We start from the raw sequence: 72,089 nt of genomic DNA, 5'->3' as shown, positions 1-72,089 counted from the left end.
TATGTAAATATACATATGTATTCACACATGTTTGTTTAGTTTTACAAAGCGTGCCTAGGCGCGCTTGAGTGCTACGCGATGCAAAGAGCCAGCAAAAACGCCTCTCAGCAATAAAGCGCCGAGGGGTCCAAGAAGCGTGTGCTTTTGCTTCGCATTTTTTCAAAGCACTAAGCGCTAAAAGCGACGCTTTATATCCCAGCATGTTTGTTTATATGCATGTATGTCTATACCATCTCATACATGTAAACATATACATGATTATGTGTCCGTGGAGGACCCAGCCTCCTAATTGGTCTGAGATAGCATTCTGCGGCTCTGTGCTCCTTTACCTTATTGTATATCAAATCGTGTACATGGTGGCATTGATTTAAGGTTCTTATGTCAGAGAGAGTGTGGTATGAGGACAGGGACAAGGAGAAAGAGAGTGGAAACGAGATGACTCTTAAATTGAATGATTTAATGATCACATTGCTTTTTATTTTGTTTCCAAACTTTTGTCCAACTTTTAATATCTACCATGTGTTATGACAGGCTTCTTGTCGCAAAATGTTTTCATCAGATGTCGTACTATTAGATGCCTTTGGTGAGCTTGTGGACAAGGATTTGGAGGTGCGTGGCTCTCTGCATTTTTGATATAATGTATTTAGTTAACAGTTTAACACCTTACATAGAAACAGAAGAAAATTTTGTGCGTGGCTCTCTGCATTTTTTATATAATGTATTTAGTTAACACCTTACATAGAAACAAAAGAAAATCTTTGCTAGTCTATTTACATCAAAAAATGTGTATATGTAAATAGGACGCCCACTTAATATATGACTCCGATTTTTTCTTTCTTCTATGAAGCACTTGGTAATTGGGAATACCATGATGGGGGCATTGTCTTTGAAGTTCCTTGTACCTCTCCCAAGATTCACACAAAGACTCTCCACCTCTTTGACGGAACCCTTGAATTTTAGAACGATTATATAAGCCCCTTTTCTATGTACAATTAGAAAAGCTCCATTTTGCATATCTTGACTTGGCATTTACATATTATAATATTTTCAGGTTGTTGCATCACTTATCTATGCTGATAATCGGGTCCCTATTGAGAAATCAAAAGGTGGTGAAGCTCCCCTTTTGACAACTTGCAATGGGCTTGAATTCCCATCTGATGATAAACCCAGCAAACTATTGCGGGGACGTGCATCTTTTCAACTGAACGTAACTCGAGTATGATATTCTGAAATATACTATCTTGCCATTTGAATATGTTGTGCATTTAAGAGTGAACTTTTGACGTTTCCAAAGTGATTTTTGTAGATTCATAACAAGGGAGTTGCTTTCTTTTTAGGCTTAATGTCTATATTCTTGTTAGGTTCTAATAAGTGCTTTAGAAGGTAGTATCACACAAAATTGAGTTTTGTGCATAATCTTTCAGACTGTTGCACTTAATCTATGTTATTCTAAAAATCTGAGAAAGATTAGACAATGAAGTTTTGATATTTGAGGTTATCATTTTCCTTGGGATAGACTTGCTACACTCTTCTGCCAAAGCCATTCCTCAGTGAATTAGTGCTCCATATAAGCAAGATATTGAATGTATCCAGTGGTAATTGCACAATGTGTGTGTGTGTGTAATATATATATATATATATATATATATATATATATTATTTTCAATCTATACATTCCACAAGGAACATCTTTTGTTGGTTTCATGTTGAGTATTTTTAATTTTTTTTTTTTTATATAATCAATTCTAGGACTGAATTCCGATCTTGATTTTTCTGTAGTTCAATTGACTGTCCTAATCTTCTCTGCAGCTGTCATCCGAATGTGATAATAAACTGTTCTGTGTTAAGTTTCATCTCCTGAAATTGGGAAAATTTCCTTTTTTCGAGGCATATACTCCACCAATCCGCAGCATCCTAAAGTCGTGCGACACCAAGGTATCTACTATCAAATGGAAAAAGTTATCATCAGGCTTTCATCTATTTAATAGATCCAGCTTACCTCAAAATGGTATTGAGCATTCAGAGCTACATCAGAAGCCTGTATGTGAAGCAATACCCAATCCTCCATTAAAGAGAAAGAAATCAGGACAAGATACTCCATTGCCACACACTAAGGTTGAGTCTACTGTGCAAAGATCTGATGAAGAAGGCAGTTCATTCAACATGTCTGCAACTAAGGTCCTTGGATTTTCCTTGCAATATATATTGTTCTTCTGAGTTTAGAATATCTTGAAGCATATTTATCAGCAAAATAATGTCTCCTGGACAATCATGATAGTTTGATCATCCCTTTCATTAACATTACTGTTGAATTTATAAGATACAAATCATACAATTCCTCTTGAGATGCTTATTTATGGTATCTATAATCTCATTTATAATGCCTCATTTTAAGGCCCATTATGTGTTATTCATACTGGTGTTTGTTATACAACACGTAACCACAAAGCTAGAGTTCTTTATACTACTAATGGTTACTCCTTTCATCCTTAATTTTTTTTTTTTTTTTGAAGAAACTCCTTTCATCCTTAATAAAAACCCTGATTCTCGCAAAATTTTTGTTTCTATATAAAAGCCCTATTTCTCATATGTGTGGGGTCTGCCATCCACTAACTTCTTTCTTTACTCTCTTATAATCAACAAAACCCATCTAATTGCGCTATAATTTTTCTCACTTCCCCTAAAAAAAATAAAATATTCTCACCACCTTTTTTTTTTAATATAATTTTAATTTACATTCCCCACTACAATTCCTCTCTTGAACCCCATGCCCAGGAGAAATTGGGGCTTTTATCTAGGGACGAAGGGAGTAATAAATCTGAATCCTACTATCATTGAAGGCTAAACTCTGCATTATGCAACTTTTCTATTGTAACATCTATATCTTACTCCTTAATTTCCAATACAATGTGCAGAATGTAGTAGGGACCAGTTTGGAGAGTATCCAAGAAAACTATGGAGAAATAGATAGCTCTGCATCAGATTCAGATAGTGCTGGCGCAAGAAATACAGAGTCAAAGAGCTTTACTTGCAACATAGAACTCACTTCAGATTTGACAATTTTCAGATATTGCCTTGGAGGATTATCTGAAAGGTCAGTCATGCTTAAGGAGTCCTCGTTATATGCTTCTGAGCATGAAATGGCAGAAATGGCTGAAAAGGTCTCATTCTTTTCTGGATGTGATCACCATAGGTAATAATTAGATTAGAGGTTTGATGAATGAAAAAGCTATCTTTGTAATCAGCCATTGGTACTTACAGTTGTCTCCATTTCCCCTTAGGCACCAAATTATGATTGCAAAAAAAACTGCTGGAGGAAGGAGAAAGAGCTTGGAATTTGATTTCACAAAATGGTCATCGAGTTCAATGGACAATGTTGTTTTTGAGATAGAAGAACAGTTCATGAGGATTGCTAGCTGCAGCACTAGATCTCTCACTCAACAGGTAACTCCTATTTTTGACATTTTTAAGCTCTTTGCTACATGTTTTTCCACCTAGCTATAGCCTCCAAATATGTACAAGGCCATATGATAAACTTATAAATATACAATATTTTTGCATACGAGATTTCACCAAGAGAATATCTGCTCATGCATCTTTACTATTATTAGAAAGATATCTGAAGATTCTGAACACCCTGTGGATGATGTCTTCTTCGGCATGAACTTTTTTTTTTAAATGCTGTGTGCTCAACATGAACTTCTTTTCTTGCTGAGGAGACATAGATCTTAAGCAGAAATTCCTACAGTATGTTCCTTAAATTTCTTGCTCCAACTAGATACACTTAAATAGCTGCTCACATCTTATCAAAAAGGAAGCCAGAAGCCATTAGTCACCAAAATGCTGCTCCAGATTAAATACAATGTGTAAATTACTAAAACTTTTAGCTGCTAATTGTCTGCTCCTTCCTAAATAAAAGCAGAATGACCGTCTCTCCAGAAACATCTGTATGTTTGTAAATTATTAATTATTAAAAGATAAGTTATAGTTTGATTTGAGTGTTTTGTTGTATAATTTTTTCTTTTTTCTTTTTTTTTTTGGCTTCTAGCCATCTAAGCAACAATTGGTTCACATAACAATAGATCACTAATTAGCATAAATTGGCATGGCAGGACTTGAATTTTCTGAGGAGAATTTCGGGAGGCAATGAGTATCTCACCAAAGATGATTTTGATAAATTGTGGCGTTGGTTGTATCCAGTGGCATTTACAATATCAAGACACGGGATCAATTCACTGTGGGCTTCTATCTCACCAAAGTGGATTGAGGGATTTGTTACAAAGGAAGAAGTGGAGTATGCCCTTCAGAGTCCGCAGGGACTTCAAGAGCCTGGAACATTCATCTTGAGATTTCCAACAACCAGAAGTTGGCCTCATCCAGATGCAGGTAGTTTAGTTGCATCCTATGTTGGCAGAGATTTCTCTTTGCACCATAGGCAGCTATCTTTGGACTACAGGTATTTCTGGTAATTTACTATCATCTATCTTCGCCATCCTCTTTTCTCTATAGATCAAAAAAAAAAAAAAAAAAACAAAAAGATCATGATTATCTCCACTTGTTGAACAGATGGCCATTTTGAATCTGTTCGATTAGTATGCTATATTCCCCTAGTCCACAGATAATTGTCAAGAGTAATATATATGAAGATGACCTTTGTCCTAAAACCGTCAGGGATATTGCTACTTAAAAGACTTCTTGGATTGATATCATCTTCTTTCTCTCTCTCTCTCTCTTTTCTTTAATATATTTGAAGATGACCTGGACTTCCAATTTTTACAGTTTTTTAATTTTTTAATGCAACAGTTCTGAAATTTTTGACACAAATCAAAAGCCACTTCAGGAGCTGCTTTTGTCTGAACCGGAGCTTTCTCGAGTAGGAAGGTATATGATCTATCACCTGACATTTATGTCTATCATATTCTCTGAGGCTAAAGTTTATCTATTATGATGATGACCTGTATGGGCATGTGTGATCCAGGATAACGAGGAGTGATTTGACCGTTTAAATTGTCACTATACTTGTGTAAATATTTTCCAGCTTTACAGACGCATTTCGTTTGGAGTAAGCCTCTTGTTCCTACTTTTACTTTCTGCATTAAACTTCTCATGTGCACTTGTGAGTTTTTGTAAAGACGAATGTTGAAATTTTGCATCGGAAAACTTTATACATGCAGTATTGTTTCTCAAGTGTAATTATTGATGATTTCTAGTAGAAAAAAAAAATTAACATACACCCCTATGGCTGAATGCTGATTGTGATTCAGCAAATTGAAATTTGAGGTTTTATTTGTGTGGCACTCCCTGCATAAGTGCATCCCATAATAAACTTCACACTTGGCATTTCAAGATGTTCCAAATTAACTTCACACTAACTTTTAAGTTAAAAGTCGATGATTTGAATACTAGGTTTTCCCTTTTCTCTCCCTTATCCATCGTATTATTCGTATCTTGCTCCCTCTGCATCCCAACAATACCTTATACTCTTTATTCCCTTTCTATCCACTACCAATGTATTGTTTCTCATGTAACAACTATATAAATGGGATGAAGGTTTTTGAAGTTAAACATCAGCTTTAGAGAATTAAATAAATAATTGGGAGTTCTATACATTAGAATGATTAGACCACATTACTTGATGTTCTTTAAAATGTCCCACCTCAGGCGTAATTATTCTAAATCTACTGTACTTAAAAAATGATCATATAATCCATGATACAATGTCTGTAATGCTTCAAGCTAAGTGTCTCGACTTTCTTTTGAGGTCAATAAAGCAATTGCAATTTTATTTGAAAGATTCCTCTCTTCTCCCCTCCCCTCTGCTCCCCTCATAAAACAAAACATAGTAATCAAAAACAAAAAATACAAGAAAACCTTTCATCAACAATGACATGATTGGCCTAACGCTTGCGGAAGCATGGAAATGGTCACATTCTTCTATGGAATTTTGGTCTGGCAGTTGGGGGGCCTGTACATAGGCTGGATCTCAGGTCAATAGGCTCTGCAGCTTGAATTTTTTTGTCTAAAGAATTATTTCAGAAATATTTGATGAATATTGGCTCTTTGTTGGTGGGGTTTGGCTTGCTGCCATTCGCCACAGTTCAACCTCTGTAGTCAGTGCATGCAGCAACAACGACTAAATCCAGGTTTTACATGCCTAAGAAAGAAACCGTGCTGATGATCAATGGACTTGGCTCTTTTAAATCGGAACATGAGAATAGACAGATTTAGGAGCAGAATCCTATACTTTTCCCTTCACCTAGCTTTGTATGTTGACTATGCTCATTTATCTCACATCTGCCATTATACATCTTTATTCAGTATATGAAATCTTCAAACTTTCTATGTTTCTAAAATGTCAAATATATCAAGTACAGCACTGTTGCTTACATAAAACCTGCCTTTCACTGGGAAATTATTCCTTTTTTATTTGTATTCTTTGCGATAAGGCCTTAGACAAGGATTTCATAATATTTGTTGTTTTTTCCCCTTCTACACGGTCATGAGTAGTCTTGTTTTCTTGAGCGGATTAGAGGATTTTGATAAACTGTGATGCGCTTCAAATTTCTAATTAGTTTGTTTTGAATCTGTCCAAGTTCATTGCTTTAGTTTTCTAACATCAGTTAATTATGTCGCAGATATGAGTTCTTAGTACAGGAATATAGGACGACTTCCATTACCCATCCAGATTTCGTGTGCTTAAACTATGAAAGCTCTATGAGTAGATGTTTCAGTGCACTTCTTTAAAGAGGCTTTCTCACATTGGTACAAAGCAAAGGGCAGATGATAAAATTAATTTACATCTGCGAAGCTAGAGCCCCAGATGAACCTGTGATTTCACTGTATAGCTCTTTTTTCTTTTCCAAGCTCAAAGTGATCTAGTTATTGCCTTGGTGAATTTGTTAGTAGAATATTTTTCGGATATTATCTGGCATTCAGATTGTTGTACGAAACCAAAAAAAAGAGCATGACATCTTTTCATGCATTATTTTTTTCAGTAATTTGATTTGTCTTGTGACTTACGATCCTCAAGTTGGGCATTCGATGAGTCCATTCAAGATTCAACCATAGTACTAGCAAATCCAACCAAAATTCCTATATTCCATATTTTCACAATTAGCCAACACACTAATTCAGAGCTTTACAGCAATTTCATAAATTTATGGGTAAATAAACATTGTTTTTCTATAAATCATGCTACTCAATTCTCTTATATCTACAAAGATGTACTTGATTTGAATCCAACAGCCTGAAGTTATACACCGCAGACTTAAACAAGCACAAGTGTACAAGCCACTTTCTCAGTTCTGAATCAGCTCAATGCATCATTTGGAGGTGTTCTTCGGTTTAAGCTTCAGTGCAGCACTGCATAATGAAATCATTGAGCACAGAATTAATTAAAGTTCATCAATACTGACTGAGTCACTGAAAGACCAAGCAAAACTAGGCATCCAATAAAGCTTTACAGTCAGAAATCGAAGATAACTTGACCTATCCTAAATAAAAATAAACCTAACCCAAAATTTAACACAACGCAGGAAAATAATTGGTTTATTAAAAGATTCCATGACCTGAAACTCATAATGAATTGAGCAACCTGACCATCTTGTTAGCCAGGTTCAGCCAGAAAGAAACAGGCTTAAACATAGATAAACCATACCTGTTGATGCAGTAACGTTTTCCTGTTGGAGGGGGACCATCATCAAACACATGTCCAAGGTGAGCATCACAAGCTGCACATAGTACTTCCTCTCGGGGCATGAAAATGATTGACAAATCCATCTTTTTCTTAACATTGTTTCCTACAGGTGCGTAATAGGATGGCCAACCAGTCCCGCTGTCAAATTTGGTAGATGATCTACACACAACAATTATACATTATAAATTTAAGAGTGATGTTATCAATCTGCAGCCAATTATATCTACAGAAACCTCATAAAGAGCAAGCACTTACTCGAACAAAGGGGTGTCACAGCATACACAATGATAAGTTCCGGGTGTTTTTGTGCTCCAGTATTCCCTGATTTAAATGAGAAAGTTAAGTTTGGTAGTTTTAAGTGTCAGCTGAAAACAGTAGTCTTATCTTCAACATGAACCTTACCCTGAAAAAGCGCGTTCAGTGCCCTTTTGACGACATATATAGAACTGCTCTGGGGTTAGGCGCTTTTTCCAGTCTTCTTCAGTTAAAGAAGAATAGTCTTTTTGACCTGTCTCTGGAAAAGAAACCCAACAAATGAAATTACTAATCAGAAATCCATGATGTAATATTTAAGCTGTGTTTAGACGAGAAAATTGAAAGCGGAGGGCTGGGGAGGGAGGCTAGGGGATCCATCTTCCCTTATTTGTATATTATAAATGGGAACAGGAATGCGAGGAGAATGGCAGGATTCCATATACCTTCGCCTTCTAATAAACCAAATCCTTGAAATGTTAGAAAGATTTGAAAGGAAAGGTCAGGCCACTCCTTCCCTCCCTCCCCTATACCTTTTCTACTTCCCTCTCTCACTCCCTTCCCTTTACTATGTAAATGCTAACCCAAAAACATGATACACAATTAATACATCAAACCCAATCATAGACAGCAGTAGAGAATAGAAAGGCATGTTAAACATAAAATGCTTATTCCATATGCCACCATACCAAGGTAGCTATAAAAGCAGTAAGACTGTAAGCAGCAGAAATAGTTAAATGAATTTTGAATAACCAAGTCCGGATTCTTATAGATATCTCTTGAAATCATGCTGCCAAGCAACATTTTGAGAAAACTCCAAAACGACTCCTAAATTAGATAATCATATAAGATTCTTATTAAAGTAAACGGCGTTATAGATAGCTACTCCAAGTTCCTTTCAGTCTCCATACCTAGTAAAATTACAGTGATGCTTAAAAGAGTTAAACTGTGTCTAGGTGTACTGGAAATAATGATTTATGCACTTTGACAGCAGTCTAAATCCATTTCTATATAAGAGTCCCTTCAAAAACATATACTTGTATGAAGCATCTTTTTTGAGTTTAAAAGTATCATTCTACATTGTCTATATTCAAAGTATTCACTTGTTCAGCTTAACTATAGCTACCAATTTTTATGTTCCAATAATACAGAAACAATAGAATCAATACTTTAAATTTTCAATACATGTGCACGATCCTGAAAAATCATCTATCAAGACATTGAAGAAGTACTCATATCTAAAAGCGCGACTAAAAGGGTATATAGCATGTAAACTCCCATAGAGTCATAGAGGTCATGTGTTCTGTATCTAAAGTGTACGATTACAAAATTACCAACTAATTGACGGATTGTACAGCAGTCTTAAGAACATAGCAATAAACCATGATCACAAAATCAATCATTCACAATTTTTTTTTGAAAAATTGAAAGAATAATCCCACATTTGCTCGATCTGCTCAAAACGAGCCGACCTTTGCAAAATCTGGGAACAGGCTTACCTTTACCCCTTATTTTCTTTAGATGGTCCTTTTTACAGGTTACCTGTTGAGAAGATTAACTTTTTTTTTTTCTTTAATCATCATTCATCTCCTCCCACTTCAGTACTTCACCACCATGACCACCAGCACCATTCACCATAACCACCACATCACCACCTAACCCCACCGCCACCTCTGAACTAAGCTGACCCCACACCCACAGCTACTGAACACAGTCCACAACCCACCACCCCTTCTCACCTGACCGCACCCCAACAAACCGAAATCCCATCCCCACCTTGAAACCCACCTCGTCGACCGGAACCCCACCTCACCCAACCCCAAAACGGCAAAACCAGTCTGTGAAGGGTAATTGAAGCTGAAGCCTAATTAAAATATATATACATCAAAAAATAACAAAAATCAAATCTTCAACTCAATCTACAACAATAACTATGCTAATCCTATTTCAAAATTTTCAGTAGTTAAAAACAATAACACAAAAGAATATTATGTTAAAAATTAAAGAACAAAATAAAAGTGGAAAGAATCAAACCTTGAAAACTGTCTGGTTTTGGAGAAGAAGCAGAAGAACCCATTGCTCGAATTGCTAATGTTTTTCCAGAAAATTTGTTTATCAAATTGGAAGTTAATAAATTGGTTGATTTTGGATGAAATCCTAATTGGGGTTTTGAAGATACTAGCGTATTAAGGTTAAAACTACTTAAACTATGAGAAGCCATTGCCAGTTTGCCACCCTCTTAAGAACAAACTAGTCCATTAATAAAGTTAATTTTCTTGGGTATTTTTTTAGAAAAGGAAAATGTAAGGGTGAAATATACGAATGGAATTGATTTAATACTGGTTATAACATTGCCACGTCTCGCTAAGTTGCTCATTATTTAGGATTTTTTTCCAAAGTGAGCCTAATTACAAAACCATTTTGTAAAGTGAACTCGTGGCCAAACTATTTACCAAATTAAGTTTTTAGGGTAAAATCATGTCTCGGACAGCGTTTTATACCCTGGTTTTTTTTTAAAAAAAAATTCAAAGTATGAAATGTTGTCCTATACAGTGTTTTACATGTTGACTTGTTTTTTTTTTTTTAAATTTCGTAATTTCTGATTTTTTTTTATTATGTACTGAATTAAACGCTGTCCTAGACAGCGTTTTTTCTGCTGGACTGCAGTAGCCAGCAGCCTCCCCACTCCAAATTCTACCCCAACATACCACCCCCAGCCTTCAATCAGGCACCACCCTCTAACACCACCCCCACCACCAACCCCAACCGTCCCACCACCGTCGACCACCACCAACCACCACCTCCCACCACTTTTGACCACCCTTAGGCACTTCACAACACTCCAACCACCCTCAACAGCACTACAACCACCCCCACCACCAACCCCAACCTTACCACCACCAACTACCACCTCCTGGGACTTTCGCCCACCCTTAAACACTTCAGAACACTCCAAACACCCCCAACAGCACTACAACCACCATGAACCACCACATTAACCACCACCGGTCATCGCTTCTACTCCATTTCTCATTATGGAGCCCAAATGTCTTGTGTTTGATACATATCGGCCTAGAATGATCTATTTTGACTGACATAAGTCCGATTTGGACAAATAAGGAAATTAAACTTCAAACCACACACAGATTCATTCAAAAAACATTTATTATATTAATAATGTAAGTGTTATATACATCATTCTAGAATATCCGGCTACAGTTAATAATACTATCCCGACTCATTTATTCGGGGTAACGGTTCTCTATCCTGTCTGTTGTCCCTCCGTCTGACACGACGCTGCCTCTAATGAGTAATGGTGGTGAATGGGTCTCGGGGCGGTGGCAGAGTCTGCTGGCTGGACGATGGGTCCTCCTTGGTAGGGGTGGGCGTAGAACTGTGGATGATGTAATCTTTTGCGACTCTAGGTGACGTAGAATCACCTCCACCGTTACTCTGGCCGAACTTGAACTGTGAATGGACGGAGTGGCCATCATGACCGTCCTGCGGGTGGACGAGATAGCCGTGACCATATCTTTGCAAGGTTGCCACGCCCATATCTCGCACTCGCTCGACCTAGGCTCTGGTGGGTCCGTCTGCAAGGGCGTCTGATAGTGCATTAACCATCGCCACCATATCCGCCGCCTGCAGTAATCATCATATCGATCAGTCAGTTGTATGATATAGAAATTTAAAAAGTGATGAAAATAAGTAGATTAAATAAACTCACATATCCGCTAATGACGTCACAAGCTGAATGGTGGGGTGTAGCTGGGGTTGACGAAACGCTGTGTAATACGCCTATACCAGACCATGTATGGATCGTGAGGGTCCATAACGCCCTGGATCGGATCACCTGCAACGACGAACTCCAAATGTCGCTGCCACAGGTCAATGTAAACCCTATGCTCCACTGGCCAGTCTGTCTCCCCCTTTCCCTGACGGTCAATGCCGTGCAGGCGGATACTAGTGTCACACTGCTGGGGGACAGGCTGGCGTAGTCCAAACTGTCTCATGACTCGGTCGGGTAGGTGATTCTTCACAACCTCGAAACATATCATGGGGGTCCTGGCACGCCACTCTGCCTTTGTATGTGACTAGGGTGAAGCCACAACCGTGCTCACTTGTTTTAGTACCTCGTAGCGACCAACCACATTTCTTCTTGCACTGCAGATGAAGGACATTCTCATTCGAGGTCACTGTGGTGTAGAATTGATTCCTCTGTATAGAATACATCTTCACCATTTATTCTTGAAGCATTTTCTTACTTTCAAAATACATGCCCTTCTCAAATTCTCTCTCCCAGGAACAAACGATGTATGGTTACCCGATTCGGCCCAATACTGATCATCTTCATAGTTCTCGTTTATCTGACTAAACCAAGGTACGGGAGTTCTAACCATGGGCTCACCAACTTCCATGTGTGCAGGTTCAACATCCATGTTCTGAAGTCCATTTTCCTCCTCTCCGCTCTCGGCCTCATCATTTGTTTCCGCATACACATCATACACAAACAATTCGTTATTCACAATAATTTCAAGATCATTTGGCACAGGTTGAGACGGTGATGCTTGAACATCATCTTGCATAGGCGAATAACTATGCAATTGCATCGGTGAAGGTGTGACGGTGTTTGATGTCGAAGGATCAGGTTGGCCGAACATTGTCACATATCCCCCCCCCATGTACAGGTGAAACTATATGAGAACTAAACGGCATGTGAAATTGATCGTCATGCAGCATTCTACTGAAAGATCCCATCCCACATTCATTCGATGGAATGTCGTGTGAGAGCACTTGGAAGGACTCTGTGTTGTAACCGGAAATATATGTAGCTTTTTGTTCTGGCCAAGTACTTTGTTGGGTATGTACATATAGGCACCATTTCTACATATATCTCAGTGGGAACACCCTTCATTGCAACAACGCTTCTCAAAGCTTTCAAATGTTTATTCGTAGAAACAGGTTACACTTGAACCCCATTGCCAATCTTAAACATCATTTTAATGTTTAGTTCAACATTCATTGGGTTTGAACCAATACTACTATGAATCTCGTTCATCAAATCATTGAAAGTCATGTTCGATTCAAGTGTTAGTGGTTCCATATTTCCTCCACTATACTCGACATTGTTGTTTAATTATGGCGATTTAAGGATGATTTAGTGCCTTTGAGTAAAATGTGTTTTAGTTGTTATGTAGGATGTGGCTGCACAAAATGTAGTGTTGTTATGCCGGTGGGGAGGTGAAATTCTGTTTGATGGATCAAATGTCGAGTATATACCTTGAGTATGAAGATATGGGGGGATTTATGGAGTTTTATATTTAACCATGACTTCTACTGGGAGTACATTCGAAATGAGTAAGCCACGGTAGGCTTTTTCGAAAGCACTGATCAGCTTTGCCAATCAGGTAAGACCGAATGGGGACAGTAAACTGCAAACTTTTCTAGTATTCGTTGCTCGGTTGGCTGGAATCTCGCACAACATGCGCAGGACATCCAATCACTTCATGTGGCATTTGCCTACCTGGTTAGCTCCCGGTGTAGTTTACCTCAATGTAATTGGGGCAGGGATTTGGTGGGAAACCCGTTCGATGCGTAATCAAATAAAATAAGCAATTTATTTATCCATTTTACGTTGGTTGTGTTGTGTGCTTGAAAACAGGTGCAACAAGGTAAGTTGTGTGTTGATAGGATTAAAGCATGTTAGTGTGTACTGTTTACACTTATGTACTCAGCATTGCTGATGGTGTGTTGTATGTTTGTTTGGCCTTGTCTTTATCTTGGCCCTACGACGACCCATTTCTAATGGCGAGTAGTGGGGACAAAGTAAAGAGTAGCTTTTCAGGTGATGAAGCATGTTCATGATGGACATGAGTGAAAAGCGAATCATATTTAGCTTTCATAAGAATATGATGTGGTTTTGTTGCTTTGATTATTATATATTTTGCTTGTGAGACTAACGCAAAGGTTTTCAAATGTTTTATATTGGTTTTATTAAGGGCCTACAATGGTTCCAAGTTGTAGGTTGACTTTTTTTTATTTTGGTTGACTTTACTTTCATTTGGTTTGACTTTTTAAGTTGACTTGTTTTGAATGGTTTTAAAGAGAGTCTTCCGCTATGTGTCTTTGAAACCGCCGAAAACCCCCCAAAAATCGCCGAAAACAGTCGAAAACATCTTCAATTCCTCTGATCGTCCCCTCATTTGCTGGAGCTCATGCTATTCCCACTGCCCGTGTTTGATCTGGGTTCGAATCAATTAATTTGGGTAATTTCGTCGGGGTTTTTGGTGGTTTTGGGGGAGATTTTGGTGGTAGGGCTGGTCGTGTCGGGATAGATCTTGCCGTCGGGGGAGGTTTTGGCGACAGGCAGGGGAGTGTGGCCTGGTCGTCGGCGAGGCAAGGGGAGGGGGGCTATCGACAAAAGGCTAAGACAAAGTAAAGAAAGAGTTTACCCAATGTACATGTTACCGGTTATAAGGGACTGATAAAAGAAGATCCCCTATAAAGGTGGGAATATTAAATACTTATCCAAATGCGAACCAGCTAAAGGTGGGATTATTAGAATCAATTTTTATTTTTTTTAATTAAAATTCTTAGATAAAAAACTTATTATATGTTAAACGGATGGGTGATGGTTAGCAGGTGAAATATGGTATAATCCACATCCGATCCTATCCATCACCCGCTTTATACACCATTCGCTTCTTATCCATTTAATTTGGGTTTTAGTCCATTTATTTAAAGTGGGTAGATCAAGTTAGCAGATATCCATTTAATATTGACATCCCTAGTCCTAAATTAGGATCAAGCCTTAGACCCATTGCCATCCCTAGTTTTGACACCTCTACTTGTACATACGACTATCCAACAATGCATCTCTATCGTACACCTAGGGCGTCCGTAAGTTGGGCATGGGTGAGGTCGATCAACACAAAGGTCATAAGTAAATGACATAAAATGGCCAAATTGCAGCTTGCTTTGACTCTTTGAGACTAAGTGTCTAACCCACTTTACTTGATCATGTGAGAACCTAAGGCTAAAATGAGAACTGGTTTATGGTCGAAATCGACCACTTAGGCCCTAAATTGATTGTTTTCGACCCTTAGCAGCCATTGGTGGTCGGTTTTAGGTGTTTAAAAAATGGTCACCTGTATCAAGCGGTCGTTGGGGAGGGGATGTCGGTTTTGGGAAGGGCGGAATTTGCGGTGGCTAGGGCTGGGAATAGAGGCGTTTGGGTGGGGCAGAGGACGGAAGCCAACGACGGGGATGGGGTGGCTGAGATAGTTTAGAGTTTTTTTTAAATTTTTTTTTTTTATTATTTTCGTTCAATAATATGTGGTGACACGTAAGCATTATGGACCCCACTGACGGATTCCATCCATAAATCAGTTAAGTGGTGGTAAAAGCCAATTTTTTAAAATTTTGGTGGTGTTAAACTAAACTTTTTTTTTTGTAGTATTTAAATTCAATTGTTTGCTTTTTTGTGGTGTTAAAAATCAAAATTTATTAAAGAAAAATTTGGTAAAAAGTAATATGTATATATACATAGCTTGAAAGGAACGAAAGCAAACAAAAAAGAAAAAAAAAGAATAAATAACAACTAATTGAGTTAGTAATATAAGGAGGGGGTGTAGGGAGAGATTTGTGGACTTCAGGACTTGGGTATACTGTTACGACGTCGTGTAAAGGGGGGTGTAGGGAGATGTGGATAGTCTTGGGTGTAGGCAAAAATTTGTGGTCGGTTTCACAAGATGAGGTCTCAAAATATATACAAGTTGGTACATCAAGTGTTTCAGTGCTCTCTGAAAGGTTTTTTAAGTGCTCCAAAGGCATCTAGGGTGAAATATTTCAACAAGGATGATTCTAGAGTGCGTAAGGGTCTTCTTGTACATAGCGAAATGTATTTAGAAACTTCTATAGTTCGTAGGATGTTCAAGGAGGTCAACGTCTAGAATCCTCTATTTGAGGAGGATGGGAAGGTTCTAGATTTAAGGCTAGCTAGGATGAATTCCTATGAATAGGCACCAAGGTTTTTTTTTTATACCATCAACTCAACACAATACAATCAAACACTTTGTATTCTCTTTCAAAGCAATCTAAGCTTTTTTTAAAACCTTATTTGCATACTTGCCTTCTTACTCGATCGTATTTGGGAGCCTTGACTAATAAACGTCTAGCATGTGTTGACCAATGCTAAAGGAATATGGAGATAATGACAACTTAGAGCCCAAACTTTTCACTTTTCAAATGCTATATATGGTGGCAAAAATCTACTAGTATAACACGAGCGGAGGTGATGGAACCAAAAAATAAAAATAAAAAATTGATTCACCCTTAGTTGTTATTTAACGTTAAGTACTCAATTATCCTTATAACAAGATTAAAATGAAATCAAATTATTTGTTTTTCTACTACTTGTAATAAATAAAATTGAATGTCATGTGAGTTTATTTAAGAAAAATGGGAATTAAAAAAAGTACTATGTAACCCTAAAAAGTTTAATGAACAATAGAAGTATTTCAATAATCCAATTTCTTCGAGTCGCAGATCCTCTTTTTATTTTTTGTGAGACACGGCTCCAAAAAACACACATTAACTAAATAAAGAAAATAAGTGAAAAACCTCTTAACGTTTAGTAATTTTCCTATTGTGAAAGTAAGTTATCACAACAAAAAATTAAAAAAAAATAAAAAATTTTTTACAAGAAAATATATTTTTAAGGACAGTAATCCATAAGCATGACTACATTTATTATTGTAATTATCATTACAAGCTAAGAGACACACGCACATTGCGTGTGCAATATAAAAAATCTACAAATTGATGAAGCATGGAGGCTAACAGTAGGATATGACTTCCCAAAAAAAATAATAGTAAAAAGGATGGTTTTTTTTTTTAAAGATGGTAGTTACATTAAAAAAAAAATGAGAATGGTATTTTGGGAAAGTAAAATTTATCACCCAAAACCCCCTTTCACTTTATATATTACTATAGAATATAGATATGTAGTAGTAAGTGGGCAAGCGAGTTTGGAATCAGAGGAAACTCTAAACCCCTCACTCCTAACACATTTATTGAGAGTAAACAATTAATATATACCTAAAGAGCTTAGAAATTAGAACTTTACCATTAAAAAAATTTATAATCCTTCGATTCCTAAATATTGTTTGACTTTTTTTCACTATTCATTTATTAACTTTGACCATCGTTTTTTTTTATGTTTGGTTTAGATTCCTAATATTAACTCAAGAATGATGGGAGTACAAATTTTGCTTATTAGACATCATGTGGAGTAAAGCATAAATACGGTCCATGTACTTTTGTATTTGTGCACTTTTAATCACCAAAAACAAATTTGTGCACTTTTGTCCATCAACTACCACTCTTGGTGTTTCTGACCAAAAAATTAAGGGAATTAGCCTAGTCAGCATTAGTTTAGGGACCATGACTCATTGATTTTTTTTATTTTAAAAGGTATCTTGTTATAATTGGAAAACTATTGGCGCATAGCGCCTACTGGTTTAGTAATCAATAGGATGACAATTCTGAAATTAAAATGAAGTTTGGTGAAGGAAAGTGGGCCATGCTTGTAACGGTACAGTAAAAGCAAAACGGGGGAAGGAAAAAAGGTAAAAAGAAGCGGGATTCCGGAATTGGAAATGGAGGAAAAAAAAGGGAATGGAAGCTCATGAACAATGGCGACATCACTGTTCTTATATTCTTGAATTCTAAAGACCAAATTGCAAAATAGTGGTGAAGTAGATTATTAGGATGATAAATCAGTTAGGCCACATTTTGGGTGTCGATCTAGCCAAAGCATTGGTGGAAGATGGCGAAGTCCGGCATGGATCTGCAAGGGAATTGCGATTCGACGCTGAGAATGTAAGTATTTAACTTTGTTAGTGTTGTTTTTTGAAATTTAGGGTTATAAAATTGAGTATTTGAAGTGGGTAATTATGAAATGTAGAGTCTTTTAATTAGAATAATAGGGCTAGGGTCGTTTGTTGTAAATTTCATTTGAACTTCAATCCATGTAATTGAGTCAGTATATGGCTAATTGATATTGTTTAATTGAGGAAATCTTTTATATGAATGTTGATTGTTCATTGTTATTTGGTAAAATGGGTATTGTACTTGAGTTAATGAAATTTGTTGTTTGTATTATAATTTTTGGGAATGTGTTTTTAGAATGGGAATGGATTCAAGGATGAGTATCTCCTAATTCTATTAGTGTAATTAATTTATTTTAGAACCTATTGGTGTGGGAAAAAAAAAACTTGTGTCTTTTCGAACCAGTTGTTATCAAAGAAGGGAAAAAAAGTATTGAGCTTGTGGTTTTTCCTTGACAGTGATGGGATTGTGGGTATGCATGGGAAGTTGATGTGGTTAGATTGATTTTTTATGAATTATGTGATGATATAGTATGTTGGGTTTGGTGTTTTTGTGTGTGATTTGGTTATTGGTTGTTTGTTGTAATGCTTTATCTAGAATAAGTCATGGTTGTGTATGTGAATTAGGTGGATGTTGGTGATGGATATGAAGATGGTGGCGAGGATGATGTATCTGTTTATGAGGAGAGATTAGAGAGTGATGATGGATTTAGAGAAGTAGATGAGCAGGAGGTTGAAGAGGGGGGAGGTCTGGAGGTTGAGGATAAGGGGGAAGATTATGAGGAAGATGAAGTTGAGCCTGGTGATGAAGGGGAGTTTGATGGGGGTGGTGCAGAAGGTTCCTCATTCATAACCCCAAAGAAGAACACGGTAATGGTGAACACTGTGTTTGGTGTGGAAGAGGAAGTACCACCGACCCCCAACTTTGGGCATGGTATTTGGGGGTTGGGATGAGGTTGGATACCTATTTCTGGAGTTATGCTAGACAAAAGGGTTTTGGTATAGTGAGGGCTGCTTCTGGGTGGGTGGATGTGAAGAAGGAATTGGAAAAGGGAAAGTGTTGTAAGGAGAGAAGGAATGCTAAGTGGACTTGTGACTGTTATGGTTATGCTTCAAGGAAGCGTAAACAGGATGCACTGAAGGAAGGGTTTTTGCAAGATGAGGAGATAGTTTAGAAACGGAAGACTAAAAAGTGCGGTTGTCCTGTGGAGTTGTATGCCAGTGTTAATGAGGAAGGGAACTGGGTTGTTTGAAGGCTGAATTTGGAGCACAAAGGTCACATTGTTACGCCGGGAAAGTCAAAGGATGTAGCGATGTACTGGAAGCACGAGTTAATGGTGAAAAACAATCACTTGGTTAAGCAGGTGCATATGGCGAAGAAGTCTAAGGTGAAGGTATCCCAAATGTACAGTTGTTATGCTCGGGAGCGTAATGGAGTGGAGGAGATGACATTTACGCAAAGAGACTTGGAGAATGCAGCGGCTTAGAAAACCAGACTTGAGCTTACTAAGGGTGATGCAAATGGCATGATAGAATACTTCAACAAAATGAGTGCCGACAATCAGAATATTTTCCATCTATCTCGGTTTGGGAAGGACGACGCATTACAAGATTTTATGTAGGTAGACGCGAGGAATAGAGCAGCGTATGTGGAGTTTGGAGATGTTGTGTGTTTTGACAGTACGTATTTGACAAACAAATTTCACCTTCCCTTTGCTGTGTTTATCGGTGTGAACCATCATGGGCAGAGTATTTTGTTTGGGTGTGCATTGATTTTCTCGGGAGACGGCGGAGACGTATGAGTGGGTGTTGAGGACTTGGCTACATTGCATAGGGGGTAAAGCTCCTACCTCAATCCTAACGATCAAAATTCGGCGATTAGGAAAGCTGTAAACTTGACTATGCCTGAGAGTTGCCATAGGTGGTGCATATGGCACATACTTCAGAAGTTTTCGAGGTATGTTGGTAAGCATGAGTATTATGAAGCTGTGAAGGATGAGTTTGAAAATATCATTTATGGTAGTTTAGATGCTGATGAATTTGTAGATCGTTAGGCGGACGCAATTGATTATTACAAACTAGGAGATAATAGTTGGCTTGAAGGTACTACACGTCCTTTTTTTTTGTGATTGTTAGTGATTTCTGTTAGAGTATGCAGAGGTGGTGTAGCTGGCTGTGTGCAGGGGACTGGAAGCTGTTTCAGTTCTGACTTAGAGTAGGAGCAGGTTTAGTGGTAGACTTTTGTACCACTGAATGTTATTTTTTTTTCCAAATTTCTTATTTGTGTCACATTTATGAGGTTTGTTTGGTTTTAGATAAGTCAATAATTGCAATTTAATATCATGTAGGGCTGTATGAGGAAAGGAACATGTGGATCCCAGCGTATTTGAAGCATTTATTCTGGGCCAGGATGAAAACGACCCAACGATCGGAAAGTTTCAATCACTTTTTTAAAGGTTATGTTGACAAGCATACAACGCTGTCTGAATTTGTGCTTCGATACTACGATGCAATGCAGATAAGGGCTGAGTCAGAAAGAATTGCGGACTCCAACACGATACGATACGTCAGGCATTTAGCTACCGATTTCCCAGCGGAGGAAGTGTTCCGGAAGTGTTACACGAACTCCAAATTCAAAGAAGTTCAGCGGGAATGCAAGAGGATGTTGTACGTGCGTCGCCTAGATGACTATGAAGTTGGTGAGAATCAAGTTGAGTTTGTTATTGAGGACCGAGTGTGGATCAAGCCAAAATATGCAAAGAAAGAATCTGTGACTAAGATTCGGAGATGCTACAGGGTGTGCTATGACAGTAATACATATGAAGCAAGGTGTGACTGTAAACACTTTGAATGCCATGGAATAATTTGTCGACATATGATCTTTGTGTATGACCGTTGTGGTGTTTCCATTTTCCTGAGAAGTATATTCTACGTCGTTGGAGGAAGGATATTCAAAGAAAACACACACGAGTGAAAGTAGCTTACCATGATCCACTTAAAACCGATGAAGCCAGGCAATATCACAAATTGATGGGGATGTATGAACCTATTTGCTCAAAGGCTTCAGCTTGTAAGGAGGGTGTTGAGGCTGTGGCAGACTTGTTGCAATTGATGGATCTCAGAGTCGATGAAGTGTTGGCAATGGTTGCCAAAAGACAAGAATAGGCAGCTAAGGATAATGAAAACGAAGGTGAGGATGATGGCGTACAAGGTGTTGTTCAGTCGCCTTCTTCTGTGGCTTTGAACAAAGGGCCTGGTTGTACAAATACACCAGCCACACATGCATCTGGGTTGGGGAATACAATCCATACACCAGTTAGTACCTTTGTGGGGAGTTGTGATGGATCCGTCCCGGCAGTGATTAAGGATCCACCGCTGCCCAAGAAGAAGGCCCATCATACAACCAACGTGAGGTATCCATCTTGTACAGAGAAAAAGGGAAAAGAAAAGGTTGCTAGGGCAAAAAATGCAGGAAAGAAGCAAGCTGCGGCGGCACATAACAATATGTCATTGTCAAAAAATGACTATGTACGATCGGTTGGAAGGATTCAAATGAGGGATTTGGATGGTTCCTTAGGGTACTTTACTTCTGTTAGGGGAACAATTTCTGGTGGTTTTTTTTTTTTTGCAAGTGTACTAGGTACTCCTGGTACATCAGGTTCCAATCACTTGTAATGTAATCGATTCAATTAGTTGATTAATGCATTGGAATGTATTTGTTGTTTGAACATGTCGCAGTGGTACACTTATCGTGCATGAACTGTACCATTGGGCAGTTATATTCATGTGTTGAAAATAGAGGCGGTTAAAGGAATAGTTTCCTGTGAATGTGTACCTTATGATTCGCAGATTGATCTTGTAATCAACGTGGTACATTCTCAGCATATTTAGGATTTGAAGGTCAGAGTAGACGTTGTCAGAGTTCAAATCCATATTGATCTATTCTTTTATTGGTGTTATTGTAAAATTTTATTGTTGTTGTTCTGTTTATATGTCCTGAATTTTTGCTTTTGATACAACGTAAACTAATATAGGTTTGTTTGATTATGGAGTAGCTGAGAACATTACAGCTAATATTGTAAACTACTGTGTTTGTGTGTGTTGTTTTGAACTGTAAAACATTTTATTATATACAACAGAAACACAAATTTAACAAATCATAATTTGCAAGTTAAAAAAAGAAATGTCATTATACAGATAATATTTATCATAAGTGACGGATGAGTAGACCATGTACTATTGTATAAAACACGCTTATTTCCCTAACACATTTATAAGTTAAACAAGATATTGTATTTTCAGCATCCGCGTCATAAAGACCAGCCCATGCAGATAAGTTCTTTTCGTGCTGTAGTTTTTGTTTGCAAAATAATTGCGGTTGTGGCATATAATCTACCAAGAACTTATTTCTCATCCAATTTGACCTCGCCATGTCACGTAACTTCCTTCTGCACTAGACGATCCCTGCAGATTCGATGTTGTTGATAGTGTTCTCCAAAAGCTTAACACCTTTTCCTTCTTCCCCGGTGTATATATATATGAGGCTTACTATATATGCTGCCTCTGTATTTTGCAATGCAGTTGCTCTTTCCAACCTCTTCAACCCTTCGTCAACCACCATATAGTTGAAGTATTGTCGCTACAATAACGTAAAATAGAAATTTTTTAACAATTATCAATAGGTTTTTTTTTAATATTATAATGAATAAAATTGTCAAGTAATAAGAAAGAAGCCTTACAAATCCAAACTCAAGCAGAGCTTCAGGATGTTCATTCTCCACGCACTTCATGAAGAATGCGTCTGCCTCTTCTCGGTGTGACCACCTTCGTGTTTGAATCCAAGGGAGGTGAATTTGTTGAAGGACCATTTTTTCTTCGGCTATCCTTCGCAAGGTCTTGCAACTTTTTCATGTCATACGCCAAAAATTACATTATTAAAATCTTTGTGTATAGGGGAATGAGAAACAGAGAACAAATTATAAGTAAAATGAATCCTCCCTTATTTTGCACTGAAATAAATCTGCATGAGACGACTTAGCACAACACAGAATGGTCGCTAACACTTCCGCAAGGTTGTCAACCATGGAAGTTGAAATTTTTCGCCTTTGTGCTACTACATCCATGTTTTTTTTTTGTTTTTTGTTTTTTTTTTTTTTTTTTTTTTTTATTTTTTTTTTGCGTTTTTATAGAGTCTGACCTCTGTTTTTTTGGAATAGAAGGAAGTCAGTTATTTTTTAATCTTTGTTTATCTTTGAAAATGTTTGAGATGAGTAACTTAGTCAGTGAAATGCCTTATATGTAGACTGTAAAATGACGGTTGACATTCTGCAAGGGAGTGGATGTAGTGGGTTGGATATGTAATGATGGTGGTTAATCAATGTTAAGCGCAAATGATGATTTAATGGGGGAGATAAATAAATCTGGCACGCATAATCTGGGGAACTGCCATTTCCCAGACCCTTCACTTCAATTCGTCATTTCAACGCATGCATATAATAATTAATGGTACATGTCTTAAGCAATAAGTGTACCACTGAAATATGTTTGTGCTTATTAAAATCCAACTTTGTGTGATTTTATGTTTGTACTTGTAAGTGAAGTATACGTTATACTGATTACAATTTTAGGTAAGGGATAATAAAAATTGAAAAATGTTGGAATTTTACGAAGAAGAATAAAAACGGAAAAAATTATAGCACCACATTAGCATTTGTCGTTACATGTTGTTACATTAGCACCACATTAGCATTTGTCATTACATGTTGTTACAATTTTACGAAGAAGAATAAACACGGAAAAAAATTTGTAGCACCACATTAGAATTTGTCGTTACATGTTGGAATTTCCCGTGCCATGACTAAAATGATGTGGTGCAACAGAAAGATAGGATTTACAGGATATACAGAAGCAAAATACGCAAAAAAGAACAGAGAAATTGTCGCGGCAACACAAGATTGTCACGCACGCTGGCAACTGTCGTACCACGATAATATTATTGTCGTGACACAACAATTTTATCATTTCAAGACAATTTTTGTCATGACGTGGCAATATCCATATCTATGGAGATGCATTTTAAAGTCAGTTTTATCATATGTGAAGGAAATTGATCTTTGATAGCTTTTTTTAGACGCATTTTTCCATTCCGAATTATTCCACAAAGCTCGGATTAGGGTTAAAATTAGGTTTGTGTGGGTTGGATTTGGTAGAAATGATGGAAAAAGCATAAAAGGAGGTAAGGAAATGTCTTGGATGGATGTTTGGGATAAAAAGGAATTAGATTAGGTGGATTAAAATAAAAATGGGTTGAGTCAAAGAAAGAAATTCAAGCAATTCTTAGATCTAATGTGTAACCAGACCAAGTTAATTATTCCCTCACGTAACTACTATAAGCTAGAACAAAACAAATACCTTTTCTCTTTTCTATATAAATGCAATATTTTTTTAGAAAAAAAGAAGCATTAATACTTTATTTTCTTTGTCCTCAAAATTTTTCCAACTTTTCCACTCCATTATCTCTTTCCTAAAACTGCAAAATATCTCTAATTTCTGTTAAAATAATCAAAATACTCTCATATCTCAACTAAAACATTAGATTTAAGTGATGAAATTTCGAATGAATTCTTCAAAAGAAAGGTGAAACAATGTAAATTAAACAAATCAGAATTATTTTATGTCCTTTAAATAGTAAGTCTGTGGGAAGTCGAAGTTTCTCCTTATTTGAAGTAAAAAGACTTTGTTCAAATTAACATATTTGTCAGCCAACTCAATATCATATGTTTCTTGCATTCTGTTGAGATTGCGGTTCCACAACCATTCGTGAAGAATCTGGAATCAAAGCTACAGAAACAGTAGGTGATACCAAAGATGCTGATACTGGCACATGCATTAAAATGAAGGCAAGAGATACAGAGGTTTTAAGAAAAACCATAAAGAAAGAGACTATTCAGGCTATTGACTTCTAAATTTTCAGTCAGGAAGAGGAAGATGCCTGCTTATTGTCGTGACAATAAGGCCGACCAATTTGTTAAATTATACCTGTCCTTCACCTTTGATTCTTTCTTAAGGCCGGGCTTAGAAGGAGTTTTCAGGTCAGAATGTGTATGATTGTCTTACCACTCATGACGCCAGCATAGTGCTTTTCTCCTAAGAATCAATGGCTGTAGCAAATCAGGCTACTCAATCTTACACTGAAAATTCTGGACAGAAAAGAAAGAGATATGATGTTGATGATGAAACTGGTATCACTACACCAGCAAAGGATTTCATAAACCGGCAAAACAGTCACCAGTCAAAAGGACAAACTCCAATAAAAAAAAAAAAAAAAAAAGCAAAACAAGCTTCTCATGCTGATCTTACAGGGAAGGCTATTAGCTTCGGGGGAGAAATAATTTATCCAGAGAAAGAACAGGCAGTTAGGCAAGAAAAAGAGAGCAAGCGTCAAGCCCTAAAAGGGAAATCAATACCAAATCTAAATCTTCTATTAACAAATTTTCACAATCAGCAAAAACCTTACTACTCACCTCAGTTAAACTTTATTAAATAAAAACAAATTCTATTAAATTAAGCCATATTAAAATTCTGAGAAACAAAAGGGTAAAGAGGATTTATCTCATGTCTGAATGGTATATCAACTTTTAACCTAAAAAACTGAAAGCTAGATGTCAAATAATAAGCATGAATAATAGTGTAATAGTCTTAGAATGCTACGGAGAAGTCACTATCATTCAACAATCAATACCTAACCAAAGATCATAAATCATAATGCAAACAAGGAGTGCTCAGTCTGCATTCAAATTTAAAGGCAATGACAAAATTACCTATGATTCTGTCCACAGACAACACAGACAACGCAATTCAGACATGTGTACTTTGTGAAATAGTTACACAAATTACACATGTAAAACACAGCTAAATAAAACACATCAAAACCAGACTTATGGCAGATAAGTTGGGCAACAGCTTCATCTATTAAATCTTTTGTTATGTATCTACTAATTACGACTAGGCTTTAGTGTTGAAGTTTTTGCGAATGTGGCTTCCAGTTGAAACAAGAATCCTTAGACTACTTGTTCTTATACAGTGACACTTTAACTAAGGAAGTATCCCCTATGATTAAACCTTTTGAAGAATGTAATGTTGAATAGGAACAAGCCAGATTTCTTAACAATACCTGTTCCTATGTAACACAACTTGTAAAGTACCAAGGTGGACAAATAATGTAATGAGTATTGTTTTTTTGCTGCCTAATTACTTAGGCGTGCCTTAAAAAATAATCAGGCATTATGTACTTAGAATATCAGAAGGAAGTGGCTTTCTATTTCTATAATATTGTAGCCATATGACCTTCTGCTTATTATGTAAATATAATGTGAAATATTATATGGTTAAGTACTTCAAGTATGTTATCTCTTTACTTATTAGAATCACTATAAAAATGAGCAAATAAATACTCTACCTTATCATTCTTTCAGAGTAGTGTAAAAAGAATAATTAGTCTACAGAATCATCAAATGCTATATCCATAAACCATCACAAAAGATTACAAATAAATGCTGAATTTCCATACATGAACAATAAAATATATCCATTAATCAAACCACCTAATATGTAACCCTCTAATTTCACATATGACCGCATCATCATTTAACCTATACCAAGCATAAATATAAGCAATATAAACAATAAAATTCAACACAAAACTAATGCTTTTAAAACAAGATCAACGATTACTTAATTATACATCATAAGTGTAATCATTTAGCAACTACTACCTACTGTTCATACGTACTAATTGCATAAACTACGGATTAAACTACATCTTCACAACTAGTTCATAAGTTTCTGTAATCAAATATAAAAGAGCAAAAAAAAATCTGTAAACAACTGTTGCTTCATGTCAGCACTTTTAAAGATCAGCAAAGGAAAAGAAATGACAAAAGATCCAAAAATGCATCACATTAATCAAAATCACCTATTACAGCCTTCAATCATGGACTTTTCCTTCTGTACATATCAGAATCCTCGCTTGTTCCTTCATCTTCATAGTGTTTCCCAAAATCAGAATCAGAACCACTATCATTGTCATCATCATCATCAGAATAGTTTCCAAAATCTGAACCATTGTCTGATTCAAATGATGCATCTGATTTTGGAACAACTTCTTCTTCAGTCTTGGTTTCTGAATCAGAATTTAGGTCACTTTCAACCTCTTCCTCACTTTCGCTTTCTTCTTCGGTCCCACCTTCTTCCTCAATCACGACTTTATCTCCATCACTATTTGATTCAAACACAATTACTTTCTGTTCACGCTCATCACCACCAACCTCTCGCTTTCTTTTGTTGCTCAGTTCTCCTTGTTCCATTTTGCGCTCCATCTTAGAGGTACCTTGTTGCATTAAGGCCAGATGATTGTTCATCTTCTGTGTAACATCGGCAAAATATAACAAGAAACTTGAAATATTCTCTTCTTGTGATTTGCTTGCATTCGGCTTCCAAGCAGGTGGTTCGAAGACTTTCCAAGAGGTCGCAGTACTATCACGACTGGCCATTTTTTTTGTTGGATTTTTTTTTTGTTTGGAGAAGAAAGAAGATGAAAGGATTAAAACAGAGTAAACGGAAAAAACAAAAACAGAAGAACAAAAAAGGAAATGAAAGAAAGAAAGAAGAGTTTCTAGTACACAGTTTGACCAATTAAAACCAAGTTTGGTAATTATTACACATTCTTGAAAGAATAAAATAGTTATGTCTTCCAAAAAAAATAAAACTATATGTATCCAGTTCAATACGTAATGTTTTGATCCGTTTCGCTATAGTGCAAACATTTTAAAAATCTAAAAATAGAAAGTAACTTTTCCTATGTTTCCTATTATGCTTATGCATCATATCTATACATACGTGAGTTGGGAGCGTTTCTGATTTTCGTCAACCGTTTATTTTTATTTTTTATTTTTGTTTATACGCCATTTTAAACTGAATTATCTTTAAATCTTAAATTTTAAACGATATATTTCATTGTGTCTCATACATTCGTATCCCTTTTAATAAAAAATAAAAAATAAAAAAAAATAAAACAACGTGTTACTATCTTTTAATACAAAAAATTGCAGTTTATTATTATCATTATTATTTTTACAAAAAGAAAATGACTCTTAAATACCAAGTTCATATTCATTTTTAATAAAAATTCAAATAAGACAACATTAGTAATAATTAGGGTATCATTATGATCAGGGTGGGGGACAAATGAACTCATAAAAAGAACCACTAAAAAGGAAAAGAAATTACGCACGCTAAATCCGGGGAACTGCAATTTTCGTCACACGTCATTTCAATATGTTATTTAAACGCATGCAGATAATAATTAATGGTACAAGTCACGAACAGTAAGAGTACCACTGGAATATGTGTGATTTTATTATGGTCGTTGTAAGTCAAGTATACTTTCTACTAATTACAATTTTTGGTATGGGATAATAATAATTGAATAATGTGCTAATACAGACAACTTAAATTCAGTATAATACATTAACTAAGTTTCAAGTTCCAGATGCAATACATCTACTCGAGGGTACCACTAAGACAATTAGGGTACCACTGTAGTCAGGGTGGTACAAATGATCTTATAGAAAGAACCACTGAAAAGGAAAATGCATGTTTCTCGTTCATGGTGGTACAAAACCTTCATAGGAGGGCACTGTTTAATCACAATTTTGGTATCACTAATATCATTCTTATTACGCTTCAATAATATCTTTGGTCACAAATAACTAATTACTAGAGTTGACCTCATTAACCAATTCATAATATGTCAATGAATTTGGTAATCACAACCCTAGGGAAATTTACGTTGAGAGTAGGACGCTGTAGAACATTTTTTAATGACATGTTGTTGCTTCACCAGTATTTTGTTAAAAAGACGTACATGTATGAATACTAAAGTTTACCTCAGTAAAAAGACGTACATGTATGAATTTATGAAGTTGTATTCAGAACCCCCATATGAACCTTAAGTTCGTAATCACGACCTTTTGGATATTTACCTCATCAACTAATTTAATTACTTTGTAATACAATATGTACCTTAAGTTACTAAGACAATTAGGGTACCACTGTAGTCAGGGTGGTACAAATGACCTCATAGAAAGAACCACTGAAAAGGAAAATGCATGTTTGTCGTTCATGGTGGTACAACACCTTCATATGAGGGCACTGTTTAATCACAATTTTGGTATCACTAATATCATTCTTATTAGCCTTCACTAATATCTTTGGTAAAAAATAACTAATTACTAGAGTAGACCTCATTAACTAATTCGTAATATTTTAATGATTTGTTAATCACAACCTTTGGGAGATTTACGTTGATAGTAGTACATTGTAGGATATTATTTAATGACAATCTTCGATTTCACTAATATTTTTTTAATAAGACCTACATGTAACAGGTTGCCTCAGTAACTAGTTCGTAATCTTTTAATGATTTCGTAAGCACAACCCTTTCATGTACCTGAAATCCGTAATCACAACCTTTGGGATATTTACGTCATTAACGAACTCAGTTACTCGTTTGAGTTATTCAGTTGTTGCTTGGTTCGGTCATGACCTTAGTTGTTGTCGATTGCTAAATGATTTAACCAATTACACCCTGCAATGAACAGTATTTTTATGTAGTCCTCCTTAAGAAATCAAACTTACTACTGACTTCGTTAACCTAATGACAATGAAATTTGTGAAGGCCTTACTACAGTGGTACTTTTTCACGTGTTGATTGTATCATTGTAGACAGAGTGGTACATTTTATGAAACAGAGGGTACCATATATAAAATGGGGCCCATGGTGGAAAACTGGCGTCTAAACAAAGGAAGTTTCTCGCTCTTTGTGGTTTCACTCCACTATATATGCTTGGGTTTGGAGTGAAAACAGTCATTTGTCCAAAAACGTGACCGTCCTTCTCAAACACTTTCTTCATAAATTACTTACAATGTCAACCATGTCCTCTGCATCGTCAAAAAGTCAAACAATTTCCCGGTCGTTTGCATCTGCGAACATCTCATGGATATCAGTCAAAACTTGCAACTGCTTGGGAGATGACGCAACCCTCGTGGAATTTTGGATCTCAATGTCGGAGAAGAATCAGAAGCGGCCGTACTACAAATGTCGCCACTGCGGGTACTGGGAGTGGGTTGTTCAGTCGGACCTCATCAAGGATGGTCCACCAACCAACATTGGCGGCGTTGTTCGACGGGTAGAGGTGTTAGAGCACGAACACATAAGGATCGTAAAATTTGGGCTGACTATTTTTGTAATTGCCGTTTTCGTTTATTTTAAATTGTAATTGTCGTTTTCGTTCAACTGTGGTTAGTAGTAGCGTAGTTCATTACTAGTTATCAAAAGATTGTTTGCGCTTATGTATGCTAAAATTTCCATATGCAGATCTATGTAGTTCAACTAGTTCAATTTCATGTAGAAACAACACATATGCACTGGTACCTAACACAAAGGTCTGTCAACCACTACAAAATTACAGCCCACTAATAACAGGATTTAGTGCTGTGAATGTACCACTTAATACAGTAGTGGTACATTAGACGATGAGTCCCTATAAAGAACACCCAAGTAGTTTTTTATGACAAGAAACATAACCAAGTACCATTGAACAGCCAGTGGTACATTAAACATAGTAAGACGTACCGTGGTAACGAGAATGGTACAGAATGATACCATTTAACTGGCCAGTGGTACATAAAGTCATAATACATACTAAGACTAAGAAAGGTAATGCGTACATGCAACTAACGTTGAAAATGCAACAGAACACTACGTAACTAGTCGAACACAAAATCATGGTTCCCTTCCCACGAATCCCCATATGGGTCACCATAATCAGGTTCATAACCATCCCATAAGTCACCGGAATCAGGATTGGACTTGTTCTCGAACCTATCCTTCGCCTCGGTCAAACGGCGCACATACCAAGATGGGTAGTCGTTTACTGAAATGGCTCCCTGGTGATAAGATCTAAGTGTTGCATCTCATCATCGTACCTGTTTTCAGCCAACATCTTGCTTCTAAAATACATGCATTGTTCTTCGCTCGTATGGATCATGTCAAAAGGATCCTCTGCAGAGAAATTCAGCCACTCTACCGTCACGTGAATCAAATCTTTGTCGTAGTTCGACGTGAAATCGTGACCAAGTAGTAGAAGACCAAATTTATCACCTTCCTCACAGTGGTTATTGAGTATGTACTCAACATTTTGATGCCAATCACCCATAGGGAGGAAAAGCTCCCAAAATTTTATCAAGTTTCTGCAATAGTATGGATATCGCATCCAGTAGATCATGTTTTCCATGAACTCACGGAGATTCACACTTACAGTGATCTTGTAAGCATCAACAACGTAGTGCATGAAACAGAATGCTTCCATTCAAAAGTACCCGGGACCTCCTACTTTAAAAGGAGTTAGGAAAGGGTACTCCGGATGGAAATCTATTTCAGTTATGGGATTTTCAAGCCCTCCACGAGCAATTGTGGCTGACTGGTGGGCAAACATCATTTCTTTATCTCTTTTGGGGAGGTAAAAGTCTCGAACAACACCATTTGCATCGTGATACCCATTTTTTTCATGAATTCTAACCGCTTCATAAGGCGGCTTGGGCTCTTATCAACGTCCAATCCCTTATCAGCCACCACTCTCTTATTTCTTTGGCTACCCTTTTTTTTTGGCAATTTCTGTTGCTCCAAGGAAAGGAAACCAGTCACGAGCTAATACTTGCCCCCCTTTTTATACTCGTAACTATGAGCATGCGCTAAGTTCACTCTCAACTACTCTGTGTTAGTTCTGTTACTTATAGTGGTACAAAAAGTGTACCATTACGTTAAGTGTTCCTGTATATTTGTGACTATAAATTGTTCCACTGGAATGAATGTGTGTTTCTTTTGAAACGAAATCTCTGAGTACTGGACCTAGGCCACCTAGACTGCAACAAGGTGAGCATTCAACATTCACCACCGTAACTGAAGGTAAAAATTAAAACAATTCATATAGTGGTACATGTAATTGAACTGAATACAACGTCAAATGTACCACCAGTGACTATCTTGTACCATTAGCCAGATTTTGTGCTTCTTTTGACAAGACAACTCCTTGGGGAACTGCCATTTTCGTCACCCGTCATTTCAATATGTCAGACCATAATGGTACATTTCGTGAACGATAAGTGTACCACTGCCAGCTGTTCGGACTTATTTTTAGACAACTTAGTGTGATTTTATGTTTGTCCTTGTAAGTTAAGTATACTTTAGAGCATCAATAGTGAGAAGCATCTTAAATGGGGTTCTTATTCTTTCTCATGCTCTCCTATGCCACATTATCACCAACTCCTACTAAGAGTCACCCTTTATATAATCTAAGAAATGCACTAGTTTTTACTAATTTTTGTCATGCAAACTCCTTTGTGTTAGTTCCGTTACGTCTAGTGGTATAAAAACTGTACCACTAAATCTTTACGTTAAGTGTGCCTGTATGTTTGTGACTATAAAATGTTCCACTGGAATGAATGTGTGTTTCTTTTGAAACGACAGCTATGTGCTATAGTACTGGACCTACGCCATGTAGCCTGCAACAGGGTGAACATTCAACATTCACCACTGTAATTGAAGGTAAAAATTAAAACAATACATACAATGGTACATTTAATTCAAGCAAATACAAAAGTCAAATGTACCACCCAGTAAATATCTTGTACCATTTCCCAGACTTTATGCTTTATTTGACAAGACAACTCCTTGGGGAACTCATGCACCAGGTTAAAAAAATTTCAAAGCATTTCATCACAACAAAATTAAGTTTCCAACCGTACTCTCCATCCATTGCCTTCCATTTCTCATTTCAACTCATCTCCATCCCCTTCCCCGGTTACAAGGTACTCAAATGGCCGGAAATACCGTTGTCAAACACTCTAGCTCAGGTCATCAAATGTTACCCCACCCAGATCAACCAATATTGTACTTTCAAAAAAACCTGAGGGGGGTGTCCGAAATAAACCTGAATTTAGTAAAATATTTTAGGAACACCTACAACCTTTACAATGGGATATACCAGCCTGTGCAATCCATTAGAGCACATCTCCTCCAATCAATGTGTTGCCAAACTGATTGCATGCAATTACAAGATAACAGGCCGACTTCGGAACACCTTCCTCTTTTAGAGGACATGGTGGGTTGCTATGATGAGGGAGCTTGTGTCATGTTGTATTGGCTCATAGAGAGGTTTTATTCCTCGTTGTCCTCGCTTACAGTACCACATGAGATAGAGGAAGCAATTGACTTGAAGCCCAATCTTAACACCGACTCCATAGTTGGTTACAGTTTCCCCACGCTTTAGCGCCACATATTTGTTGGCTCTTTCACGGATACCCTCCACATCATGACGATTGATACTACTAACACCCACCTGAGGTTCCAAGTTGAAGGTTGTACCTTTAATCCGAGGCTTAACATCGTTGGCCCATTCGTAAACGCTACCACCGTGTTAGCTATAAAGGAGAGCATAATTTCTCAACCGAAGAGTATGGCGTAGTCGATCGGGGGTCGCTCATTCTATTTTGGAACGCCCGAGGGTGCACAAGGCCCTCCTTTGCCGAGCACTTCGCGGCCCTACACGAAAAATTTAACCCCATGTTGGTCATCATTTTGGAAGCTCGTATTGGTAAACATGGCGCGAGCAATTGCCTTGTTCATAACCTCCCAGGTGAATACCAAGAAGAGATATGTGATCCGGAGTCAAGGCTTGGTGGAGTTATGATGTTTTGGAAACCAAATATGCTAAGGGCCATTTTCTTGCACAAATAAAGTCAGCCAACTGGGTTGCTTGTTGATGCTGTTTTCCAGGTAATTTGTTTGTTTTAAAATATTGTTTGGAATGTAAGTTATTTAGCTAAATAAATGTTGTTTGCAATTACAGGCTCCACCTTCACCATCATGGCCTCCACAACAAGTTGAATTGAACAATGATCCGTGCAGCTCGGACGAGGAGGCAGAGCCAGGTAGTTTCTACTTCAATTCTGGTTTGGCTTTTGATGGCTCCATCCACCACTAGGGATTTGGAAAAGACCTATGATGAAGATGCTAGGGATCAAATACTACTCAATGCTCTGTGTCTTTGTTGAATTAGTACTGTAGTTTTATTTGCCTTTCCCCAACACTATTTTTCTGTATGCCTAAGACTATGTTTGATTATGCCTTCACTATGTTCGATTATGCCTTGACTGTTTAAGGCATGTATCAGCTCTAAAGTTATTACGAATAGGGGGAACCTTGAATATTCCACTTAACTGTGTTAGTGGTACATTTAATTCTCTAAAAATGCACCACTGAAATCACGTTGGTACATTTAATCATAGTGGTATGTTGTGTACATACTATGTACCTATGCTGTGTACATGAATAATGACCATTTCCTATGCATCATGTGTACATACTACGTTCCTATGCTGTGTATATGAAGTCAATATGCACAACTGCAATCAAAGTGGTACGTTTGGTACTTTTAATTGTACCACCAGAAAACTAGTGCTGGGAGAATACTAACCCTTTCATAAGGGGCAACCAGTCCAAAACTTGGCATCTCAATGAAGGGTGAACTTTAAATAGTGGTTGGATTACGTTCCATGTTTTGTTTGCGTTCCTTAGCATTATTCTATGAATTATGGATTGTAATGTTCAATTTCGTTGCTGTTATTTTACTTGATTGCACTTCTATCCTAATTCATGAATACATTGACGGAGCAATGGTACAAACAACACCATTTTAATGTACCATTGCAAACACAAATGACATTTATACTATACCATTGCGAACTAAATTGTAAGAATATCATTTACATTCCACTAGTGGCACTTGCAAGGTACCTATGATACTGTACATTGAGTTTAAATTACCCTGTTCATGTAGATTGCAAAAAGTAATTAAGGTACAGTTGCTGCATAATCTGCAAAATGCAACAAAACCTAATGCAGACATCACATCAAACACTTAGCCATGAGTGGACAGACCACCTCCATAGCCAAAGCAACCTCTAATAGTTACCCCTGAGTAGACAGACCACCTCAGGGAGGAGTACGTTTGCTAGCAAGTGTTCAAATGTTTAATACACGGTACTTAGAGCCACCACAGTTCAACCCCAGAAAATAATTACACCATCGCCTAGGCTACTAACATAACACATCACATTTTTCGTGTTGTTTTTCTAGAACCTGGAATCAAATCCCCCAGACCATCTTTCAATTCGTTCATTTCACACTGCACGTCGTCCAAGAACAAATTTGCCCGGGCATTAGGAATCTTCCCCTGTAAATGTATGAACAAACACTATAGCCAACCACTTCAGAGATCTTAACACAAAACACAGTTATATACACCACTTACCACACTAAACCTCGTGGTGTCTTCTGGCAAAGAACTTAACACACGCCAGCATAAGAACACCACAGTAAGAGCTGCACATTGGAGGATGACAATCAACATAAAAGTTGAACATACGTTCTTTGGACCTTAAAGCTAGGCTGAAAGTTATTGGCACAGTAAGTAAATAAGGAAACAAGTGTTTACTTATCCTTTGGCTCTAAGATCTCAACAATGCATCTCGTCCAAGAATGTAACTGACCAGTCTTCCATGCTGGGTCACACAGTCGAAAAAGGACGTCGATACCACTAACCTGTAGTTTGACAAACACATTAAACATAACCAAATGGGTCCCAGTAAATACCATGTTTGTTTAGAATGAAAGGCATTAGTATTAGTACCAGAAGATCAAACTCTTTGGCATGTGTGGTGAACGGGTCAGGGTACATAGAATCTATCATCCACAACTGTCGAGCCTTCATGTCTAATGATAAGCACCACTAGTGCGACTCATCAGGGGAATCCTTAGGAACTTCGAGCACTGGGACAAAGACCTGATAAAATGATAATGTCAATGCCATAAGCAAAATTTAGAGTATATGCATGAAACACATTTAAGCCTAGAGTATTGAACTATGAGAGTAAGTAGCTGACCGCTCGAATCAGCGACAGCTTAAAGCTTAGGAGAAATTTGGCATACTTGTTACAAATATGTTCTTCTTTTCCTTCGTTCAACAACAGTCGATTCTACGATCCAAATAAAAAAAACAACAACCATGATCATCATTTGTGCACGTAAATATGACACCCTAAAGCTGAAATGAACCACGAACCACTTACCGAAAAGCTTGGGTCAAGCAAAATACACTTGCTTCTATTCCAGAAGTCTTTGGTGGCCCATTGCTTGGTGTATAGCACACTGGCCATTCTAACATAATCACTAGAAATCCGCGATTTATGGTGCACCACTTCATAGCGATCCCTCTGGTTGGCTTCCATGTGGTCACACTTTATCAGCACAATACCAGTGCTATGAAGTGAAGCAACAACATAACACCAAGTATACACATAAACATATTAGAATTTACAATTAAAACCAAAAAATTACAAAAGGCATGCACAAAAAAGACTTTTCACTCAATTACACGTTTCTGAATTACCTAAGTGGATCCTTCAGGACCTTCCAGCGCTTTACAAACTGCAGCAGACGTGCCTCGACCGTTGTATGGCGTCGGGTGTTTGACACATTGGTGAACATGGCTGACAAGGCTGCCTCTGTAGGTTTCACCACCCTCTTATCCGCAGTTCTGCCCCCCTTCTCAGTGGACTCATCTTCCTCATAAGATGAAGATGAATTTTCCAAACTGCACCGAGCATTAACCAACACAGTAGTTCCCCTCGTCCTAACCAAGCCCACAACTATTTCAGGTCCAGGCACCATGTTCTCATCTTCCGCTTCAGAATCAGAACAACAGCCATGGAACTCTAAGACAACACCTTCACCAACCCTATCCACCTTGGATTCATCCCCAACCACCTTGACATCACCCCCAGCCTCTGCAAACAATGGATCAACCGAAATCTTTTGAACCACACGGTTCAGGTCATCTTCACCTGAAACTGTATCAGCATGCCTAATTTCTTCCCCACCAAGTCCTTTCCCACCTTCTTTCAGTGGTTCCTTCTCCAACAAACAACTACCCAAAGCCTGATCTTCATGTACAACAACTTCCCTCTCTATTGGCTTCCCCCTAATCACTCTCTGGGCATTAGCTACGTCAACACACTGTGACATCAACTGATGCATTGATTTCATAACGTCACCTAATTTCAAGTCAATCACAGACATCAACTTTGGAGTAATTCTATCCAACACCTTCAGGAAAACATAAATACAAACTATTAACAACTGGCATAGGACATATCACTTATTTTATAAAATACAAAGATACATCTAAAACTATCATTGACTTGCATTATACCTACCGCGTAATTTTTTCCACGTCTACCTCCTGCGTAGTCTGTTGCACGTCAACTCTTTCCACCCTTTGCTTTGGAACCTCCCGAGGAGTCAACGGATGCTCCTCCCCATATGTTATATCCAGATACTACAAGAGAATCAAACACAACAGCTACAGCAGTATTCACATCAAATGAAAGTCAAACTAATACTAACTGGCAATTTTCCAAAATCCCCAAATTCTTTTTTATCATCGCCAACCGCCTCATTGATCTTTTCTTTGGACCATGCCTCAAGTCTCGGTCTCACACCCCACCACATTGGGACGCGACTTAGGTGATCTAGATAAAAAATCTACAATAAAAGGACAGGATGGATGATTTAGTTCAACTAGCCATTACAAAAGATAACACTGCACAATTTGATAAAATTACTCAAAAAGCTTTTAATGTACGGTGGCAAATACCCAATTTTACTCACCAACAAAAAAAAGGATACAATCCCCCGAACCTACAACATATCCATCACGAGCAAATTTCTTTTGGAAACGCCTGGCTGCTACAATCATCCAGTTAAATACATAAGTGCACCAGTCATACTCATCAGCTTCATCGTAAACCAATAACGACGGAACAAGCTTCACCCCAAGATAGCTTGTATTTGCCGTAGCATACAATAAATAGCCCAGAGCTGCTATGAGAAAGGCTATCTTGAAATCAGCCTTCTCGTCATCCGACAGCGGCAACACATTACCTTCCTCATCCTTTCGAATAAGTGCCCCCAAAGCAGCTACTAATGAAATGCTATCATTTTTCCCAAACTTTTCCAAAATTCTAATGTGCTCTTCCTGCTTATCCTCAGGAATCGTACACGGCAATGCCTTCAACCCCATGGGAATCCCAAGTACGTACTCGACCTGAACGGGACTCAAAGGAAGCACACACTCATCTCCAAAAGTTATCGAACCATCACCCATCACCCTTGTCAACAGCCAGTACACAAACTTCCGGGGTACAAAAGTTAAGGGTATACTTAACGACCCTCCAAAACCCATTTCTGTGACTAGCTTCTTCCTAGAGTCATCAGACTTCTTCACTGCGGTTGCAAAAGCCTTCACGCCATGCAAATTTGGGGCCTACAACATTACATTCAAATAAGACAAACTTCAATCAAATGACACCGGCCCAAGCCTCACAAAATAAAACCACTAACCGATTAAATTCCTTCTAGGTTACTCAAATTCTTCAATTCTAACTAATTCCTTTCTAGGTTACCTCAATTTTTTACATTTCTAACTAAATTACAACAAATTACAACAACTGCCCTTCCATATAAACCAGCTAAAGAGACACTAATTATACAATCCTATATAAAATTACTTGTGATATTCTATAAGGGATTTTAATCTTGCACATCCAATTAAGGACTCACAATATTCATACTTAACTTAAAACTCAAGTACAATTTACAATTAATCTTTAGTAATTCAGTCCATTTTCCCTACTACCTAAACAAAGGTCCAACCACATAAATCCCAACAAACATTTCCATGTCATGGATATCAAATAATGTTCAGAGAGTACCTTCTACGTACTTCTTAATTGGATTTTAATGACAACCCCTTTCTCCTTCACCACCTCTCCCTTCGTCTTCTTGACCTACACATGACATTACACATTTCATTTCTCCATCCAAGTATTACATAACAAATAAGCTTTTATCATTTCCATCTAACATGACATACCTTTAGCTTGCCCCTTTTTCCTGTCCTTTTCTCAATATGACCTCGCTTGCGCTTCCCTTTCTCAACCTTTTCCCGCAATAACTTGATCAGGAGCTCCTGGTAGCTCACTTTGTCCTATTCTGGTTTTTCCTCACTACCTACACTGTGGTCCTCCGCATCCTCATAATCACCAGCTGTGGAATCAGCATCATCAATTCATCCCCACTAGATTCACCATAATCGCCATCATCAGAACCAGCTTCATCAGAGTCCTTTAAATACTCTACCTCAAAAACTGGATTAGATTTCAATTTCTTCTTCCCTTTACTAGCTACTTTCTTTTTAGGTGCCTCCTCATTCACGGCTTTTGCCCGCGCCTACACAAACACAAGTATTTGCCACAAAAAATCAACTACAACACACAACCATTACTAAGCAAACACACAATCTTTTAATTTCAACAAACAATAACTCACCAATCCTGATCCCTTTCTCTTCCTCGACATAATTTCCTCCTGCCAAGTTCAGATGAACGCTCGATAAATGGGATTTCCTTACTACATAAAACCATTTCAACAAACCCTTAACTCTTCACATATAATTTCTCCACTATATTCACATATACATACCACGACAGTCATAATTTCTTAATGTAACAATATCACTTATTCATAATTTAATACATCTTCCACCACAAAAAATCACAATTAATCACTCATTTACATGGATTCAAATTAAATTAAACAACAAAAGGTCACAAATTTCAGTGGCTAGCAAAGCATTACATAATCTAAATCATCATAACAACAAATTCATTCCAATTACGGGTTTCACAACCTCAAATTAATTCCAATTATAAACATGAACAACAAAGGAAACCCTAACTCGCTAATTTCACTAGATAACCGTAAATCACATAAAGAAAAATATCATAACAAAAAATTCATTCCAATTAAGGGTTTTAGAACCACGCCCACTAAAATTTTTCCCAACTAAACAAATGAACAACACAGGAAACCCTAAATCGCTAAACTCACTGGAAAACCCTACATTACATAAACTAATACTTCATAACAACAAACAAAAGTCACAAATTCAACATTTACACATAAATTCATAATTCGAGAAGTGTTTTGCGCCCATACCTTCAATCAAACAACGAAGTTAGTAGCAGCTACCTACAATTTACGTACCAACCACACCGCAGTAAACTTCTTTTTTTAACAACATTGTTTTTTTCATTTGCATAATTAATTAAAAAATCTAAAATAATTAAAAAACAATACTTTTCTTAAAAAAAATCACTTGTTCTTTTGACCGAAAAAAAATTTAAGCTTTTTTCATGGCTTCCTCTCTTTCTCCCTCTCTTTACTATTACCCCACTCTGGATTTTCTCTCTCCTCCCTTCTCCCATGGCTTCCAATTCCCTCTCCTCCTTCGAAAATGGCTCCTACCCCTAAAAAAACCCAACCTATTCCACAAACAAAACAATGAGCAAACCCTAATTTCCCCCTTTGAAATCTCGCTGAATCCTCCCGCGCACCATGATTCCACAATTGCTCGCAATATTCGCAGATAATTCAACTTCAACAGCAGGAATTCCTCTGCTATCAAGGACCTGCCTCGCCTTCACCTTCGTTATCACTTATTGCACCGATTTCAACATATGATTGCCTAATTATTTAAAAATAAAAATTAATAAGCAGAAATTAACATGAAAAACAATAATTTGCAGCTAAATTAAATGGAAGAATTTACGATAAAAATGATTGGATCGTAAGTTTAACCCTAACAGAGGCATTTACGACATCTTCAAACTTCCGAGTCTTGCACTGACAATTTTCCTACAGATTTTGATGTTTGATTTCGACTTGGAGATGGATGATGTTCAACACGAAGAAGATGAAGAGGAGAGAGAATTGTCGAGTCTTTGAATTTCTAAAATTGAAGTAAGACTGGTTTTTTTTTTTTTTTTTTTTTTTTGGTTGAAATTCAGTTCATGGACATGTTTGTTTTTTTGGCTGAATTTACATATGATGTCATGTATCATGTTATTGTTAGGTAGTGGGCCACATAACTTCTAGAGGTCTCTAAACTATTTATCATCATACCATTTGCCACATTAGATAGAAAGATTCTTTTTTTTAATTAAAATTCTGATGAAAAAAAAAATTTAAAACAAATTATTAATGAGTAATAGTCCCTAAACTTTTGCTGACTAGGCTAGGCCCCTCAACCTTTTGGTCAAAAATACCAAGAGTGGTGGTTGAGGGACTAAAAGTGCACAAATGAGTATTTGGTGACCAAAAGTGCACAAATAAAAAAGTACAAGGACCGTATTTATGCTTTACTTACATCATGTGTGTGCTTGTATTATTGCTTTGTTACCAACCTTATCATCATATGACGCATGACACAAAACTTCAGCGGTTCGAATCAAATTAAATCAGATTAGGTACTAATACTCGGTATTAGATTACATTAGATTAGATGAGTTTTAGATTAAATAGATTAGATGAGTTTTAGATTAAATAGATTAGATTAGTCTTTATCATGAGCTATAAGACGACCATAGAAAGAAACTAGCACTTCAAAGATGAAGGCCTTTTCATGCTTCTCACACTCAAAACACTCCCTTTTTTCCTCCTCTCAAATCACCCCAATTCCCAATAATGATGAATCCATCTTCAAATTCAATCAAAACCCAGTTCAATTCACCCCAAAATTCCCCCAAAAAACCCCTAATTTCCCCTCATTATCCCTAAATTCATCTCAAAATCCAACCCCAGAAAATCTCCCACCATTAGTAGTAGTAGGATCAGCAAATGCAGACATATACGTCGAAATCGACAGACTCCCAAAAGAAGGAGAAACAATCTCAGCAAAATCAGGTCAAACTTTAGCAGGAGGAAAAGGAGCAAATCAAGCAGTTTGTGGGGGTAAACTTTTATACCCAACTTACTTTTTTGGGCAAATTGGTGAAGATGCTAATGGTAGATTGATTTCTGAGGAATTGAAAAATGGTGGGGTTTTTCTGGATTATCTTAGGAATGTTAGTGGTGCTCCTACTGGTCATGCTGTTGTTATGCTTCAATCGAATGGCGAAAACTCGATCATCATTGTTGGTGGTGCTAATATGAGTTGTTGGCCGGATGAGATTGATGATGCAGATTTGGAGATTGTTAGGAATGCTGGGATTGTTCTTCTTCAGAGGGAAATTCCTGATTCTGTCAATATTCAAGTTGCTAAGGTCTGTTTTTATTTGTTATTTGGTAATATGATTTTAAAGTTGTGTTTTTAAGGGTTTTATCTTGAAGTTGTGCATTTTGTGTGTGTAAAACTAATTTGATTTGATGATATGGATATATATATATGTGATGTTATAATGGGTGCTAGAAACATAATGAACTAACAATCGAAGAATGACAAAGATTTCACGTGGTTTCTAAACGATTTATTAGCAATGCCAGTCCATTTGTACAGGGGAGTATGATATATTAGGATTTTTGAGTTGTTGAAGGTTCTATATAGAATTACTAGGTGTTACCCTGCAGAGCAATTACAGGTTTCAATGCTTCTCCTGTAGCCTAACATAGACTCTGTAGTCTGAACTAGATTGATTCAAGTATCAAGGCATCCCAACGCTATTAATCACTATTGGTATTTGAGTAATAAATAATCAAACTGTTTCGATTTTTTCTTAGAAGAGTTTCCAACACTTATCAGATCAAAGAGTGATCAAACTATGTCCAATGCTAAAATTGGTACAGTATCTCCTTGAGAGTTTAGACCCTCTGCTTTATTCTGAATTCCTCTATTGTGAGTGTTACATGATCATATTCGCTTGATAGGTAAGCTATTAAGATTGAGAGATGAAAACTACGAAGGTGTAAAGAAATTTGAAACCTGAGGGGGGCTGTGAGAACACCTTGTTTGGCAGCTCAGCAGTTGGAAAGTGAAGAAGACTTTGCTAAACAAGTAACAATGTGATCACCCTGGACCAGCCACTGGCAGCCATATGTGCTTTAGGTCTAGAAGGAACAATTCAGTGTATTAAAAAATACAGCTTAAATACTATATCTAGGTTCCCCGTTTTATTAGTTATATCTGCAAAATCAGGAGGAAAATATGAATCCAAGACTGCTAGTGACCGAAGTCTAGCTTCTGCTATTCATCCTAGAACTTTAAACTGGTCTGTCTTTAACAAAAATGATGCATAAAGTGTGAAATAAGTTTCTTGAGAGAGAAAGTTTCTCTCGAAACTTCCCACCGACCCCTAGCAAAAGCAGCTCGCCGCTGGCCACTTTGCTTCTTTCACTGGTCGCCGGCGAGCCTAGTTAAAAGGCCCGATTCCGATCCCGGTGTCTAGTTTGTCTAGCTTGTTGCTTTTCATCTTAACCTCCGGCTATAAAGAGACTATGGTGTTTAGCGTCTAGTTCTCGAACGACAAGGTTAGTTAATTGATTTTTCCTTCTTTTCTCAAGCTAGATCCTGTGTTATATGCAGTAGGTTGGATGTTGTGTCTTTTGCCTTTCTTTGCCTTTTGAAGTGGTAGCCTTGTTATCTACTCCTAGTTTTTATTAGTGTTCTTTAACCTGGTTCTTTTGGAAGGTATGGAGGAAGAACATAGATTGTCTACCATCTTGGTCCACCTTTTAGATGTCCTAGACGAGGGTGATATCGACGAATTATTCAAAAACAGATAGCCTTGAGGAGGCTATTTTCTATGTGACTTCATTGAAATTAGATGGGAATTCACTCTTCAATAAAGGTGAAGTGTCCAATGCTTTTGATACATACAACAAGGCCTTCAAATATCTTTGTGTCACTCTTTCTGCCATTTATGATGATGTTCTAGCCACAAATATCAACCTTGATCATAGGGACCTTATCATCTCCTTACATTTGAACATTGTGGCATGTGCAATCAAATTAAATAAGTTGAGCAAAGCCATTGTCTCGTGTTCTGTGGTTTTGATGGTTGATAAGAGAAATGTGAAAGCTCCCTTTAGAAGGGGCTTGGCCCTTGTAAAGTCCAGAAGCTAGGAGAAGGCGTATATTGATCTACTGGAAGCAAGAGCAATAGAACCAAAAAATAAGGAAATTGTTCAGACAATTAAGAATGTGGAGAATATCTTGTTTGGAGAACTCAGAGATGGTGATGTTGACTTAAGCAAGAATCAGCATGTCAATGTGCATTTAGGGTGATGAAGTTCAAAGACTTAAAGGGAGATACCAACCTCTTCCCAGGCCCCAAGTAGTGATGAAAGGAGCTCGAGAAGGGGATAACACTATCGAACCCTCCGCGACAACTGGTAATGAAGAGACCAACCAATTAGAAACGAATGAGGTGCACATGGAGGTTGGGAAGTCAAAGAACTCTAGTCTGGAAGGACCTCCTGTAAGTAAGAACCAATGTGGTGAAGTTGTCTATGTGAACAAACGGAATCCATCCAAACGTATGAAGCTGTCACAAGTGGATGCTATCAAGCTAAGGAAAGGGAAAGAACTTTACTTCTTTCAAGCTCACTCAATGTCATTTTTGAAGGTTCATACCTTCACCAAAAAATCTAATATCTCGAGGGAGACACCCCACAATTTCAAGTTGAGGGAAGCAGCGGTCTCCAATCCGGATCTCACAAGCAACGAGGTCCCCCATGAGGCTTTTTCGAAGAAGCCTCTGAATACAATGGAAGAGCATCAATTTAAGATTGAACCCCATTCAAGGCAGGACAACAGGGTAGCAAAGACAGTTCACCAGACACAATGGCTATCTGGAATGAGGACAGGAAAGACAACTCTAATGCGCCCAACAAGAAGGCAAGGAGGCTCATAGAGAGGAGACAAAGATCAACCACACCGGAAAGTCGAAAAGGTATGGCCAACCAAGCTCTAAGATTGAAGAAGAAGAACAAGAGAATGATCAACAGCTCAACCACTCACCGTGTAGGACGAAAAAGGAAAATGGATACCCATAATCTTGTTGTTCAAGCAGGAGTAAATGGGACCGGATGATCTGGTAGGATTTTGCTTTGTGCTTGTCAAAAAGAAAAAAGAAAAAAAAAAAAAACACAAAAATGATGCATAGCTTTTCATAATTTCGTACGGCTAAGATGCAAAACAGTGAAGCAATGTAGCTTATGCATCACAGTTTTCTCCAAATCCTGCTCATCCAATCATGAAAAGCTAACTGAGATAGAAGTTTCTGCTATACTGGTATACCCTACTTTAAAGGAATATTGAAAAGGACATATCGGTTCATAATAAACTGATAATGCTTTACCCCTTTTCTTAATATGGAGTACATCACTTTTGTATCAACATATGTGACGAGAAGCATGTTTTAGTCTTTTCTATCACTTGTTCTAGAATAGTTTCAGCCTCGTTTAAGAACTGGCTGAAAGATCGTAGTGCGGTGGTTCCACTTGGCAATTTAATATGAGTGTGAGCAGTTTTTCTATCCACTCCCTTTCATTATGCGATAAGTTAACTCAAGGAATGAAGAGGTAATGTATATCTAGGCATCAAAATATGTAAGGCTTGATCTGGCTAGAATGTGGCTGTTTGACACTTGAGACCTTCTAGATGGTGCAAATGAAGATGACTTTTGTAAGAAAATGTAACTACCAATGAATAAGAAAATCTCAAGAGTCAGGAGGTCATCAGGATTTTGGAAGGCATTAGCAAAGAGGGGCGTCTGTTCTTTTGTTGTAATTAATGCATTTTAAGTGCGCTTAAAAGCGTGGGTGAGGTGAAAGCAAAGATCACAATGGAATGGTGTTGATAAAAATAAGATAATTTGGGTCACTTCAATTTAAAACTAAAGGGCAAAGTGTGGGTTTTGTTTTTTCTGTGTAGCTTGTCTAGTGCTGGTAGAAGTGCAGAATTTGGTTTATAAGATGATTTATCTTGGTGGTGCAAGTAATTTTGGCTATTTTGGTTCCAAATTCTAAAAGGTTACTTAGTTTAATGATTTATCTTGGTGGTGTAATTATTTTTTCAAAAAGTGTTTTTTCACGAAAATTTTCTGAAACACTTCCTGTAATTAAATGTTTGTTTTTGTATTCTAGTCTTTTTTCCCATTTGTTCAATAATTGTTGATCCTTTTTTTTTATTTACTATATGGTTTTTGTGTTTCAAGCATGGTGAGCAAAATACATCGAAAAAGATTTGAAGAAATTATTTAAGAAATATCCTTGAGTTATTTCTTTTAACCTGCGCTTGTGCATTATACATTGTTGATGCTGGTAAAAGCAAGCAGGTCACTTTGTGTATGTGCAATGTCAATTTAACTGCTCAAGAGACCGTAATCAAGCCTATCCTTTCTGCACCAATGTGGCCCAACAAAGACCATTTTGATTATGGACAGGGCACTGACTTTATATAATGCTTACTTAAAATGTAGAAGAATTGTGTTGCTCATTCCAATTGACCTGCAAGATTCAAATTAGCTTCATTAAATTATTGTGAGTTTGGATCTTTTCCTGTTCAGCTGGCTCTTCCTTTAATATCCTATCTACCTTTACAATAATTTACAAGAAATGTGTTTCTCATTCCAATTAACCCGCAAGATTCAAATTAGCTTCATTTAATAATTTTTGTGTTTGGGTGTTTTTCTGTTCAGCTGGCTCATCCTTTAATATTAACCCTATTTTACATTTAAAATTTTTCTATTCACACTTGTAAATATTCTTGTTGGCTGAAATTTTCCAGGCTGCAAGAAATGCAGGGGTTCCTGTTATCTTGGATGCTGGGGGAATGGATTCTCCTTTTCCACCAGAGCTGCTAAAATTTGTTGATATTCTGAGTCCCAATGAAAGTGAACTTTCTCGTTTGACAGGGATGCCGACTGAAAGTTTTGAGCAAGTTAGTCAAGCTGTGACAAAGTGTTATGGAATGGTGAGCTCAATATGTTTTTTTTTTACTAATCTCGCCATTTTTAGTTCTGATGTTTGATGTCTGTTTTTCCATATTGTGAGAACCAGCTACTCATTTCATATCCAACTGTACCACAACACTTAATGTATAACTATGAATCATTAGTAATGAAACTAAATGCAGAGTTAATTAAGTTATTTTATACTTTTATTGACTGCCATTGTTTGCAGGGTGTAAAGAAGGTATTGGTCAAACTTGGGGATAAAGGTTCAGCCTTATTTGTGGAAGGTGAAGAACCGGTCAAGCAGCCCATTATATTGGCTCCAAAGGTCCTTGATACAACTGGAGCTGGCGATACTTTCACAGCCGCTTTTGCTGTAGCCCTCGTTGAGGGTCGATCAAAGCAAGAATGTTTGAGATTTGCTGGTATGACACTTGCTTCACACGGTCACACCCCTTTTTCTTGTCATTATTATTCATGCAATTGGAAGAAATATGAACAAATATTCTTGTACACGCTCTTTGTTCAGCTGCGGCCGCATCTCTTTGTGTTCAAGTCAAAGGAGCAATTCCAAGCATGCCTGATCGTGATTCTGTATTGAAGCTTCTCGGGTCTTCTTAGTGTACCGGTTTCATTACAGCAACTTGCACATAGAGGGTGTTTGTTATTTTGTTTCTTTCATTTTTCTTTAGTCTTTCCTTTTTCTCTATTTATAAGAAATAAATCATCAGGGGCTGAGTGATGGATGGTACTGGTGGACGCTCCAAAGGCTGCCACAACAATATTCAGGTGTAGAAAGGAGTAGAAATAAGCTTGGTAGAAAGCTGTTTAATTAGGTTTTATCAAGGATCAGTGAGAATGCAAGCTTTGCATAATTTTGTGGATTGGGGAGCATGTAAGCTTGGTAGGAAGTTAATTGACTGACTTTGTAATTTTTATGCAACCCTTGTGTGTGGTTTCCTTTTCGACCTATTTAAAACTTTGTCACCTTCAACCTTACACTTATTTCCTCATAATACAACTATTTGACCACACCTGACCTTACCATATTAGCTACTTTCTTTGAATTAAGACATAATAAAAGGTTAAGTTCATAGATGATGTCTTATTTAGAAAGTAAGAATTTATTTACCTTGCCAACACAATATTTACAAAATTATTTCTGGAGATAAGAAAATTTTATTTTGTCCATTTCAGAATATAATTCAGAGATTGTAGGTTTGTACTTTTGCACTGATGAGAACTTATAATAGACGCTCAAACTGATTTATAACGAACCTAGAGCTCGAAATCAGGAGTTTGAGATTGTCCTTATCTACTTACCCTACCGGAAGGGTATAAGGCCAGAGCATTTCCAGTAGACTATCAATTGTCTTACTCGAGCTTTAGAATGCGCATAACCCTTATCCAGGCCCCTGCGTCGGTCACAGATTGGAAAGGGTAAGAGCAATCACCAAAGTCTTTGCTGGTTTACTGGTCAGTGAATTACGTTTGGTGCTGGAATGCTGGTGTCGGTTTAATGAGCGTGTACATGTGATACTACTTAATCAGAAGACTGTTCCTTACATAGACTCCATAAATTCAAAGATGCTTGATTTTATATGGCTTTGTTTTGGATAATTTGTTAGTACAATCAAATCTACACATCTACTAATCTGCACCAGTGAAAATGGCATGGCTGTTGCTCCCTTTTGCCCTTGAACACGGGTTTTGTAGAGGAAAGATTGTAGAATGGTAGTGCTATTGTGTAATTGTGTTTGTGTCCTTACATTTGGTAAAGATGGCTAGTTTGCTCATTAAATGCTCTAGATGTTAAAGAAGCCTCAGTTTATCCTTTTTCCAAGTTCTTATAATCATTTTCCAAATAAACGATCTTTGTTTATCTAGAAACAAAAATCGTTGGTCTTTTTTTCAAATTAAGATATAATCATTTTCCAAACCTTTTTCTAAGTTCTTATAATAATCTCTTATATACTATGTACACAAATTCTTATATGTGGTTTATCACACCGTATGACCAACTCGTAATGGGGGTTACTTCGCTGGTATTATAGGGGTTACTTGGTCAGTGTTACAAGGGTTACTTTGTCAGTGTTATAGGGGGTTATCTGGTCAATGTTACAAGGGTTACTCGGTTAGTGTTATAGGGGTTACTTTGTTCTTTTACTGCCGGTTATATGGTATGGCCAAACGCATACAAGACGGATTCTACTATGTATATATGTTAGGATATTTTATTTTATAAATCAATTATCATGTGCTTACTTATCACAACATCAAGACTAATTCCGTCAAATCAACGAAGATTTTTTTTTCTTTTTTCTCATTGTATTTGTTTGCAATCTTTAGCATTTTCATAGATAATTCATAATTTCATACTTCATTATCATCACAACCCTAATCTACACTTACTCCCCTCATAAGTCATACCCATACAAGAATCACAACAACATCAAGAACAACGAGAACCTTAGCACAACTAATCTCTACGAGAGTCCTCTCTAGAATACTAGAGCCGCACCCTAGCCACCGCTAATCTCCTCCACTGTTCTTTGCTTCTTCTCACCAACTAAGCTTCAATTTATTTTCAATTAAATAAAGTATTTGTTGTTTACTCGAACTCATCTGTCGGAAAGTTCGATTTCTTGGACTGAGTGGTGGTACTTTCACTCCGCCCACCTCTGTTTTGCTTCCGCTTTTCTGTTCACAGGTGACCCCCAAGTTCATCGGCGACACTTCCCAGATCACAGGTGACGATATTCATAGTCTTTTTTTTTTCCTTTCCCCACTTAAAATGTCAGGAACTCAAACTCTCAACCATTCGTTTTCGCACCCTTTTGTAAATAAACCCCAAAATTCCCTCGAAACAGGGAATTGTGATCCTCCAACTTCAGATTTCCTCCCTACTTCCCACTTCCCACTTCCATCTTGTCTTTGGCAAATTTTTAGATTATCGAAATTTCTCGGAGAGCCGTATTCAAAACTGGGTTTCCACTCACTGGACTACGTTTTGGAAAATCTCTGTCCAAAAGCATAAGAACATCTTCCTGTTTCTGTGTGAAGATGCCCGTGACAGAGACGCTTTGTTAGAGCAAGGGTCAGCAACATACCAGGCTGCGTTCCTACTCTTCAAGCCTTGGAAGCAGGGCGATTCCTTAAGGGATATCAGATTTGAGGATGCTCCTATATGGGTTCACCTTGATGAGGTACCTTTGATCTTATGTGAGATTAATGTCTTTAAACCAGTGCTTGCTTTGGCCGGTAGCATTTTGTATGCTGATGAACCCCATCCAAGATCAATTAGATGCTCCCTTAGAGTAAAATTACAATTACATGTTTTCGGACCGCTATTGCCTGGATTCTACTTGGACCTCGGGAACTCAGAGTTTAAATGGATTAATATCAGTTATGATAATTTGTTTATTTTATGCTCTAGGTGTAACAGAGTTGGCCATAAGAAGAATTCCTGCAATTTTAATCCATATATGTCTGCTCCTTTACTCGTCAATACGAATGGTTTGTGTTTATCTGCCACTCATCCCTTCCATCGCCTTTCAAAGCTGAATATTGGCTTGAAAAGAATTGAAAAATTCAGAACCACCAGAGTGAATCTTCGGAGTAGTGGTAGAATCATTAACACTCCTCAACATCATGCAGACCCCCAGAGCAGCCACTCCAAAAAAAAGTCTCTTATTTTTGCTACTCCATCCATCTCACCTTTGAAAAAGAAGAAATTATGCTCTGAACCAATATCACCTTTTACACTTGCTTCAAAAGGACCTAACAGCACACTAAAACAACCCAACTTCCCAATCCACAAAAAAAACCCTCCCCTAATCTAAAGAGAAACCAACACTACTCTTTTACTACTCTACTTAGGAGAAAGAAGAGAGCAAAAACCCCAAGTTACCAAAACGAGGACAGCAATAGAAGACCATATTCTTTCAAGCAGCCAAAACCTCCTTTTTGGGATAAGGGCCGAAAGATAGTGGGGGACTGGTCTCCTAGCAGATCGGAGACTTCTGGGGGTTAGTCTTCTGATGTGTAGTCAATTAAAGTGAAGAGCCGGCCGTGTTCGCCGATTTGCCATGATAGGGGTAAGGTTATGGACAATGCCGGGGCTAAAATTGCAAATTATTTATGGGGTCCTGTTCAACTTTATAAAATGGGGCCTTCTACTCGATATATTTAACACCCAATTTTTATTTGATAAAAAAATTTGTTACATCAGAAAATTCGTCAAAATTAAATTTTAAATCCTAGAAATCACTTAAAAAGAGTAGCTTTGTTTGCATGTTTTGTAGCAAAATCATCGATTACATTCTCTATATCGACTTCATCTAAAAGATCAGATTCAATTGCCATCAAAGCGAGTCCATTTAATCTTTCTTGTGACATGGTCGTCCTTAAGTACGATTTCAGCAACTTTAACTTTGAAAAACTCCGTTCTGCAGAAGCAACAGTTACAGGAATTGTTAATAATATTCTATATGCAATTGTTGCATTTGGGAAGCAAGTATATCGTTTTAAAAAATTTAATAAATCAATTGCTCCCATTTTCTCCTTGGGTAAAAACTCTCTAAACCATGTTAATTCAACAAATAAATCTTGTCCATCAACATCAGAAGCCTCACCTTTTTTAAGAGCATTTTCAAAATTAAAACAACAAGATAAAAGTTTCTCATCATCCATTGAATGCAATTTATCAGAATTGAACAAAAAGCCAAAGATATTCTCATACAATTCATATTGTTCAAACCTTTTTTCCAATGATGCAATAGTTTGATCCACAATGTATATAAAATATTGGATTCTAAAAGATTCCTCAGGAGATAATAGTGTTTCATCACCATCTATTTCATCAAATTGTCTTTTTCTACGTATTATGCGTCTTTGAGGAAATATAGGATCAATTCCAATTTCAATAGCTATTTTTTTTTTGCAATATCCATGGCCTTTGAAAAACCATTCTCTCTATATTTTTTAAAAAAGGAAATCAGTCCTTTAATCTCACTAATGGCAATATCAATCAACATATCCTGGGATTGTAATTATTTACTAACAAAGTTTACAGCACATAAAATTTCATACCAAATGATTGTAGCAAGCAAAAATTCAAAACTACCAAGCTCATTATTTGCTAAAGATCTAGCTTCACTTTGAAGTTTATGGTCATTATCAGCATCAGCTACTTCAGCTACTTCAAGTAATGCTTCACGTAACTCAGTTATTTGAAATCTAATTGCTTTGATACTTTCAACACGACTTTCCCATCAAGTGGCAGATAATGATTTAAGAGTTAAACCTTTAACATTTTCTTTTAAAATATGCCATCTCTTGGTAGAACTAACAAATATAGTATAAATGCGTTGGACAATTCCAAAGAATTCCCTTGCTTTAGGTGAAGCATTTGCAATGTCACACAAAACTAAATTAAGACTATGACAACCACATGGAGAATAAAAAGCTCTAGGATTCAAATCCAATAGTCTCTTTTGCACACCTTGATGTTTACCTTTCATGTTAGAACCATTATCATATCCTTGTCCCCTGATATTATCTATGTCAAGATCATGAGCTATTAACACATTTTCTAACACTTTAAACAGTCCTAGACCAGTAGTATCATTAACTTGTAAGAACTCAATGAAAAATTCTTTTACTTTATAAGAATTTGAACATTTATCAACACACCTTAAAATTAAAGTCATTTGTTCTTGATGACTAGCATCAGGTGTACAATCCAACATCACAGAAAAATATTTTGCTTCTTTTATTTTTTTTTTATAACAGCATCACTGATTTTAGAAGCAAGTAAGAGTATTAATTCATTCTGAATATCATGGCTAAGATAATGATGATGAATAATTCCATTCTCAATACGATGAACATGCTCAATAATCACAGGATCAAACTCAGCCAACATTTCAATCAAACCTAAAAAATTTCCATTGCTACTTTTATACAACCTTTCGTGTTTCCCACGAAATGCAAGGTTATTTTTACCAAGAAACTTCACAGTAGCAATTATTCTAATAATGACACTTTTCCAATACTCTTTTTCTTTTTGAAATTGGTCTTGGGCAACTTTGTCTATTGTTTCATTATTTTTCAATATATTTCTTAGTTCACACCAAGCAGCCATGCTCAAAACGTGATCAACACTTGTTTCATGTTCTTTAAGTCTATGACTAATATGTGACCAATCATTATATCCTTCATTAACCAAATTGCCTTTTCCATGACCCTTTTGGAAGATTTTACAGCAAAAACAAAATACTTTGTCAATTTCTTTACAATAAACAAGCCAATCTCTATCACATGTTTCACCATTAGGCAAATATCTAGTATACAAATTTGAAGTAAATCTCCTAGATACTTTGTCTTTAGGGCCTTTCACTATGGTTAAGTCTCTTTTAGGGCCATTGATAGCCAAAATATCAATCGACTTTTGATCAAGAGCTCCCCATATCCTTGGATCATATATATCATGAGAAACAAAATCATTTTCTTAAACATTGTGAATATTATGGTCTAAATTTTCTTCCACATTTTGTTCAAAACCATCTACATTATTCACATTCACATCATCTTGCTCAACATTAATATTATTATCATCAACATTAACATTGGCATTATTCACATCTACATTATCATTATCAATATTAACATTATCACCACTAACATTATTTTCATCTAACAACTCTGAGTCAATAGGATCTTCACTTGATTGTGGCACTTTAAAAAAAAACTTATCTAAAGCACCTTTTTGTGATTGAATGAATTGATCTTATTTCTTTTTTTTACTACGTTTTTCATGTCCAGATGGGTACTTCCGAAACATATTAAACACAATTGCACAAAATACTTGATAGAGAGGAAAAATATCACATAGCTTGTAATAAGCCAACAATTGAATTCAACAGATCCGAAATCGCTAATTGCTATGTATAATCCAATTTTCCATTATCAATCTCTGTAATCTGTGTAAAAAAAAAAAAAAAAAAAAAAAAAAAAAAAAAAAAAACCTATCAGTAATTAAAAATAAAATTAAAGGAGCAAATGAAAAAATAAACAACAAATTATTCAACAATCCCACTATTCCCACCCACAAAATTCTGAAAGTGTTCTTCTGCTCATACAACAAAAAATAAACAATAAAATTAAATGAGCAAATGAAACTCTGAAAGTGTTCTTCTGCTCCCACAATCCCACGATTCCCACCCACAAAATTCAACAAAAAAAAAGTTAATAAAAATCAGAAAAATGCAATTAAATTAAACAACAAGAAATAATTGAACATACCCAGATATTAAAATTTAACAAAAAATAGTATCCGGGATGAATCCGAAATTCCGAATAAGTTTGTGATGTTTTTTTTTTCCGATTACTAGCTATAGCCTATACTCACAATACTTGAAAAGAACTTTGGAATTAAGATTATCTTAAATATTTCTTTTTTATTTGTAAATTTGAAAGAGTAAATAAAATTCATATATAGGAAAAATTGGGAGATTAACAACGGTTTAATAATTAATTTCATCTTCAAATTGAAGATTTAACCGTTGAAATATGAACTAATATTGGGAAAATTAATTTTGGGAGATGAAAATTTTGAAAATTAATTGAATAATTGTAGAAAATGAAGAAGATAAAAAAATAAAGTAAATGAAAAATATAAAGTTTAGAAGATGTATAGTTTTTTTTGGAATTGAAATAATAGATTGAAAATTTTTGGGGAAAAACCGAAAAAGGAAATCAGATTTTTTTGGGCGGAGTTTCTGAGACTATTGAATACATGTCTACATTCAATGTATCAAGCCAGCTGTCAGCTACCAAAAAATTTAGAAAATTGTTTGATGCATGTCTTGAACCCAAGACCTTGGGTACACAAGACAATTGTACTAACCACTACACCAACTTCAATTTTAAGATATTATGCCAAACTTAATTATATATATCTAAATTTTGGGGCCCCTCAAATTTGGGGGCCCTGTTCCGTCGACCACCTTGCTCCGGACTAGAACCGCCACTGGTTATGGAGTTGGTGCGGCGGGTTGAAAATATATGTCCGGCTAAGCGGAATGCTTTTTCTGTTGCTTCTTCAGCTCCGCCGTCTCCAGTTTCAGATGATCACAGCTCTAGTTCTTCTGGATGTTTGCAATGCTTTTTACTCTTCAAGAAGAGGAAAGGTCAGGATGGTTCGGGTTCTCCTTCTGCTGCTTCGGATATGGGTTTGGTGGCTCCCCCCTCAAAGCCATCACAGTCGGAATGAGGCTAGCCGCGTAGAACTGTAGGGGTCTAGGACAAGCGGACTCCCCTAAAGTTCCGTATCTTCGCTCTTTAGTCCGCTCTCATCACTTGGATGTTTTGTTTTTGATGGAAACAATGGTCTACTGGAAATTGCGGAAGCTACTGCTGCTTTTCTCTACTGGAAATAGCGTGCTAAAATTAAATGGGATGTCGAAGGGGAGTCACACTCCAGATTACTGTTTTCGGTTGTTCAAGCTCCTCGTCGTCGTAATTTGATTGTCAGTCTGAAGAATGAAGCTGGAAATTGGGTGTCTAATTCACATGGTCTTCGTTCTCTTATTCGGGATTTTTACTCAGATTTATATTCTCCTGTGTCTCCTTCTAGGAGCGACCCTCCTTTACACTGGGATAATCTTGGCCTTCCGACGATATCCCTGTGTCAAAAATACATGTTAATGGCCCCTTTCTCGGCTTCTGAGATTAAATATGCAATGTTTCATATTGCCAAATCTCCTGGCCCAAATGGTTTTACCTCGGCCTTTTTCAAGACTCATTGGGAGGATACAGGCCATTTTGTTATCTCGGCGATTCAGTACTTCTTTACTCATGGTTACATGTTGAATGACTGGAATAAGACCTTTTTAGTTCTTCTCTCGAAGGTGTTTCAGCCGGACATCTCAGTTTCGCCCGATTGGGTTATGCAATGTTCTGTACAAATGCATCGCGAAATGCATTATTGGCCGTCTGCGGGGGGTTCTGCCCTATCTTGTTTCAGGGTTCCAGAATGCCTTTGTACCGGGTCACCTGATTTCTGATAATGCTCTGGTAGCTCACTCCTTTATGAAAGCTTTTAAGGCTCGGAAACGTTTTTATGCAGCTCTGAAGTTGGACATGAATAAAGCTTTATGATAGAGTGCGCTGGGACTTTTTGATTCAGGTTTTACGGGCTTTTGGGCCCCCTTATTGGGTTCATATTATTAAGCAGTGTGTTAAGTCTTGTATCAAGTTTTGGTGAATGGGAGTCTAACGCCTTTTTTTTTTTTTTTTTTTTTTTTTTTTTTTTTTTTTTTTTACCACAGTGTGGTCTTAGATAAGGAGATCCTCTGTCGCCGTATCTGTTTGTGCTCTGTATGGAGGTGTTATCGGCCTCTCTTCGCCGTGAAGAAGAGCAATCTCTGTTTTCCGGAATTCGTGTTTCTAGGGGTTCATCTTTTCTTTGCGGAGGACTTATTGTTATTTTTTCAGGTATCGCCACAAGCGTGTGAAAATGTCTTGGTCATACTTTCTGCTTCATGTTCCTCTTCTTTCAGAAGTCCTTTGTCAAGTTCAGCCCGAATACTCCCCCTGACTACCGTGATTTTTTGGCTCATAGTCTTCGCCTACAGTCAAAGGCTTCATTTGGTACCTATTTGGGTCTACTTGTTGACTTGGGAAGGAGTAAAGTTTTGGAGTTCAGGTTTCTCGTTGACAAAGTTGCTAGCCGATTGTCTACTTTTGCTTCTCTTTGGTTGTCTACAGCGGCAAAATTGGTTATTATAAATTCGATGTTGGTGGCTTCGTTAACAGTATGCTTGCCTGGAGATCTTCGGGTCCTAGGAAGGATTTGGCGCTGCGCTCGGCTTCTCTGCTTCATTTACCGAAAGGTTTGGGGGGTTTGGGTTTACGTAACATTGACTGCTTTAACTCTGATCTCGGCACAGGGTGGAGGATGATTCACAATCCTCAATTATTGGTTTCTAGGCTCATGTTTTCCAAGTACCCCTCTCTTGATGCCGCTCTGTATGCTCGGATAACTCGACCCTCCTGGGGTTGTTGTGGCTAACAATGGCTCTTTTCGCGGTAGCTCCCGCTGTACGTTGGAAGGTGGGTAGTGGTAACAAAGTTCGTATTACAGCTGACGAATGGGCTCCTGGGGGTCCAATTTTTTTCAAGGCTGGTTATCTCAGTTGGATCTTCCGACTCATGTGTCTGATATTATTGATCCGCGATCAAACGCGTGGGACTCCTCGAGAGTCCATCGGTTTTTTGATGGCCTAACTGCCTCTCGGATCCTTAGTCTTGACTGTTCACTGGAACTTATGAATGATTTTGTGTATTGGAAATTCACTAAGGATGGCACCTTCTCTACGAAGTCTGCCTATGCCCTCTTACTTCAGCAGACTACCGGACATCCAATTGTAGGATTCATTTCTGCATCCTGGTGGGGGAAGTTTTGGGCTCTCCCCCTTCTTCCTAAATGGAAGATCTTTGGCTAGAAAATTATTCAGTTTGGACTCTCGGTTGGTTTTGTTCTAGTTGTTCGCGGCTTTTCGATTGATTGATCAGTTTGCTGCTTTTGGTGGCGGGAGCAGGAGACGGTGGACCATTTGTTTCGAGATTGTGACTTCGTTGCTCCTTTGTGGATCCATAATTCTTTACATTTTAATAGGCAAGGTCTTCTTCACCTTTCTTTTCTCCAATGGTTTTCCACTATTGTCTCTCTGTTAGGGGTTGCTAAGGACTGGGCGAGCCTGGTGCGGTTTTTCTCCCTTTTATGGGCTATTTGGCTATCTCGTAATAATGTCCGGTTTCGGCATCAGATCGTAGCTTCAGAGAATGTTTTGCTTCTTGCTAATGTCCGGTTTCGGCATTAGATCGTAGCTTCAGATGATGTTTTGCTTATTACTTCTCAGTGGGATGTACGGGGGCGGCAAGCTCAGGATTTTTGCAATCGTTATTCTTCTTTGGGTCTTGGTCCTAAACCAGCTGGTTCGGGTTTCACTTCCACTCTTTGTAGGGGTCCTACTTCTTATTTTGATATTTGTATGATTTGTGATGGGTCTTGGTCTTCTTCGGACAACTCGGCCCGTGCTGGTTGGATTTTTCGCTATTGTGATTCTCCTTCAGTCCGTGGGGGAGGGGCCCGTGCTTCTCTCTCATCTTCAACTTTACATTTCGAGTTACAGGCTTGTTTCTGGGGATTACGCAATGCCTATTCCAGAGGTTTTCGGAGGATCCTTATTTACTCGGACTATGAGTCTCTGTGTCTGATTTTGGCCCAAAAACAGCGGGATGAGATCTCTTTATGTTGGTTACTTCGGGATATCCGGGCTCTTCTGTCTACTATTGATGCTTGCAAAATTCTGAAGGTTCCAAGGAAATGGGTGTCCCCTACGCATTGGTTGGCAAGAAAGACTCTTGCTCGGTAGTGTCTTTTTTTTGGTCATTTTAAGTTTTTTTTTTTTTTTTTTTTTTTTTTTTTTTTTTTTTTTTTTTGTTCTCACTGTCAAAAAAGAATAAAAAAACATATATTAATAAATAAATACTTCGTAGGAGTGGTAGGACTCACTAATCATCCATTTATTATACAAATAATATGATCGAACATCTCATTTTGACTTGGGCAATACCTAAATGGCGCCTAAGAGCTAGAATTTTCTTCAAATAATATCTTATTAATTAATTAATCAAATATTATTATTAAAAAAAAAATCGTTCTTTTTCACAAGTATGTAGGCGGTGAGATAAAATAAATAAATTATATCTTATTAATTAATCTTGTTCTTTGAGGAAGAGCTTTGACTCTCACCATCACAATTTCAACAAAAGATTATATACCGTTGTTAATTGTCCAATTAAATGATGCATAATTACAACATGTCCAATTGTTATTTGTACCAATAATGAGGTAATCAACTAGTTTAACTCTTTTGCATTTTGTCGGCCAATTCTTTGCAAAAGATTTAATACCGTTGTTAATTGTCCAATTAAATGATGCGTAATTACAACTTGTCCAATTGTTATTTGTACCAGTAATGAGGTAATCAACTAGTTTAACTCTTTTGCATTTTGTCGGCCAATTCTTTGCAACGGAACGTAGGACCAAAGGTATCCCATGTAGCATGTTACATGCATAGAGCGTTACATCATGGCTTGGGAAAAAAAAATGGGAACACTTGTATACAACAGATATATCATTATATTATATATACATAATAATAAAATTAATTAGTCGAAATCACGTATAAGTCAATTTTGTATAAAGAAGATTTGTATGTGATTTCAACAATATGAATGTTTTAATTGTGCCAAGCGATTGTGTGTAAAAATGAGTAAAATTATAATTGAGGTCATCAAAGATTTTATTTATGACCTACAAGTTAAACTTTTCATCTCAATTATCAAGCCACATGCAATCAATGTAAGGTACAATTAGCTGTACTTATCAAGTTATTATAAACTACTCAAGAGGGAACACATGCCCACCCCCATGTATATCCACCTTTAATTAACCTTAATTTTCACAGATTTTTGATTTAATATTTGTGGAGTAGACACTTTGAAAGTGGGGAGGTTGGAGGGTAAGAGATCTCTACTTTTAAAGTGTTCTTAATGTGCAACCTTTTCTACTAGATTTGGTTTTTTGGGTGTATAGAGAGCCACAAGGTCGGATAATGAGAATTGATTTCATAATCTCTTGGGACCGAGAAAGAAGCTCTAACCAACTAACCTATCCCTCACTCTCTTTCCACTAGACTTGGTAATTACTCCATATATTGGTTTTAGTTCAACATACATAGAATTGACACTTGATAAGAATAATAACATTTTGAAAAATATCGTATATTATATATAATATCGTATATCTTGGTTAAAAGAACTTAGGTTCAAAATTAGTAATGTAGTATATCAATAATACTACAAAATCCAAATTATTTCGCTCAATAATTAAAGAATCGAAAAAGTATATCCATACACATGGACGTTGTCTACGTACAAGATCAATTGTAGTGGAATTAGTGGGATGGGGACTTGTTAAAAGATATGAACCATCTCATCTCATATCTAAATCAATAATTTGAAGCTTACGTAATTAACGATACTTAATTAAAATAATTAAGTACGAGTAGTTTCGTTGCACCTCGTCGTCAACACCAAAGGACAAAGTTTTCATATTTATTGATATGTTGTCCTTCATTACTATACATTGCAATTGGAGCACTTGCTTATCTGATTTTGTCGTGGCTTCTTTTCATTTATCCACCAAGGACCACTAGCTAGCTACGGCGAGAAGGGCCCTTAATTTGTCGGTTTAAGTATTAAAAAAAACTTGTGTGGACTTGGGACCTGAGTCCCCTACATGCATAATTAGGGGTGGGACTATTCAAACCGAACCGTGAAACCGTCCGTTACCGAACCGAACCATCACGGACCGAACCGTTTATAACCCGCTAATTTTAAACCGAAAACCGAACTGAACCGTATAATGTCAACCGAAACCGAACCGAACCAATTAAGGTTAACCCGTTACGAACCATAAACCAATAACAAACCAAACCGTTTATAAACCGAAACCGTTTGAACCGATTAATGTTAACCCGCTAACTGTTTAAACCGAACCGTTTATAAACCGAAACCGTTTAAACCGTAGGAAAAAACCGTTTAAATCGAACCATTTACAACCCGCTAACCGTTTAAACCGAACTGTTATAACCCATTAAACCGTTTAAACCGAACTATTTTCAAACCGCAACCCGTTTAAACCGATCTGATTACAAACTATTTAAACCGAACCGTTTACAACCCGTTCCATTCAAATTGAACTATTTACAGCCTTTAACAATTTGTTAGAATTCCACGAAATATATTTGAGTTTAATGTAATTTAACAGTACAATTTTTTTTACATATAATTATTGATTTAAATTTGTAAATTTTTTTGCTATTATAAAATTAAAATTATATTCTTGTATAACTAAATTAGGAGTTATAAATTAAATAAAAAAAATGAAAAAATTTGGCCACCCACCCAATCCAACCACCCTCCACCCACCCACCACCGTAACCCACCCTAACACCACCCTCGCCGTCACCCCAGACCCACCCTAACACTACCCCCCACCCACCACCGTTACCGTAACCCACCCCCACCCCACCACCGTTACCGTAACCCACCCCCACCCCACCAACGTCAACCCAGACCCACCCTAACACCACCCCCGCACCCACCATAATTACCGTAACCCACCCCACCCCACCCCACCACCCACCGTAAATAAAAAAACCCAGACCCAAACCTTACCCCACCCCATCCACCACCGTCACCGTAAATAATAAAAACCAAGACCCATACCCCACCCCACCTACCACCATCACCGTAACGTACCCCACCCCACCCCCCTTAACAAACCCCACCCCACCCCACCCACCACCGTCACTGTAAAAAAAAAAAAAAAAAAAAAAAAAAAAAAAAAAAAAAAAAAAAAACCAGACCCAACCCCAACCACACCCACCACCGTCACCGTAACACACCCCACCCCACCCCATACAAAAAAATCGAAAAAAAACCCAAACCCACCGTAACCCCACCCCACCCACCCCCACGAAACCCAACATTCTTGAAACCCCCCAACTCACTCTAATTGCTCACCCACCATAAAACTCCCTCCCTCCCTCGAAAAATCCTCTCTCCCCACCCACCCGAACCCAGTCTAACCGCCGCCGCACCCACCCTAACTCGGCCCCCTCCGTTGCCCACAACTTGAAAAAAAATTAAAAAGAAAAACTAAAATAAAAAAAGGAAGAACGAAAACACCTTATATATTAATCCTGAATTTGGCCTCGAATTTGGTTTTAAAAGGCCAAATTTGATCATGAAACAACTAGATCTAGAGTTTCGTGGTCGAATTTGACCATAAAAACCGTCGTGCGTGGTGCCGGTGGACGGAGACGGAGAAACGAGATGGAAGAAAGGAGAACATAGACGGAAGAAGGGGGAAGAAGGAAGAAGAAGAAAGGAAGAAGGAAGAGGAGATGAGAGAGAAAACGAGAGAGCAGTGAGCATATTATTGATAATATTACAGAAGAGGATTAAGAAAACGAGAGAGAAATCAAAAAGAGTACTAAAGAGACGATGGTAAGAGTGATCTGATTGGTGGAAAAGAAAACACACGGATCGTGAATTGGAATGTGTGCGATGATAGGCCGTTAGATGACATGCAAATCAATGGCTGATATTTAATATAAGACGGTGACACGGATCATGGGATAATGGATTTGGATAGTATGGTTTTTTTATTCATAGCTACGTACTAATAAAAACACTATTGTACTCTTAACTTTATGTAACTTATAAATTGTAAGAAACACAAATGTTTGGAAATTGGAATTGATTCAATATGACATATTTAATGTATATTAGTTATATGTATATCAGTATATGTAATAAATAATAATGTATGGTACGATTGGTATCATACTATCATTGGTATGTATAGATAATCGATAAATGTATCTGATTATTAAAACTTAAAACAGTTGATGATCGATCTAATTGAATACTTCTACTTCCCCACCCGTTTTCTTTAACTTGCAAGTTGCAACATATATATGTTGCAGCCTTGTAGGCACGTAATCTTAAAAGGTGATTAGAGAGGGTAAGACAACAGAGTAATTCAGCAATATAACTTTAACACCAAAATTATGGAATAGTTACAAACAATTGTCAATTATTACTTTATTAGACTAATGGGAAATTGAATAATCGTGATTTTAATTAAACATCCAAATATAGTTCCGTAACATTAAATTATTAGTTTATTACAATATCAATTATCGATTTATCGTATTCAAAGTACCAATTCATCAAATCATGGTTATGACGCGATCTTTAAAACAATTAAAACAAGAAGCTGATAGCCTGATAATATTTGATAATGAAACAATAATACATTAATCCTTATAAATTTGTAATAGACTAATATTTAATAAACAACAACAAGACTATAACCAAATTTGAAACATAACACATTAACATGATATAGAATGAATGAGAATTTCTGTAATTCTATATAATCTGATATCTGAATCGATTTATCGTATTCAAAGTAGCAACTCATCAAAACATGGTCATGACACGATAAAACAATCCAACAAGAAGCTGATAACCTAATAATATATATTTAATAATGAAATAATAATACATTAATACATTATAAATTTGTAATAAACTAATATGATAATATCGAATAAACAACAACAAGAGTATAACCAAACTTGAAACATAACATATTAACATGATATAGAATAATTGAATAAATGAAGATTTGTGTAATTGTATATAATCCGATGTCTGAAAATAAAGTGACGAAGTCCCAACTTTATATAAAACGAAAATAGCTAACCGGTCAAAAATCTCTTAAAACCCAATTTCTACTCGATCCATTATTTATTTCACCAACCTATGCCGACCCGCTAATGAAATGGAAATACTAGTCCCAACTTGATATAAAACAAAACGCGCTAACTGGTCAAAACCACTTTTTAGAACTCGATTTCAACCCGATCCAATTTAACTGATTACCAAACTAACCCGAACGATTTTAGCACCAAACCGAGTATAATCCGAACCGATATGAATCGAACTAGCATTAACCCGGGTAAACCCGCCCCTGAACCGACCCATTTCAAAATAATCCGTTCATGACCCGAACCGATATGAACCCGGACCGACGTTGACCCGGTAAAACCGCCCCTGAACTGATCCGTTTCAAACTGGTCAGATCATGACCCGAACTGTTTATAAACCGAACGGGCATTGACCCGGGTAAACCCGCCCCTGAACCGACCTGTTTCAAACCGACCCGATTATTAACCGAACCGTTTAAAAACTGAACCGGCATTGACCCGAGTAAATCCGCCCCTGAAGCGACCCGTTTCTAACCGATCTGACTATGACCCGAACTGTTTATAAACCGAACCGTTTATGACCCGAACCGAATTTAAATCGTACAAAAATAAACCGAAATCGAACCGACCTGTGACTAATCAAAACCGAACTGAACCGACCCAGCGTCTAAATGAAACCGTTTTAACCCGAACCGTTTCAAACCGAAACCGTTTCAAACTGAGGTCAAACCGAACTGCCAGACCGAAGTCCCACCCCTATGCATAATCGAACATAGTGAACCTAATTTTAACATAGTATTATTAATTAAAATTCATGTGACCTTTAATATTGTGAATATGAGGTATGGTTTTATATTTTTAATATAACGACCTTAGCTTATTTTAATATAATGACCTTTTGTTTTCAAAAAAAAAAATGACCTTTATTATTCACATTGACCAGTATATTAAAAATTGCATTAAAAAAAATAATCTCTTATGACCTTTATAATAACACAGTGACTTTTATTTAAACATAATGCAATATTTTAACATAGTGACTTTTTCTTCAAAAAAACAAAAAGAAAAAAAAAACATAGTGACTTTTTTTCTATTAATAAAACGATCATAATGTCACTAATATTGGTGATCCACAATAATCTAATGTGAATCAGGTTTATTTAAGAATTTGTGTCAAGTACGAGTAGTTTTTTTATTTTAGCTGGCACGTTTTGATTTAATTTGGACATTATTTATATACTCTATCTTATGTGATAAATGATTATTATTATTATTATAAAATATAGTTAGATCTTTTACCAAAATGACTAATTTAATAAAGGATTTACCAAAATGGCTATTTATAAAATATAATTCCAAAACTAGCTAAATTATTGACTTGGAAGAAAAATTATTTATTTCTTTCATTTCCTTTGAAGTGGTTTGATTTACTTTATTGGGTTTTAATTTAGTTGGAATTTTTTTTGGGTTTTAATTTAGTTGGAAAATTTTTGGGTCTATTGCTAGATTTACTTCACTGGTCTATTGCTAGTTTTAATTTTTTGGGTTTTAATTTAGTTGGAAAATTTTTGGAAATTTTATGGCTATTTATAAAAAAAAAAAGGACAATAATTAGCCGTTATTAAGCAATCCTTATTTTAAGAGCACAAAAAATTATAAACTTTTGTCTAGATCATATCACAAAAAATTGTAACTTTAAGTAGTATTGTTTTATCAACGCAATCGCAAATTTATACGACGGTCAGGGATTTTAAGGTACCGTACGTTCATCTTTTTCATGTCTGCTAATTATTATTATATGCTCTATGATAATGTCTGCTAAATTTGATTTATATATATTTTTTTAGTGTAATATGTTTAATAAATCAAACTTACATATATTTATCTTTTTCTAATGTATCATTTTTCCCTGTAAGCACTAGAGGTTTTGCTGTCCTCAGCTCTTGTAAGGTAACATTTTGCCTTTAGCCCTTAATATATTTCTAGACTTTATGTGATTAAAAAAAAGAGGGTCGCATATTTTATTATTTTTTTTATTAATTAGAAGTTTGGGATAACTACTTTTAAGGTGATATCTAGTTCTTGCAAGGTGATTTTTTATTTTTATTTTGTGTGGTTTTAAGAAATTGAGAATTTTTAACTATGTTTTAGAATTTTCCTCATAGAATTTTCCAAAAAAAAATCCCTAAAAAACTTAACTAAACCGATTCAAAGATAAAAAAAAAAAAAAGAAATAGGTATTCCCTTCCAAGTCAATAATTTAGCTAGTTTTGGAATTAAAATTTATAAATAGCTGTTTTGGTAAATACTTTTGTTAAATTAGCTATTTTGGTAAAAGATTCGATATGATTTTTGTAAGACTTGTTTCAATTTACATTTCATCAAATAGATTTTTTATTAATTATTTTTACTTATTGATAACTAGAGATGTTAATTGTTGAATTTATGCATTGGCTAATGTAAAAAAAATGGAGTAAATAATGAGTACATGATTATGAAGTTTTTGTTTTTATATAAGAGGCTAAGTGATCAAGTGTATAAGAGAATCTTTAACTAAAGTATATTCTGATTATTCTCATCCGTCATTGATGTTGATTTGGAGATTTTATTACACTTTAATATAGAAATTTAATGTGATCCTTTAACATCACTCTTGTGAGAGTAGGAAGCTATTTTGATTATAGTGTATCTAATATTAGTGGTCTATAAAAAATTAATGTAAATTATATTCATTTAAGAATTTGTATCCTATGTTTGGTTAGGAAAGTTGTGCGAGTAAATTGAGTTAATTATACTATTTTTTCTTTGACGATGGTCATTTTCGTCTATTAAACTAAGAATTAAACAAATAAATAATTTGTTGGTGGTTAAATGGTTAATGTAAAATAGTTAGATAAGTTAGTTGTATGTTTGAATTTGGGTGAAGGTAGGTTAGAACATGACATGATACATTGTTGAAATGTATAGTTTTTGGTGTTAAGAGAGCCACAAGGGAGGGTGATGATAATCGATCCCAAGATCTTTTAAAATGTATAGTTAAGTCTTTAACATCACAATTAATCCCTCTGCTTTTTTTAATAGTGCAACAATACGACTTTTGTGATGAAACAAATGTACTTTGAGTAGAATTTTATTAATACTTACATTACCGTTCCTTTATTTTTTTAAATATTGTACCATTGCACTTTTGACACTATTTAATGAAGGTGACAAGACTACACATTACACATTCATTATTAACCTTTAAATTGTAATTTAATATACAAACGCTTTGTTAAACATTTCTAACATGTCAAATAACTTTCATGAGATTATTTATTCTCAAACACAAGAGTAAACAAACACGGTCTTAGAGTGGCCAAAATCTTTGGAAGATAGATTGCGTGAGCCAAAGGGGAAGAGAAGTTAATAAAAGGGAGTGTGATTGTGGATTAATATAAAAGCACTATAATATTGTTAGCTTTATTTAAAGTAAATCCCACTAATTCAATTATTTGTGGGGCTCAACAAATTAAAGGTTTATTATTTTATTTATTTTTGTCCATCATTGATGTGCCAAGCGAATGCATGTTGCTTAACATAGCTTTTCAATTGAAAGGTACTTGTATGACTGTGTGTTGTATGATACAAATACAAAATACATTAATAAAGTAATGGACCCAATTTGAAAACAAAGTACCATACAAAATTTGGTGGAGTTAGTAGAAAACTCACTTTGTAACTTTGAGGTCAAGAGTTTAAGCCCCGTTAACCGTATTTGCTTTAGAGTAGAAGGTTTCTCTTACCTCCTTCTTTAATCTCAAGTGCTGACCCTGCATAGTTGAATTGACTTAAACACTTGACTTATGAGAGGATCCTTCATTCTTTCATCTTACCAACCAAAAAATAAAATAAAATTGCCTACTATTTTTCTTACTCCATCAAATTAGCGTAGATTAGATATAACTTTAATTATTGGGATAAACTCAAGCTGTGAGGTCCCACAAAAGTGGGTGTTTAGACAAGCTAGTGTGTTTAATTTACTCAGGAAAAATAAATTGACAAAGGAAAACAGCAACACAAAGTACTGTCAAACTGAGTTTGCAAGATTGTTCCCTGGATTCTTGACGTTGGTATCTTGCATGCCACCAGATTTTCATATGAATAACCAATAAGCTACGTGCATATCTATTTTAAACCTTAATCATTCTTCGCTTTAGGGTTCTTCAAAATAATATGTTTGTGTGTTAATATTTACTCCGTAAATGTGTTGTAGGTAAGGTAAAAAAAAAAAAAAAAAAAAAAATCTTGTCGTCTCTTCTCTATTTTCTCTACCATTTTTTCTCTTAAGGGTTCTTCAAATAAGAGTTTTATATGCCGAAAATAGCTAAATTTTTTCGGAAATTTGGCTATTATTCCCGACCCTTTCCCTTTATTTAATTAATGTTTTTGTTATTGAATTCAATAAAACTACATTTTGAGTGTCGAAAGTATCCCTATAGTGAGTTTGAGTGTAGTAAATGCTCCTATGGTGGGTTTTGTTCAAATTTTATTTTTAAAAGATTAGTATAACAAATTGTTTTATGGGTAAAGATTTGTGCGGGATCGAAAAAGAGGTTAATTATTCGATTACAATTAGATGAATCAAACGAAAAATGTACTTTACGGCTGCAATAGATCGATAGACCCCTCGTCGAAGATCACAGCGATATGAAGAGAGTACAAAAAATGTACGACTTGCAACAACGATCATAATTTTGTTGAAATGATGTTTATATTTGATTCAATTGTCATATATTTATTAGATATAAATTTCTTTGTAAATGTTGTATGACTTTTTATTTATGAATCAATCTTTACTAAAAAAAAAATACTATGTAATAACTGTTATTAATCCTCATTTATTTACACATACTATGTTTATATAATTACTTATGCACATTGGAAAATAACTCATTGATTAAATTTTCTTTATTTAATATGTTAAATTATAGATTATATTAATTTAAGATTTATTCATCTCTTCTCCTTTATTAATTACATATAAAAATTTCTACGCATGTGCATAGAGAATTAGTATGATGAAATATAAGTGAGATACGTTCAAGTATTGAAAATTATAAGAAACTAATAATATATTACCTCTAATAACATATTTTAATGGAAAAGCAAAGATAAAATAGGAATATTATGTATTTTATAAAGTGAAATGTAAAGAACAATGGGTCTTCAAAACGGAATAATTATAGAATTAAAAGGATCATAGGAAGTAGGGTTTTTTTTTTTTTTTTTTTTTTTTTTTTTTTATGAAACAAATCAATTCATTAATAAAAAGTCATACGACATCTACAAATGAAATCTAAATTAACAAATACATAAAATTGAATCAAATTAGGGTTTCCTTCATAACAGCTACGATCGTTGAATACATCTTGCACTGTGGTACATCTCTCGCATACATCGCTGGAATATACCGCCGTTTCGGAGAGACGGTCTAACGATTTGTTATAGCCGTAAGAATGATTTTCATCTGATTCACTTGAACGCATTTGAAAACTCAACAACCGATGCGATCCCAAACAAATCTTTACTGACGAACTGATAATAGGGCAAAAGATGATTACCTTTTTGATAAACCCTAACACACAAACAAACCCTAAACATAAACAAACAACTAAAAAAACAAAAACTAACAACTCCATCATAGGGAGACACTTCACCATAGGGAAACGGACGAATTCTACACTACTCGTGTAGATTTATTGAACTTAAATTGCAAAATTAAAGAAAATTAAGGGAAGAGGGTCGAAAATAGTCTAATTTCCAAAGAAATTAAACTATTTCCGGCCTAAACGGCCAAGATTTTGGAGAAACCCTAGAAGAGAGGAGAAGAAGAGAGCCTAGAGATTTTTTTTTTTTTTTTTTGCTCTTGAAAAAAAGTCCATTAAGACAAGAGTAACACTTCACAAAAAGAAAAAAAAAAGGATCATAGGGAGTAGTAGTGTATCAAAATGGTTGTGTAATAGGGCTGTTCATCGGTCCAAGGCCGGACCGGAGCAAACCGACCCGAACCGAAGACCGAAAATTAGAATTTTAAGAACTGAACACCGGATCGATTAAGCTGGGATCGAACCCGGACCGGATTGGTCCAAACCCTGGACCGGACCGCTTTGGACCGATTTAAGAATTTTTTATAAAATTAAATCTAAATTTTTAATAATTTTTTGGAAAAGTTGAAAAAAGTAAAGGAAAAATTATATTTTAACGTTTTTTTTTTGTATGTTTAATACAAAAAAACTCATAAAATTAAAATTTTCTATGCTTATTAAGAATAATCTTAACCATTATTTAAGGTTTCACACATAATTTTAAGCTAAAAATAGGTTCAGTCCAAGACCGGTTTTTATAAGGTTTTAGATCGGACCGGATCGGAAAAAAATTTTCTAGACCCAAAAACCGGACCGATTGGTCCGATCCATTTTTTTAGGTCCGGACCAATTTATGAACACCCCTATGGTGTAGCATTAAAAAAAAAGTCAATTAAGACAAGTGTAACGCTTCAAAAAAAAAAAGGGTGGGAGTAACAGTTTTTAAAAAAGTGGATGCTATAGGGAAAATGTAAATAAAGTAAAGGAAAAGTGTAAAAATGTATTTTCTAGGTGAGTGTAAGAAAAAAGTGGGAAAATAAAGGGGCTGGAAATATGGAAATGTTGTTATGTAAGAAGGATGGATATTAACTAATAAGGTATTAAAGAGGTTTGTCATATTACTCAAAAGTGATAAGAGCATTTCCATTATTATATAAAATAAACTTTTTCATTAAAAAATAATTACGTAAATAATCTCTCATCAATTCTATCGTTCTACTTTTATTAAAATAACAATCAATTATACAACCACATTTTATCTCCTAATTAAACTCTATGCAATAATAATTTGAAATAAACAACAATAGTGTATAGAATCCCATATGAAGTAAAAAAAAAAAAATAGCAAAAATCAAAACATTACAGTTATTCAGGCCTTATACAAAATTTTGAGTTTCTTACCTCAAACCACGCATCGCGTGCATATAGGACTAGTTATATCTTAACATAATCGAATTAAATAAATAAATCCTTTCAAGTGAAATGTACAAATCCATACGCAAAAACCCCTAATAATTAATAAAAACTAATTTAAAGAATAATGTAAGTTCTCAAAAAACTCCATGAATCTTCAAAGTTGCAAGAAAATCGCAAAATTCTTTACTAACAATTGAATATTCTAAGAATCTTCAAGAAACTCATATAGACGATTGTTCATGCATCATATTTGGTCACTGTTTTTTTGCATGTTACCTGCAATACCCGGTGAATCAAATAACATGGAAACAAAGTAAGTGTATATATATATATATATATATATATATATATATATATATATATATATATATATATATATATATATATATATATATATATATATATATACATATATATATATATATACATATATATATATATATACATATATATATATATATATATATATATATATATTACACAAATGCTTTAAAATTGCACAAACATATTACACAAATGCTATAAAAATTGCACTAACGTACTACGTAGACGCAACAAACAGGTGCATGTTAAGATATGTAGTAGAAGGTTCAAGCGAATCCTCACTCATTGTTACGATCTTGCCCTAGTTTGAAACAAAAGGATCGAGTCAACCACACTCCATTAGTCAAATCGTAACAGAATTCATTTTCTCTAGTGACCAACGACTTTTTTCTTACTAAGGACAATCAACAATAGAACAAAAACTTAGACCTCTTTTAAACTCCCAAGTGAGTCATCTCTCAAAATGGTATACCAAATGTGGTCAAAATCATCTTCAAACTGATGGATAATAATAATAATAATAATGATAATAATAATAATAATAATTTCAAAAGTCGTAAGGATATATTGGAGATAAAATTCTCTTAATTGGCACCAAGGTTGAAAAATTAACCATAGTGCCCTTTTTAAGGTTTATGGCTAACTTTTTAGTTTTTGGTCTCTTAAGTGGCACCAAGGTTGAAAAATTAACCATAGTGCCCTTTTTGAGGTTTATGGCTAACTTTTTAGTTTTTGGTTAACCATAATTAATTAAAAAAATTAAGTAAATAAAAAACAAACCACCTACCAAACCCCACTGCCACCACCACCACCACCTACACCGGAACCCTAACCCCACAGCCCAGCCGCCGCCGCCCAGACCTCTCCCACCCTCTTGCGCCGGTCAGCCAACAAGCCCAACCCAACCAATCCCTTTCCTTTCCCCAACCAACCACATAACCTCCCTCACTAGAACCGCGAACAAAATTCCACCAACCTCCTTCACCGGAACCGCGAACAAACTCCCACCAACCTCCCTCACCGTAATTGCGAACAAACTACTAAAACCCCCCAACCCAAACCCGAAACCCAAACCCTAACGAATTGCGGATGGTTTGGGCTATGGGGTTTCGGGTTAGGGTTAGGGGTTTTAGGTTTGGGGTTGTCGGCTCACGATGGAGGAAGGGGAGGGGGTTCGTTCCGGTTAGGGGGAAGGGGAAGTTGGTCGAATCGGGGAAGGGAAAAGGAGTGGTTGGGGTTGGGTTGATCGACCGAGCGCCCGGCACGAGGGGGAAGGAGAGGTTAAGGGCGACGTGGCTGGGTTGTGGGGTTAGGGTTCCGGCGATTGAGTTGGTGGTGGTTAGGTTGGTTGGGGTGATTTTTTTTTTTTTTTTATTGTTTATAAAATAATTTTTTAATAAAAAAAATCAAAGGTTAACCATTTTAACTAAAAAAAGTTAGCCATAAACCTAAAAAAGGGCACTATGGTTAATTTTTCAAAACCTTGGTGCCACTT

The 72,089-nt window shown here is 36.3% G+C and overlaps 4 protein-coding genes and 1 pseudogene across 5 annotated transcripts in view; 2 read left to right on the top strand and 3 right to left on the bottom strand.

The window, feature by feature from the left end:
- Positions 1 to 7,008, top strand: part of LOC110737886 — an 11,709-nt gene extending 4,701 nt beyond the window's left edge. Inside the window, exons 5-13 of one of the 2 annotated variants that reach the window (XM_021918237.1) lie at positions 532 to 609; positions 1,052 to 1,216; positions 1,810 to 2,178; positions 2,916 to 3,193; positions 3,282 to 3,444; positions 4,113 to 4,456; positions 4,804 to 4,881; positions 4,979 to 5,062; positions 6,636 to 7,008. In XM_021918237.1, coding sequence (XP_021773929.1) covers positions 532 to 609; positions 1,052 to 1,216; positions 1,810 to 2,178; positions 2,916 to 3,193; positions 3,282 to 3,444; positions 4,113 to 4,456; positions 4,804 to 4,881; positions 4,979 to 5,006 — 1,503 coding nt within the window. In that variant the 3' untranslated portion in view covers positions 5,007 to 5,062; positions 6,636 to 7,008. Of the gene's footprint in view, positions 1 to 531; positions 610 to 1,051; positions 1,217 to 1,809; positions 2,179 to 2,915; positions 3,194 to 3,281; positions 3,445 to 4,112; positions 4,466 to 4,803; positions 4,882 to 4,978; positions 5,063 to 6,635 lie in introns of both variants that reach the window. The other variant, XM_021918236.1, reaches the window with a different exon arrangement.
- A 63-nt stretch (positions 7,009 to 7,071) lies between these two features.
- On the bottom strand, positions 7,072 to 10,255 carry LOC110737887 (peptide methionine sulfoxide reductase B1, chloroplastic-like). Its single transcript, XM_021918238.1, has 5 exons — positions 9,983 to 10,255; positions 8,099 to 8,210; positions 7,952 to 8,017; positions 7,658 to 7,855; positions 7,072 to 7,362 (listed from the first exon to the last, which is right to left on the bottom strand). The coding sequence occupies exons 1-5, from the start codon at positions 10,167 to 10,169 to the stop codon at positions 7,323 to 7,325; spliced, it is 603 nt and encodes a 200-aa protein (XP_021773930.1). The 5' UTR covers positions 10,170 to 10,255; the 3' UTR covers positions 7,072 to 7,322.
- A 16,573-nt stretch (positions 10,256 to 26,828) lies between these two features.
- Positions 26,829 to 27,389, bottom strand: LOC110737600 (clumping factor A-like). The gene has a single exon (XM_021917936.1). The coding sequence runs from the start codon at positions 27,387 to 27,389 to the stop codon at positions 26,829 to 26,831; it is 561 nt and encodes a 186-aa protein (XP_021773628.1).
- A 14,062-nt stretch (positions 27,390 to 41,451) lies between these two features.
- LOC110737884 (ribokinase-like) lies at positions 41,452 to 47,841 on the top strand. Its single transcript, XM_021918235.1, has 4 exons — positions 41,452 to 42,180; positions 46,644 to 46,829; positions 47,039 to 47,234; positions 47,339 to 47,841. The coding sequence occupies exons 1-4, from the start codon at positions 41,527 to 41,529 to the stop codon at positions 47,428 to 47,430; spliced, it is 1,128 nt and encodes a 375-aa protein (XP_021773927.1). The 5' UTR covers positions 41,452 to 41,526; the 3' UTR covers positions 47,431 to 47,841.
- Positions 47,842 to 51,061: 3,220 nt separating this feature from the next.
- On the bottom strand, positions 51,062 to 53,653 carry LOC110737599 (annotated as a pseudogene).
- Between the last annotated feature and the right edge of the window lie 18,436 nt (positions 53,654 to 72,089).

This window comes from Chenopodium quinoa, unplaced genomic scaffold, assembly GCF_001683475.1.
Source record: "Chenopodium quinoa cultivar QQ74 unplaced genomic scaffold, ASM168347v1, whole genome shotgun sequence".
In the NCBI taxonomy this organism is placed as follows: domain Eukaryota; kingdom Viridiplantae; phylum Streptophyta; class Magnoliopsida; order Caryophyllales; family Amaranthaceae; genus Chenopodium; species Chenopodium quinoa.
The sequence above is the reverse complement of the archived record's forward strand: the minus strand, read 5'-3'. Positions and strand labels throughout refer to the sequence as shown.

Bases quoted from the DNA above. Each gene is read 5' to 3' on its own strand.
- LOC110737884 (XM_021918235.1), top strand. From the start codon at position 41,527: ATGAAGGCCTTTTCATGCTTCTCACACTCAAAACACTCCCTTTTTTCC. The intron at 46,830-47,038 runs GTGAGCTCAATA...CATTGTTTGCAG, and splicing joins TGACAAAGTGTTATGGAATG to GGTGTAAAGAAGGTATTGGT. The intron at 47,235-47,338 runs GTATGACACTTG...CTCTTTGTTCAG, and splicing joins AGAATGTTTGAGATTTGCTG to CTGCGGCCGCATCTCTTTGT.
- LOC110737600 (XM_021917936.1), bottom strand. From the start codon at position 27,389: ATGGCCAGTCGTGATAGTACTGCGACCTCTTGGAAAGTCTTCGAACCA.
- LOC110737887 (XM_021918238.1), bottom strand. From the start codon at position 10,169: ATGGCTTCTCATAGTTTAAGTAGTTTTAACCTTAATACGCTAGTATCT. The intron at 7,856-7,951 runs GTAAGTGCTTGC...TGTTGTGTGTAG, and splicing joins TGTGACACCCCTTTGTTCGA to ATCATCTACCAAATTTGACA. The intron at 7,363-7,657 runs GTATGGTTTATC...TTCATTATGCAG, and splicing joins AAACGTTACTGCATCAACAG to TGCTGCACTGAAGCTTAAAC.